We start from the raw sequence: 54,746 nt of genomic DNA, 5'->3' as shown, positions 1-54,746 counted from the left end.
GGGCCAAAATACATTTCTGATTTGCTACTACACTATGAACCACCCAGACCTCTCAGGTCGTCTGGGACAGGCCTGCTTGTTGTCCCCAGAGTCAGAACTAAACAGGGGGAAGCAGCGTTTAGTTTTTATGCTCCACATATCTGGAACAAACTCCCAGAAAACTGCAGGTCTGCTGCAACTCTCAGTTCTTTTAAATCAAGGCTGAATACCTATCTTTTTGATGTTGCCTTTCTTTAAATAAGCATTGTTGACACTGTATAACAATCTATATAAACATATAAAGAGAAATTCCTAAAACAAATAATAGAATTGAATTTATGATTATTCCGGTGACATTCTTTTGCAGTAACGGACATATCTCTGATTATTTCTCTGATGCAGGCATGACAATAGTTGACAGAAGAGACGTTGGGCTGGTCAAAAGTTAGTCGAAGTAACTAACTAATTTAGGCAGAAGGCCTAAAAAGAAAAAAATAGTCTATAAACACTTTGAGCGAGTTCTTGACTATTTAGAGACAGACTGCAGAATAAATAAAATAGTTTAAGAACACGTTCTGGACTATTAAGAGATTTTTGTCTGCAGGGCTGTACCGGGCTTTGCAAGGTTTGCCGAAGAAAAGAACTAAGTTTTGCGGTGACGACCACATCGAAAATGATAAGAGTATACTAAAGGAAAAAACTTCTGTAACTATGGGGAATGAAACCTCAAAACCATGCGAAGCATCTGGACCCATAGTGGGTGAGATGGTTAGAAAATATGGACCGGATTGCATGAGATGTCTGCCATATTGGTCAAAAATATTTGGCTTTCCACAAAATGGATCATTGAGTCCAGGAAAGTTAAGATTGAATTTATGATTACGAGTGACATTCTCTTGCAGAAACGGACATATCTCTGATTATTTCTCTGATGCAGGCATGACAATAGTTGACAGAAGAGACGTTGGGCTGGTCAAAAGTTAGTCGAAGTAACTAACTAATTTAGGCAGAAGGCCTAAAAAGAAAAAAATAGTCTATAAACACTTTGAGCGAGTTCTTGACTATTTAGAGACAGACTGCAGAATAAATAAAATAGTTTAAGAACACGTTCTGGACTATTAAGAGATTTTTGTCTGCAGGGCTGTACCGGGTTTTGCAAGGTTTGCCGAAGAAAAGAACTAAGCTTTGCGGTGACGACGACATCGAAAATGATAAGAGGAAAAGCTTCTGTAACTATGGGGAATGAAACCTCAAAGCCATGCGACGCATCTGGACCCATAGTGGGTGAGATGATTAGACAGTATGGACCGGACTGCTTGAGATATCTGTCATATTGGTTAAAAAGCTTTGGCTTTCCAAAAACTGGATCACTGAGTCCAGGAAAGTTATTTTATCTGCTTTTATATATTTAACTGTTTTAACTGCTCTTCAATGTTTAATTTCTTATACTGCACTGTAACTTTTTTTTTTTTTCCTCGTATTTTATCTGTTTTTTATTTTTTAATCTGTTTTCATGTAAATCTGTTTTTAATTTTTTAATCTGTTTTCATGTAAAGCACTTTGAATTGCCCTGTTGCTGAAATGTGCTATACAAATAAAGCTGCCTTGCCTTGCCTTGCCTTGCCTTAACTGACATTTGCGATTTGGTCTATAAAAGAGGTTTATCAGGCTTCACTTAATATGCAGAGTCTCCCTCTAACTTGCACCAGCCTCCATACTTTACTGAGGTAAGGTCACTTTAATCTTTGTGAACCCTACCTTTTATTGGTCCTCCTACAGGAAGTTTCTCTAAGAGGCCCAGGGGCATACTGGGTTGACAAATGAAGTTGCTAATCTCCTCATTACTCTGTCTTCTCAGCTCTGCAAGAGGTCGACTTGTGCAATTCCAGTTTTTCAAAAAAGAAAGTAGGAGGGAAAGGTTTGAAAGAGTATTCATGGGTTTCGTCATACTCTGTTCATGTTTTGTAATGTGTGTGTGCATGTAAGCATGTATACATATGCATACAGCATATGTGTGTATGCATATGTATACTGTATGCATATGTATACATGAATACAGCATATGTGTGTATGCTCCCAACTGAGACTAATGTAGCTTATCTACCACAATGCAGGCACATTTGCCCCCAGATCTCATTAGTTTAACTCCCAGCCTCTGCAGTCTGCCAAATCTAACAAACACACACAAGCATACACATACACATACACACACAAACACTAATAATAACATTCAGGCCATAATGATACGGAATGTAGTTGTGCACCGAGATATACCATATCGGCGTGTGAATATAAGATGCAGTGTGAGTTGAAGCCCTCAGCTTGCCAGAGGTTTGTTTGAGCTTAGTATTATCTTAGTTCCTTTAGCATCCCTTCACTTATCTCCACAGGACACATCGCACTTTCAAACCGTCAGCCAGCCAGCCTTCACATGCACACTGACATGTTTCTCTTTGTTTTTGCCAGTACTGCTCCGGGGAGACATTTTATTTCATACTGCATCACATTAAAATTTCAGTTCAGTTTACTTTACTTACATTTGTCATCTTAATTAAGTTTTTGGTAAATTGACTGACTAACTGTAGTTTGAACAGAAAAGGGTTAGTTCACCTAAATAACAAAATCAATAATAATAACAAAATTTTTTTGACACTGTGTGTTGATTTTTTGTTGTTTAAAAAAGAAAAAAGCCATTTTTTGTTCTTTAAAAACCAAAAGCCATTCGGCTACTCTCTGGCCCATCGTATGCCCTCCAAATGTATTAAGACGGGTCCCTCTCACAACGAGCGGAAATTTAATCGCACTCTTGTTCAGATCCTGTGGAACAGGTTGGGAGGGTGAAAGTGGATCTGTTCGCCTCACGAGAGAATGCACAGTGTGCACTGTGGTTCTCTATGAAGGCGCGAGACTGGTCTTGCTTTTCCCCCTGTCCCCCTGACTCCTCGTCTCCTGGCTCGCATTCAGTAAGAGAGCCTGACAGCCATTCTCGTGGCAACAGAACACACGAGCGCACCATGGTTCCCGTCTTGGGGGACGTCATCATCATGACAGCTGCCATATGGCACAGGGACGCACTGTCGCAGGACTGTGCGATCTCCCACCCCGCAGTAATAAGCCAACGGCTGTTGCCCTGGCCGCTGAACGCTGAGCGTTTGGAGAGGTTAGGGTGTCTCGTTGCGCTTCATAGGCAACAGCTCCACCCTGTGGTTAAGTCAGGTATGTTGATCTGTAACAGCAGAGCCCACGTGTGAGCCAATATGCTGTATGTGAATACACGGATCTTGAGTCACAGAATGACTTGTGGCCTTATTCATTCAGCGTGTTACACTGGACGGCGGTCCGCTTTCCAGCGCTGGTGTGTGGAGAAAGGCTCGGACACCACCTTGTGTCCTTTGCCTCTCGTGTTAACCTACACTCAGACACTGCTGGATAATGATTTGGCTAAGTTTTTAAAGCGTATGTTGCGGCCTTTTTTCGTCGTGCCACAAGGACTGTGGAGAGAGATGGGTTTTTTGCGCATTGTGAAGCGTTTGTTGAAGGGGATCAGACGACAGAAACCTGTTGTGCGTTCTCTAGAACCTTTATGGGATTTAATCCCAGTGCTCCGGGCTCGGGGATTCCCCTTTTGAGCCTCTGGCACAAACCTCTCTCGGAATGTTGTTCATGACAACAGCGCTCCTCGTAGCCTTGACGTTGGCTAGGAGAGTGAGTGACTTATGCACGCTGTCGGTCTCACGTCCTGCTTTTCTATTAGAGAGGACAGGAGCGCGGCTACTTTACAGCCAAATCCTTCATTCATGCCGAAAGTCAAAACAAACTATTTTCGGCCGAGAATTTCTTACCTTGAGGGTTTCTTCCTTCCGCCTCATAACAGAGAAGTGGAATAAGCGTAGAGCAGCTGTCCGTTCACTATATACGTAACACTCACGCGGCTCTTTTGAAACAGCGGCTGTCTCACCGGCAGTGTGAGGTTATCACCCACGCTTTTGACCATACTGTACTTGTTACAGACTGCTTTTGGTGGGAATACTACTAGAAGGGTGCTTCACTGTACATGAATTGCAGTAATCAGCAGGCAAACCAGCAGCCTAATGTGCACGCATTGGGATGAGTTGGACCCATGTGTTGCTAAATGACTTGGCAGTCAACACAACATTGTTCGTCTGAAAATAGTTGCTAGATTTTTTGCATGTAGCCAGGGTGTAAGCACAGTTGCTAAATCTAGTGTCAAAGTCACCAGCCTGGCAATCTGATAAGAACTGTGTACAGCATATATTAAAAGTAAAAGCATTTACAAACTAAGTATGGGCTAAATCATTGCTTTGTTACAGCAATGACATGAAATGCAACAAAATTTCTATTTAGTCAGTGATGTCTGTGTATATAGCTCATCTACAAATATACAGATTTCAGGACATAATATAAAGACATTTGGAAGCTTCTGTTATAAATTGAATGAAGTCCTTGAAACATGCCTTCAACTGCCACATCCAATATAGTTCATGTAGTTAAATTTTTATTTCGTGGAGAATGGGCAGCCTTTTTAAGAGTAAAAAAAAACAATTCTGCAGTCCCGAGCAGCAGCAGGACAGTTTCCCAACCGTTGACTTTCCACTTTAATAATTACTTAGGAAAATCAGAGGCAGGTTACATCACACAGGCGGGAGGGAGTGGAAAATGCTGTCTGTAATCTCTTTCCCATAAGTGCAAACGCTCACATGAATTAACACACATACACACACACACACACACACACACACACACACACACATACACACACACACACACACACACACACACAAACACACACACACACACACACACACACACACACCTCCTGTTGCAAGAGTGTTCACCCAGGCTGGTAGACATTAACTCCCAGTGAGACGTAGTCAGACTGATAGTACAGGCACTTTGTGAGAAAAACTGGTGAACCTCGCACAAATTGCAACAGAAAATCTGACAAATGTTAATTACTTATAAAAGTCTACCATAGTCTAACTATATATATATATATATATATATATATATATATATATATATATATATATATATATATAAAGTCCTAAGAGATCCAAGCTGTTTCTTAACCATACCCTGGCAACACTTTATTGCTTCCTAATATAATATTTTAAATCAACTATATTATTGTATACCCGGCTGCTGCTTGACGGCCTTGATGTTTCAGACATGTGGCTTCTTCTTGCTTATTTGGCTCAGGTTCGAAGCAGAGGTTGGTGTGGTAGATGAGGAGGACAAGCAGATCTGTATCATCACCAATGAGCATAGTGTTTGTTGTGGTGGCAAATTGCATGTCTGTGTTGTTTGCAAGGAACTCATTTTTATTCATTGGCAACAGGCATGTCCCTATCTATAGTTACAGTTGCTCCAGTTCTCCCACCTGCTCGCCTGCGGTGTGTGATGTTTTCAGTAGAGCGCCCAGGTGGAAATGCTAGCACTGGCTTCTGTGGCTATTGAAGCAGCAGGGCGGTGTCAAACAGTGCTGGTGGATGACTACACAGTTCATACTTGAACACTGATGCCAGGTCTTGTGAAGCTTTTGTAGCAATTCTAAGTCACTGGGAAGTTGAGGAGCCACCTGCAATGCTTCGCCATCAATCCTCACTGAGGATTTTGTACTCATGGTGATTGCCTGTTACCTTGCACGGCAGCTGGATTCTCGCGATATCACAAGATCATGCAAGAATCGCGGGATCACGTATCATACGAAAAGCCATCTTGTCAGGCTCCAGCCTAATGCGTTTGTATTGGAATTACCAGCTTAAATCACCAATCAGCGTCTGGTTACTAGTACTAGCTACTGGCAGCTACAGGTGTGGTTTAGGTGTGTGACGGCCGCGACTGTTAAGTTTAAAAAAAACTATGGCGGACGTGATAGACTTATAGAGACATCCAATCACCTGCCTGGTATTTTATTTTTAACAGTTTCCAGTGATGGCTTTTGAGACGGTTCTGTTTAAAGGACAATTCTGGCGCAAAATGAACCCAGGAGTTAATAACATATGTGTAGCGAGTCAAACGTTCTCTGGGACATGTTTTCATGCTAATCGAATCAGGGTTCGTACACCTTTTCCAAGGTCAAATTCAAGCACTTTTAAGGTCCATTTTAAAGCTTTTTCCAGCAACTTACACCATGTGAATTACATACCAATACATAGTCAAATTATTTAGTGTTTTTATCACATTAAAAGAGATAATGCTATATAAACAGCAGAAGGATCAGATATTTAAGCAAATGTTTAAACAACAAAGTTTTATTTTTCAAAATGTATCACTGTCTAAGTAGACTTTGCTTGCTATCTAACCTGCCTGAGTCAATGTAAAAACTGAGCACTGAGTGAGAGGATTTGAGCCAAATGACATGCAGCTGGGTTATTCTGTGTCAAATCAGGCAAAATCCAGGAAAACAGTTGCTGCACCCTCTTAGATTTTGCTCCAAGTTTATGCTACCCTTAATGTCAGTCTTTTCACACTTTTTCCAAATCTAGGGCATGCCGTACAAACTTGTAATGGTTCAGTCATATTGACATGTTTGTCTTCCAAACTACAAAGTTTGGGCTGACTATGAGTAATACTTTATTATATTAATGTCCAAATATTGCTTCCCAGATAATGTGATTTTCAGGCTGTAAAACTGAAGTAATTTCAAGGGCTGAAAATATGAAGACATAGGATTTGAACAGAAATATTTTACAGGCCTTGGTTTTGGGACACATTCTTGATATAGACAAGGTTTGAACAAAATCGGAGACAGTGCAACAACAACCCTCTAATGCCATTTTAACTCAGAAGTCTGACAGTGCACAGGCACCTAGCCTATTTATGTAATTGAAAAAAAAAAAAAAATGTATTTCATTGCCAAGACAAACATTTATCTACTGGAATAGAGCAGTGTAAATATTGCATAAGGCCATCCTCAACCTTACAGTAGGCTACTTGTATCGTATGACACTCCATCTGACATGATTTCTGTTCAGCAATCAACAATTGTTATGCACTGGGCTAACATTTGCAGGTTTTAGTTTACGGGTAGTTAACGTTACAGTTACTGTGATGTCACTTTGGCTATGTTCACTGCATATTCCACAAATGAACATGCCATAACGGAAATGCAATACTAATGTAAGGTATTTTCCTAACTGGTAACCTCTCAGTTGGGGCTTAAGAGGAAGTTACAGTAAACAGAGCTTTTATTGTGACGGGAAAAACGGAAGTGGATAAAGTGTTGTATTTTCTGACGTTTGACTGTGTCGGGGTTGAATAAAGTGAGACGTGCAGTGCCGTCTTGGTTACAGCATTGAAGCCCTTGTCTTTATTTTACAGCCAAACCTGAGTCTAGACAGTATAAGAAACCCTCGGTTACACGAACATTACGACACCAAGTACTCTCAGTCACTGTCACGGTCTGTCAGGAATGGCGTGGACCCAAATGCAGTTTAGATGATTTATTAAACAAAAGTGTCCAGAAAGCAACAGGCAAAAACTAATTCCAGAACAAACAGAACAGGATCTCAAAAACCGGAACTCAGAGACAAAAGGTAGACCCCAGACACGAACACAGCAACAGAATACACGGCAAACAGAATGAACAGCAACAGAAACGTAATGCTCCCACACAAGACAAAGACAACACAGACACTAAATACACAGGTTAACAAGGACTAACAAGAAACAGGTGACACAAATCAGGGCAGAACAATAAAACAGGCAGGAAAACAAAAGACAGGAAGTAAACTAGATAGGACAAGGGAGACAAGACAGACTTCAAAATACAACAGGAAACCTAACATCACAATCATGACAGTACCCCCCCCTCCACGGGACGGATCCCAGACGTCCAAAACCAAAAACCGAACAAAAGTCAACCCAGAGAGGGCGGAGGGGGACCGGAGGAGGGACGAACGGAGGAACAAAAAAGTCAAACAGGGCTAGAGAACAGAGGATAGTGGGAACTGGGGACCGTGGGCACTCGGGAACTGGGGACAGAACCGCTAGGCACTAGGGCACGGGAAACTAGTGGGCAAAGAGGCCTGGGGGAAACTGAGGGCCACAAGGGGAAGCAGAGGGACCACTCGGGACAGGGAACAGAGGCACAGCACAGATGGGACCCCTCTGGCGGTCAGTGGTGAAAGCGGTGTCCCTCTGGTGGTCGGCAGCGAAGGCAGAACCCTTCAGGCGGCCGGTGGAAAAGGAGGTGTCCCTCTGGCGGACTGGTGGTCGGCGGCGAAAGCGATGTCCTTCAGGCGGCCGGCGGCGAAGGCAGAACCCTTCAGGCGGCCGGCTGAGACGGCGAAACCCATCAGAAGGCCGTCCGCTAAGGCAGCATCCCTCAGGCGGACAAGCAGGGCGGCTAAGGCTGAATCCATCGGGAGACCTGGCGGGCCAGCGAAGACTAAACCCCTCTGTGGGCCAGGCAGGCGACGGGTCAGCCGAGCTGAAGACAGGAGACGGGTCAGCTGGGCTGGAGACAGGCGACGGGTCAGCTGGGCTAATGTCTGCCAACAAGGTAACAGGAATGGGAGTAGGCGGGTCCACCAATAAGGCAACAGGATCAGGAACAGGCAACAAGGCAACAGAATCAGAAGTCGGCCGGACCGCCGACAAAACACGAGGGGCAGGAGTCGGCCGGACCGCCAACAAAAGCAAAGTCTCTGGGACGCTGGAGACGGGCGAAGTGTCAGGGGTACCGGGAAAGGGCATAGTCACTGGGGCAATCTCAGGGACAGTCTCAGGAACGCCGCAACCCGGCAAAGTCACTGGGGTGCCGGTCAGCCAAGACTCTGGGAGAATGGTCAGTGTAGACTCTGGGAGGTCAGTCGACCTAGACTTAGAGAGCGGTCAGCAACGGCTCTGGAACGCTGGTCCACTCTGGCTCTGGAAGAGTGGTCATCGAAGACTCGACGGCTGGACGTCTGCGGAGGTTCTGGAAGGCTGCACGTCAGTGGCGGTTCTGGAAGGCTGCTCGGCTCGGAAACGTTAGAGAGCACGGGCTCAGGTCCGAAACTTCCTGACTGGGAGAAGCAGGCAAAGGGGTAGGCGGGGTCAAAGACAGAGAACCTGTAGCCACAATGCTAGCAGGCAGGCTAGTGGGTGCTAGCTGGCTTGGAATCTGATGAGGAGCTGGTACGTGATTGAGTGAAACATTGGTGGAGTTCACAGGTTTGATTGAACACAATCCTTTAGTAAGTGGAGGAGCTGGAGCAAAAATGAAGCTTGTAACCCAGTTAGGAATAGAGTCCTTTAACCAAGGTTTTTCCAAAACCTTCTTACGAGCCAATGCTAAAATAGCCTCCTTCTGGCAATCATCGTTAGCCTTCCTCCACCAGGCTTTGAGTTCCATAAGTTCACACATAAGGTCATGAAGTTCATCAGAAATCATCTCTGCTGGGTCCATGTTTGGTGGGAGCATTCTGTCACGGTCTGTCAGGAATGGCTTGGACCCAAATGCAGTTTAGATGATTTATTAAACAAAAATGAAGTACATACCAAAAGTGTCCAGAAAGCAACAGGCAAAAACTAATTCCAGAACAAACAGAACAGGATCTCAAAAACCGGAACTCAGAGACAAAAGGTAGACCCCAGACACGAACACAGCAACAGAATACACGGCAAACAGAATGAACAGCAACAGAAACGTAATGCTCCCACACAAGACAAAGACAACACAGATACTAAATAAACAGGTTAACAAGGACTAACAAGAAACAGGTGACACAACAGGTGAAACAAATCAGGGCAGAACAATAAAACAGGCGGGAAAACAAAAGACAGGAAATAAACTAGATAGGACAAGGGAGACAAGACAGACTTCAAAATAAAACAGGAAACAGAACATCACAATCATGACAGTCACTTAGCCTGCAAATTCTTAGCTCGCAGTTACTAGCGTAAACAAATAGGCTAAGGTGACCAGATTTCTGAGACAAAATCCGGGGTCAGCTCAGAAGCGTAAATACCTCCAAAACAGGTTATGTTTTTATCTATGGGGACACTGCCCCAGGGGGGTCACTAGACCTAGAGCTGCACTGAGGCACAAGCCCCCCTAGGAGGGTCCATGGGCATGCTCCCCTGTAAGAACATTTTGTCTATTTTAACGTTTAAATTAGGGCTGTCAGTATTAACGCGTTAATCGTGCCGTGATTAAGGGCCGAACATAATGCGTTCATTTTTTTTAATCGTAGCCTATTAATCGCATGCCGCCATTTATTAATTTATTTTCACTTTGCGTCGTGCCTAACAGGCTACTATTTTGCCGTACATCCTCATAACACATCCTGCTACTGCAGGAATAGCAACAGGGATTTCAGTGCCTCATTCTAGTGCCACTGATATGTCTGCACTTCTCTCTGATGCTCTGAAACAGACGTTACAGGCAACAGAAACATTGCTGCACGTGACGCTAGTTAACATTATACTCGACAGCACCTAACGTTAGCCTACCGCTAGCTAGTAGCTAGATTAAACACAGTTACAATGCTGACAGCTAACACTAACCGGTGTAAAGTGTGACTGTATTTCACTGGAGAGGAGTCCGACACCGGGATGTAACAATCTGCAGCTGCTGTTGTCGGAAAAACACAGACGGTGCGTTCAATGAAACTGGTAATTTACAGCCTAGTGGTGCATTCAAAGTTGTTGTTAAATGCCCTTTTCCCATCTGGTTTTTGTCATTCAACAGCTATTTACTAGTGAAATAAGTTATTGTTATAGTGATTACATTATTATTAAACATTTAATTTTGACGATATGGCCTTAGCAATAAACAAGCCATTCTTTAATGTCGCCAACTGTTTAGTACCCTTCTTTTTTTTTACTTTCTTAAAAAGTATCGGTTCAGGCACCGTTAAGGCACCGATACCGTTTTAAAAGTACCGCTTTAGCACCTGTATCCAAACCCAACAATACCCAACCCTAATATTGACCGTAGATTCAAATGTGTGACTAGATTAAATATATAATAAACAAATACAAATCTTAAAATCAAGTTCATAAAGTAACTTTCTTTGCATTCATTTGATTCCCAATCAAGATACACTGGTAATAATTGCTTTCCATTGTTAATATGTACTTAAAAACTGTTCTGAAATGCAAAATAATACAATTTTATTCATGTGATAAAACATGTGATTAATCACGATTAACTATAGAAATTCAACGATTAATCGCGATTAAGAAAATGTAATCGTTTGACAGCCCTAGTTTAAATGCATCAATCTGGTGCACTTTGAAAAGAAATTCAGAGGTTAGACTTGATTATTCTTATCTATGGATGGAAATATTTGTGCTGTAGACTGAACTATTTTGCACTTCAGAATTTTAACCATGCACGCACAGGTTGAATAGTTTTTTCTTCATATTTTTTATATGTATATATATATAAGTAAGTGGGATTGTCTGGAATCTGGCAATATAATAACCATTATGGTGGGATACACTGGCTAAGCAATTAACCTCAGAGGGAAATGTTGTAATGTTTACTGCACTACATTTATCTGACAGCTTTTGCTTTATTGCTTCATGCTGGGCTTGCTTATGCAACAGCTCATTGAGTATCGGATACAATTAAAACTATTGAGGAAATATTTTCCTTTGACATTGGTCCAGTATTAAACGAGATCGCTGCAGTCGGCAACAGCGAAACAAGCTACAATGTAAGTTAATAGGACGTCAATTGTCCAGCTTGTATTTACGTTCATTAAAAGTGCTTGTTTTGCCGCTGACAGGCTCAGATTAATATTCGAATGTCTGACAACATTATGGAAAGGATTTCTAAGGAGGTCGATCTTTCTGTTAGAGTAAGATCCTTTTTTTAAACATAAAAAGCCCGCGAAATTGCGTTCGCTAAACCCACTAGACTCCATGTAAATAAACAGTAATTTTAGCATTGTAAAATATGAGCATTCTAGAGCATCTCTTAGCTCTTAGCAGCGCTTGCTCTGGCTTGAGCCTGCGCGACTATACGTTTGGTTCTTTCATTCCAATTTCGGGACTGTCAGTCACCGTGAAAACCGGAGACATTTCCGGGGACAGCTCCAGTCGGGCACAGGTCACCGAAACCGGGGACTGTCCCTGGAAACCGAGGACGTCTGGTCACCCTAAAATAGGCGCTAACGTGTACAGTAGGCTACTTCAGTTGGCTGATTTGAAAAGTGAATGTCTTACCTTTCATGTGACTCGAGAGCGCAGATTCGCCCATTGTGAAAAGCTACGCGTCTTTTTTGCAGACTTTATAAGAGGCAACTCGTGGGGTTTGTCCCCGTTTAATCCATAATTTGTATTTTTCATCTTCCAGCCAACGTTCATTGAAACAGCAACCTGCTGGTGATATTACGAATCCCACTATGGCCACACCAAGACCCGCCCTACGAAGCAGCTCGATTGGTTGGGGTTAGGCATTTTACCTCGAGTGGTTAAGGTTAGGAAAGCCGATTGGTCAGGGGATAGGACCTGTACAGGGGGCGGAGTCACATATGGAAACAGACTGGCAGATCGCAGTCACACATGCACAAGCGAGCAGGTTTAATTTTAAGCTCTCCAACATTTTATTTCTCCATTTAATAAACAAACTATTCAGTCAGATATGTATTTGTCGTAAAGAAATAGAGTTATAATGTCAAGCATTTTCAAGCATTTTATCCTAAATGTAAGCACTTTTCAAATCTCGAAAACACAAGATCAAAATTCAAGCATTTTCAAGGATTTCAAGCACCCGTACGAACCCTGTCGAATGTGTCTCTAGCTTGAAACAAGCTAGAGACACAAAACGGTGGTTAGCTGCTAACGCTAGCTTTTGGGGCAGAGGGTAAATCACTATTTTATACCACTAACAAGGCTCAAAATAGCACCACACTTCAACGGTAGCATAATGAGGGTCCCTACATGTAAACCGAAGCACTGAGAACTTTGTAAGTGTGTAGACAGTTTATTACAAAGATAGATTATAAAGACAGTAGTGTTCATGTTTACATGCGGGCGCCATCTTGGAAAACAGTCATGAGCAGTCGAATCACGAACGCTGTGTTTGAGCTATGTTACTGGTTACTGGTTGTACGGCGTTCGCATTCACATTCACAGAAGGGTGCACATGCACCCCAGTCCAGATACTGAGCAGAGATCCGAGCAAAAGGGGCGTCTTTTTTTGTAGATAGTTCAGTACTGTGAGTGTGTCCTTCATGTCACATCAGGTCTTGCATCCGTCATGTCCTTGTTCTGCTTGCCAGTGTTGAACCGATAGACTGTAAAAATAATGGATGTAGATGATGACATCACCCATTGGTTTGAGGACTGCCATTTTGAAGCCAGAAGTTTTCATTGTCAGCTCTTACATGGCATTGCTGACTTCAGCGCAAGCTGGCATGGAGAGCAGCCATGTCAAACTTTGCAGCTTCGTCATCCCACGCCCTCTTGTGAGGCCACTATTTGTTTTGTATACGCTCATCAGCACCTGCTCGATGAAGAGATGTACAGACAGGCCAGCCCAAAGATAGTGCAAGACAACAAACCCATTGGGTCTAGAATGGTGATCGGGCCGCATTTTTCTGTACGAGCCAGGCCCGCGTCCGACAGAGTAGTAACCGAACCCGACCCAAGCCCGAGCCCAGGCAAAAAGCAGCTTTTTTTCTAATTTCTAAATATCTGTCCGACCTTTCTGTATGATTCAAGACTTTCCACTAGTTGGATTTCTGAGGACTTTTGCTATCTAATAAAGGACATATTTATCAGACAAGAACAGTTGAAAGAATTTATTTTGCAATTTGTGCAGGGTCATGTAGCATAAAGGCTGTACTATGATAGGACTGAGAAGAGGCAGACACGCATGGCTACCTTCAATCAGTCTTTCTCCCACTCTGTCACTGAATTTAATTTTTCACTTCAGTGTACTTCAGTTGCATGATGTCCATCTATTACACATTCAATGAAGCTTTCTGTACATACACAAACAACTATTACCTACAAGTGAGTGTATATTAAAGCTTCAGATAAGGTTGAATTATTAAGAATGTATTAAGGATTTGCAGCACTTTAAGACCATCCTCACTATGACGTTTGAACGTGAGCGTAGGCTGCGATAAAATCTCACGTCTGGTCTGAACTCGTGTACGCAAGTTTTCGAGTCAGCGTGGACTTGCGGTACAGCATATAACAAGTTTAACAGGAGAAGGAGAAGTCATCAGTTGAACACGTATCAGCAATGGCAGATCTGGCTCTTATAGAGGACCTCTATGCCCCGGCCACGGTGGAGCACTCCATCGGATTGATTAAGGGCAGATGGCTCTGTCTTGCATCAGCGATATCACCCATACACGGCAGAAAAAGTCTGCAACATTGTTTTAGCCTGTGGGGTTCTGCACAACATTGTGCAGGAAAACAGGGTGCCATAAATGTAGTGATGGAGCCAGATGACCCGATGCCCAGAGAGCAGTGTCCAGCACAGCCCCAACTGGGGCTATACGAATGAGACAGGATATTATTCCTCGCTTTTAAAAGGTATATTGTTATGTTTGGCAATGATATTCAATACAGGAAACATGACGATGCAACATTTTTATTTATTCGTCAGGTTTTTGTTTCTCTTTTAAAGTTTTAATGGCCACAAGTGAACGATTTATTTCTGCCATTGACAGAGTTATTTTGGCTTGGTTTTTCCAGCCCCTCTGCTGTCAGGAGACAGAGTCGAGGTGGTCCAGCATGGGGGGGCGGAGGACACGCGCTCTCCCTCACAGCTGTTGCCTGGTTCTGACTCATGAAAAAAACACGAGTAAAATAAAAGACACTGCATAAACTCCGCTACTGTGTGTTTATTTAAATATAGGTACACCATGTAGGCCTAAGAGATTGCAATATAAGCCTGTATATTACTATGGGGACTATAGCATACATATGTCAAGGATGTATATTAAATAAACTTCAGTTGGATTCTGATGTACCACTGTACACTGTTGACTGCATCAGGGATCTCTTTCCATTCCGCATTCTTTCTACAGCCTTTGATAACAGTTTTCAGGCTGCCAAATAGTACACACGTTAGTGCAAATGAACCTGAGATATCAGGGTTTCAATCTCCACCTCTGAAAAGTGCCGCTTCTTAGTCGGATTACGTCTCGCCATGTCGTGAATTGTAGGGGCGAGGCCTCAAAACCGAGAATATATTGGGGCGTGATATTTAAATTACGATCGTTTCCAGTCGCTGCATTTATCAATGTACGACCATTCTTACGTTCTGATTGGTGTGATACGAACGTTTCATGAATCACACGTGAAGCCTCGTCGTAAGATGATTTCTGCGCTCATATCTGCGCTGGTTTCTACGTTAGGTTGATAAATGAGGCCAGTGTGTTTTTGTCTGATAGCTATCCAATTTTTTTAAAGGCCAAGTAAAAATTGTTGGCTCATCATTCTATTCTTGTGGATATATATTTTTTGTCATTAGGGTACAAACGCAGGTAAAACACAAATACAAAACACATGCACACACGCGCGCGCACACACACACACACACACACACACACACACACACACACACACACACACACACACACACTTCATCATGACTTTATGAACCAAGTTTAACTTTCAGTGTAACTTAAAGCCACAGTCACAGTTTCCAGTCATTCCTCTTTCCCTGTTCCTCATTCCATCATTTAGTCAATTCATGAACTCTGGAAGCGTTTGCGTAAAGGAAATGTGTTATTCCTGTGCCTGGGGCTGAATGTTTTAAGCTGGCTTTAGCAGGAAACCAAAATATCCACTTCATGAGGAAGTATTGCAACTGACAGTTTACTGAGAAGGGGGGGGTTTCCCTCTGCAATGTTATCTGCTGTGAATTCTCAAAATGCTAACACCAGATCGCAATTTCGTTTGTTCCTGCCTGGCTACCTTCCTGAGGACTTTGTGTAAGACTCATTTTTGTTTAATAAATCATCTAAACTGCATTTGGGTCCAAGCTGTTCCTGACAAACCGTGACAACGTTCAAATGCAACCATTTTTGTCATCAACTCAACTCGATAGTCGATTTTTTGCCAAACAAACCCATAATCTCATCAGTTCATTCAAAACTATGTTGTCCGGTAGAAGACCCAGAACACATAAAGCTGGATATTTAGTCAACGGCAGTTGAAATACCGTAGTCAGGAGAGTAACACCTTTCCAAAGTTGCTCATTTGTTTTCACAGAAATAAAACATATGTACAAGAGTACCAACTTCTTTCTCACATTTTCAGCTGGTGTCGCTGTCACTGTGCTTAAGTCTGGCTAATTTACTTGGGATCCAGTAACTTCTGTTTAACAGTTTATACTGAGTAAATTGAGTTTGAGCTTCACATGAACAAAGGCCTGTACTACGAAGCAAGATTTGGCGTTAACGAGGTAACTTCAGGTTCAACCCAGGGTTATGTGTATCACGACGGTGGATCACTTGTTACCGGGTTCAATCGCCGTGGTAACTTATGCTGAACTGCATAACTGCTCAGGATCAGGTTATGTTGGAGATTAGAGATCAACCGGTGTTAAAGCACCGCCTACCGACCAATCAATACTCGATTGATAACAGCGTCACCGTTCTTAGAAGATCTGGTGGAGCTTGATGCGTGGAGAGAGGTCCAATCATTAAAGTTAAAACATTTAGAGACCGACAACCCCGTTAACATTCCCTGATGGGTATTTTTATGAAAGATATAGATTTTCAGTGGAGGGAATTATGTATAGGATATTTGTCGGCTTCTTGAGCCGTGTGTTGCCAATGCGACACATCGGTTTGAATTTATGTTTTTATATTTTTTATTTGCTGGAATACTAGGCTAAAGCAACAACAGTTTATGGAAAGCACAAGTGTAATTATGGTCAGATCTTGTGCCTGACTGATGGAGAAGTGATATTAATAAACATTGTGATTTACGCATCTACAGCGTCGGCTATTTTTTTGCCAGCTTTTCTTCCTGTTTTAGGAAGCAGCGACTATTAAGTTTTGCCTGTAAAACCGTGTCTGTGTTCTTCATATTTATCTAGAATTATAGTTTGCTCTTCTTATGTAAAATATGCGGCTCTGGTAGATGTTTGCGATTGGTCATGCTGCTCAAACACAACCTCTTTTATGTGAACGTGCACGTTGCTGGATTGGGAAACCCTGAGTTGATTGAACTAGTTAACCACCGTCGTGACACAGGTTATGCAGGACCGCGGTTGTTAGGTTAGGTGAAGCCGGGTAACTGAAATAAATCCAAGGCATGTTGATCTTGATTCGTAGTACAGGCCACAGGTATGCCAAGATGCCTAGTTGACTTCAGAAGGTGTAAGGAGGACCCCCGACCCCTCCTCTTGAATGGTGAGGAAGTGGAAAAGGTCTCCTGTTTTAAGTTCTTGGGGATCATGATATCAGAGGACCTAAAATGGGGAAATAAACACAACCGCCATGCTCAAAAAGGCGCAACAGCGGCTCTACTTTTTACGAGTACGTTTTAAGATCTTCTACCACTGTTCTATCGAGAGTGTCATAACATACTGTATGACTGCATGGTATGCCAACTGCACAGGGAAGGACAGGAAATCCCTCAATCAAATTCTAAGATCTGCTGAAAAAAACACTGGACTTCCCCTGCCCCCACTGGACGACATCTTTAAGATCCGCTGCCTCCGCCGAGCGCACAATATTCTGCAGGATGAGACACACCCCTCAAACCATCTCTTCTCCCTGCTTCCATCTGGCAGGAGGTATCGGGCTTTTAGAGCACGCTCTTCCAGGCTGCAGAACAGTTTTATCCCCAGGGCCATCACAGAACTGAACAATCATGCCCCCCACCCCCCAGTCAGCACAGTTGCACTTTCTAGATAGGGATTCTATGAAATGGGACTCAATGCAATATTGGATGCCTTGATAATGTTTTTATATTTTTTCTTATTTTATCTATTGTGTGAGTGTGTGTATATGAAAGTGTGTATTGTTTTAGAGGCTGCACAAGCAAATTTCGTTGTATGGTTTTGCTGCACAATGACAAAGTCTATTCTATCTCGGATAAGGCTTCACCTTTTTTCTGCCACGCTACATGAAATAAATCCTGGATCTTAGTTGGCGGGTCAAGATTGTTTTTCCTATTGGTTAGAACACAATGCCCAAAAATCCTGTTGATTAAGACCATATTCACTCACTTGTCAAATCAAATGATCAAATTTTAATTTTCCAACCCAAGTCACTAAGATGAATTCCGGATTTGGCCCATTTCTCCGACAAAACTGTTTTTTTTTTTTATTCATATGAATAGTTTTTTTTATTAAACCAGACAGAGGCTTTAAGGATAAGGTATGGACTAGCCTTAAAAAGCTGGGTCTTTGTCAAGGTTTCTTTGGCAAAACTCAATACTGGATTCTTAAAAGGCACTGGTCTTCCCCTTCGTGTCAGGAAAGCTTCCAAAGAGGTCGGGACTACTAATTCTTGTCCAATTCCTACCCAGGCTGGCACCCGGTCGAGGGAATCATTCAACTTTCTTAGATAACTGAGAAAGTGAGATTGCATAATGATACCAGTCTATTTTAAAAGGTACAAGCCCTCCAATCTCTTTAGCCGCATATCATTTAGTGCGATTAAAACTGGTTGTTTTTTTTGCCTTCCCACACATAGCTCTCTACAACAGTGTTATACAGTTTGTCTTTTTAAAGATTATTTTGTGCAGGCTGCAGGTTGGATTTGAACCCTGTGCTTCTGCAAAGGACTCAGCCTACATGGAGCACACGCTCTACTGGATGAGCTAGAGACCACCCCGACAGTGTTATACAGTTTTAAAAGGTTGGGCGGATAGGTTGCATAGCTTGGCGGAGCCCTCTACTGGACTCTATGGGTAATACTCTCCTCTAATCCCGAGCATGCATTCGCCCACTTAACTTTGCACAAATGTAGCCTGCCAATCAGGAAATCTACCTGAATACGTGCATACACCACAGTACATAAGGCAGCACACACCTCTGTCTGACATCCTACACTCTCTTCAGTTAGCGGTATATAGAACTGCCCTCTACTGGACTCTACGGGTTAAGTCACATAATGACACATAATGACATAATGACACACATAATTAGTATCCTGGCCGACTAAAGGCTTGTCGCTGCAGCCACGGCGGAGAAGTAAGGGGCCCCTGCTCACCCAGGTAGCAAGCAACTAAGCTGGGTAGAGCCACGGCCTGACCTTTTCTGCCGAACCTTAGAATTTTTTTCCACCGAACCCTGCGCTTGCACTACGCGCGCTACGCTGGTCGATGTAATTTACGCGATTTCCGTTGATTACGCGAAGGTGTTTACGTAGGTGGTGAAATGGAACTCGTGAGCAGAAAAAGTGTTGTTTGGCAGTACTTTCAGTCAAAAGAAGGCCATTCAAGTCGAGCTACATGTTCAATTTGTAATGCCGATTTGTCTCGTGGTGGCAAGGACCCTAAACAATACACAACATCGCTGTTAAAACATTTGCGTATGAAACATCCGAAAGAATACAAGTTGTGCATGAAGGAATCTACAGACAGCAGCCAAAATGCAGCAACTTCAGGTACGGCAAAGGAAGGACAGTCACAGCTGGGTTAGCTTGGGTTAACCAGACAGTGCCTCTCCCGGGCTGTCAGCCGTTCTCTCGGCAAATGAGTCTGCCTACAGTGGGAGCAGTGGGACCGAACGGCTGGCTGCTGCTCGATAGCTAACGTTAGCTTTCTAATTTCACCCACCCAACATGCCTTCATCATACACTGGTTAGCAAAAATTTGCCAAACAAAATTGTCACTCATCTGGCAATAGTGATGGGCTTTCCTACGATGTGGAAAGAGCGTGTGAATTCAACATTAAGTTGTTACATTTAACTATTTTAGAGGCTGTGGACGTTGTTTACTTCATTAATGTGTTTACTGTGTTAACGGACTGAGGATGGGAGTAGGATTTGGTATTCGGTTTCGGAGTCCAGTAGAGGGCGGAGCCCGTTTGAGATAGAACTTCCTTGTTCTCTTTGCTTGCATTGCAAACTAGCTACATTTCCAACAGCGAAAACGGCATCCTAAAATATGAGTGCAGAAGATGTTATGGACAAGAATTTATACTATGTACATTTTTAAGTTTTTTTGGCTGACATTCAGCCGTACCCCTCAGTGTCCATACCGACCCACAAGGCATCCTTTAGCATCTGTATGATACAAAGCTACAGTTTTTATGTGCTTATGTGCAGAATGCTGCTTTGTGCTGTTGTTCGCCGGTGTGTCTGTTTTACCAACATACAGAATAAAGCACTGCATTCACTCATGCGGCAATGCGGCACCTTCCCGCGGATGTGTGTCTGTTTATTTGTGCTTTAGAATGTAACCGCCGTTAAACAATCAGAAAGTAACGCTTTAATCCTCTGATTAACAGCTTTGTCCTCACTAACGGCGCTCCCTCTCTTCATTCACTTTCTACCTCGCTCACCCCCCGCTGCACTCTGTCTCTGTTTCTCTCGAGCTTGTTGAGCCAGGGAGGAGGGGCCAACTTTGAATGCTGTGTCATTACAAACAGTAAGCGATACCTCCAAAATGTTTTACCATTAGGTAAAGTTTCTATGTCTGCGGAAGAAAAGTGTTTTTCTTTTTGCTGCCCTTAGGAGGCATTTCCTCTTCTTTTTTTTCAATATTCCAAATTTAACGTTACCTGTCGTAAGTGGCTTGGTGGTTTGTGGTTTGCACAGGCCCCTATCTGCTGCTCTTAATATGGGTTTATTAAAGTGTTTTGCTATGCTAATTCAAAATTGCCTGAAACGCACATCCAATTTAAGATGAAACGCAAATAATCAACATAATCAGGTGGGTAAGAACAAGAGTGCATATCATTTATTTTCACTGTAGAATAAAATAATAGGATATGACGGATGTATTGCTCCTTGGTTCCTATTTGTCTGTGGCATTAGCGAGGGAGCAGTTGAAAGTCCAGCCACACTTGTTAATAAGGCAAAGTTGGCCTGGATTTTCTTTTTTAATTCCCCTTTAATCGCAGATCAAATGATTTGCAGCATTCTTTTGAGTATTTAGCAGCAAAACGACCCAGCACTTTTACTGAGCCTCATTTGTGTATGACATTAATGCCTAATCTTATTGTGAAAATGTTACCCCAGAGGTGACAAAGTACTCCCATATTGTCTTTACAGCTTCTGACTAAGGAGTTACAAGCACTCTCATGTTTTCCAGTCAGCTGTCATTCAGCAGCAGGAACATGTCCCTAAACCTAAGCTAATACCCAGTGGTGGAGTATTTTAATAACCATTTTAAATGGTAAAATGCAAATAAGAAAAAAAAGTTGGTTAGTTGGTTAGTTTGCACCTTGGTCAGTGAGGGCACTGTGTCTAGCGACCCGTGATTTACAATGGGGTGGTTCAGTTATTTTGATGCTGAGCTTCGACAGTATCCATACTGTCCACTACCATAAACAAGGCCTGGCTTTTAAAGTTCCTATCCAGCATAAAAACGGAAATATGTTGTAAGAATTGGAATGCGGTTGGTTTTATTCAATTCAATTTTATTTATGGTATCAAATTATAACAAGAGTTATCTCAATACACTTTACAGATAGAGTAGGTCTAGACCACACTCTATAATATACAAGGACCCAACAATTCTAGTAAATCCCCCAAGAGCAAGCATTTAGTGTGACAGTGGCGAGGAAAAACTTCCTTTTAGGAAGAAACCTCGGACAGACCCAGGCTCTTGGTAGGCGGTGTCTGACGGCGCCGGTTGGAGGTGTGATGAATAGTGGCAATAACAGTCACAATAAAGATAATGGAACAGTGACTAGAAATAGTATTATAGTATAGTATAAGTTCATGGCATAGCAGAGCACAGTAGGACGTAGCAGGACGTAGAAGGACGTAGCAGGACACTGCAGGGCACTGCAGAACGTAGCAGGGTGTAACAGGGCATAGCAGGGCGCACAGCAGGACCACAGTGACAGCTGCAACCATGATTTTGGTGCCACCCTAATCCAAGGAAACATGCTGGGTGAAAAAAAAACATATGGACTCCGGGGAATAAGCTCCCCAGAGCTAGGTTAGTATCAAGCATTTCTGGGACATGGATGCACACAGATGGAAAGAGAGACGAGAGAGAAGCTCAGTGTGTCAAAGGAAGTCCCCCGGCAGTCTAAAACTATAACAGCATAACTAAGAGAGACAGGTTAAGGAGAGGAGCCTGGTCGGGCTAGAACTCTCCCCAACCAGATCGGGCTGTACTGGCCTGCCTCCCTCTACTTTTTTATTATTGATTATATGGTAGATGAATCTGACGACTATAACGAGAAGCAAGTGGGCCGGGCTAGGCGGACGCTGCAACTCCTCACTCCCTAACTATAAGCTTTATCGAAGAGGAGAGTTTTAAGTTTACTCTTAAATGTGGTGACGATGTCTGCCCCCTGGACCCCGACTGGGAGCTGGTTCCACAGGATAGGAGCCTGGTAGCTGAAGGCTCTGGCTCCCATTCTACTTTTAGAGACTCTGGGAACCACAAGTAACTCTGCATTCTGGGAGCGCAGTGCTCTAGTGAATGGATGTATGTTAAGATGGTTTTATTTCCTTTAACCATCGGAGCGTAAGGACATTCTAAAACGCTTAACGTGAAAAAGCTTAACGTGGTTTAATGTACCTAAACAACGATCAATAATCACCAAATTTCTCATGGCCATATCTTGTCATGAACACTTAAGCCTGTCAAAAAAAACTAAACCGAAATCCAATGATTATAGAAGTGATCTCACATTAACGTTTTCTTCTTCATTGGCGCCTATGGCGAGGAAAAAGCTTAACGTGGTTTAATGTACCTAAACAACGATCAGTGATCACCACATTTTATGAGGAGCAATATGAGAGAGAAATTTGGTGATGATTGATCGTTGTTTAGGTACATTAAACCACGTTAAGCTTTTTCCTTACAATATGCCTTAATGAAGCAGAAACGCTTAATGTCAGATAACGTCCATAATAATTGGACTTTGACAGTTTTCAGTTGTTATGAGGAGCAATATGAGAGAGAAATTTGGTAATCATTGATCATTGTTTATGTACATTAAACCACCAATAAAGTGTGTGAAGCAGCGGAAATGGGGAGGCGATGTAAAGAGGTTCAGCCAAATAAATAAGATATGAACGCGTCTTACGCAGCCTGGCAGAGTAGTAAATGACGCTGTGGAGAGAAATAGATGGCAACTATGATTTACAAACGGGAATAATAAAAAACAAACATTTCACTTTTACAGGAGGCTGTATTACCAAGGGCTCTGGAGCACCGGAGCCAGCTTGGAAGCCGATGAAGGATCGGCGGTGCCCCATATATATCTATGGCAACCAAACTTCACTGGTGAGACAAACTTTTGACGGTCAGGAAGACGTTTTGCAGGGGGGAAAAACTGATCAGAAAATGTAACGAAAATGTAACGGAACGTTGTAGAAATGTAGTGTAGTGCTGCAAAATGTAACGAAGTAAAAGTCAAAAGTATGCACTATTGATTCTATTTAAGTAAAGTACAGATACGTGAAAATTTTACTTAAGTACGTTAACAAAGTATTTGTACTTCGTTACATTCCACCACTGTCAATACCAGAGTTTATCTGGCAGAATTTCAATAAATGAAGCTAGAAAAGCTGTCATATAAAAGATATTTTATTTACTGAACGAAAGAGAACATAAAATAACAAACAGTAATGGGGGTGAACACAGAAATGTTAAAAGTTAACTTCCCAGCATGAACCACAACATCAAAACAAAAAGTAGGACTCAACATTAAAATGCCAGATCAGGAAATACCGTAGAATAAACGTGGTTTCATCTGTTTTCTTAACTAGTAGATTGCACAAATAACTGGAACTGAGTAGCATACACATTCTGTAGCAGTGCCACCATCATTGTCTACTTTCCTAGGAAGTTTTTTTTAAGTTCTATGTTGTGTGCTTCTCTGTTGGCCCTTCCTTTCTCTGTCTCCTGTGTTTTCCCTCCTCCTGCCTGCTACTGCCAGCTGACGATGCACATCTGTTCCTCATTCCACCATCACGTTCCCTCACCGCTCACAACTGACTTCCATCTGCAATCAAGCTCAGTACTTCAACCCAGGCTCCATTCACTATCCTCGCTGGATCGTTGTCTCCGCCATACTGTCATCAGCGCCACACATCGCTCCCGCTTCCAGTCAGCTGGCTTCACCCTTCGGTCCCTCACCTCACGGCTCTCCACTTCACCCTGCCTCCGCTCCTGCTCCCAGCCTTCCCCTCTTGGACTCTTCCCCCGCTTCATCCTGCCTTCGCTCCTGCTCCCAGCCTTCCCCTCTTGGGCTCTCCCTGTTCCCCGGACTCCAGTGCTTCCTCCCCGGTTCCCTCGTCCCGGTTTTCCCGAGCTCCCTCGTCATCCTATCCCAGTAAGATCCCTCGCCATCCTACCTATCGCCTGTCTTCCCTCACCATCCTATCTCCCTTCGCCATCCTACCCTTGCTCCCAGTTCCCTCATCATCCTAATCCTGCCCTCGTCACCCTTCCCCAGCCCTCGTGTCTTCGCTCCTGTTTTTGGCATCCGCCTCCCCACACCTCCTCCCCCCTTTCCTTTGTTAAAATAAACCTGATTTTTTTAAATTGAACTTTGCATTTGGGTCCGTTCTGTGTCTCCCTCGTAACACTATCCGTTTTATTCCATATTTATTTCCATAACGGCTGCTGTTTTTACTCTGAGAAAACTCCCCCTACTCGATTAAGCCTAAACATGTAATTCATCTGGCTTTGAATAAAGAGTTTAATAATGCATTATTGGGTAGATTATTATAATGTACCATATATTACATTAAAATACCATGTTGATTTTCAATTCTGTTATTTGTGTATTATACATCATATTACGTTATATCTTACAGTTATACTATATGCAGTTATATTGTACTCTATATTATGTTATACTATAGTACTGTCTCGTCCAGTGTCAAGTTGTTTAGTTGGTTTCATATTTTCTGTTGGTTTTCCATTTCTTGTTTTACTTTATCTCTCTTGTGTTTTGTTTTACTTCCTGTTGTATATTTCCCTGCCTGTGTGACTACCTGTCCCCACCCTAATGTGTTGCACCTGTGTCTCATTGTCTCCCCTGCCTTGTGTATTTAAGTTCTGTCTTCCCCTTGCCCCAGTGCTAGATGTCTGTTTCTTTAGTGTGCCGCCTTCAAGCATTTTTTTTCCCCCCTGTGTTCCTGGTTTGTGGTTCCTTTTAGATTTTTTTCTTCTTTTTTTTTTTAACCGTTGCCTGTTTTTGGACTTCCCCTTGCCTGTTGGTTTGGATACTGTTACCCATGAGTTTGCTTTTTGGCCATTGCCTTTTTTTTGGACTTCCCCTTGCCTGTCGATTTGGAAACTGTTGCCCGTGAGTTATGTTTGTGCTCCAAATAAAACTTTTTGGAATTCTACTTACCGGAGTCGTGCATTGAGGGTCCACTGCCTTTGTGAGCGTGACAATTACTACACTAACATGTCACATTGACTCTTACTGTAATAGAGGGTGGCAGTACAGACCAAGTACAGAGTGTGGACTGGTAGCTGGATCGGTGCCAGTACACCTCCTGGGCACTGCTGAGGTGCTTTTCAGCATGGCACCGAACTCCCCGATTGCTCGGGGCGCCTGTCCATTGGCAGCGTTGACGTCTCTAAATGAATGCATGTGTCTAGGTCCTGTTTGTGTATTTTGGGCTTGTGTGTAATGTGTAAAAAATAACAGAGGGGAAAAAAAAATGTATTTCCCCCTTGGGGCTCAATAAAGTGTGTCCAAAAACACTGACTACCATTACCTGTTAATTTAATTAATTTAAAAATTAATCTCACCACTATCACTTTATCAGCACCACTCACTTTACCATATCATTTGTCTCCAAATATTCTCGTAAAGTTTCTATTTTTATTATTTTTATTATATTCTATTATTGCCTAAACCACTTTTGCAGTTCCTTCAGTTTTGATCCATGCTGGTAATAAGAACGTGAGATGTATATGAGAAATGGGATGTAGTCCCAACCAGTTAGGTTTTTAAATACAAATATCAATAAATAATTCTTAGAAAAATCTTTTAACCCTAACTCTGTTGGTCTACATGGAGGCCATGTCAATGATCTAGCAGGATGTGAAACACATAATTTTCCTGTTCCGTCTCAATCCGCTGTATCTGACACCATAATTCACACTAAATAGATAAGTTTTCAAACTAGTTGACATTTAATAACAAAAAAACCAATGTATTTTCAAAATAAATATGTTTTAATACTTACACTAAAAACAACAGAGTATTAATATTGTAAAACATTTTACAGCACCAATAAATATATTAATGTGAAAATATACTAAAAATGTGTGGCTGTACAAACTCAAGAAAAAGTCTTAAATACAAATAGAATGTTGTCATCATCAGAGGACTGGAGAGGCTAGGTACTGAACCAGCAGCCGGTTCTCAGTGAACATACTCTCAGGCCTCAAGTTTGAGGGTGGCAGCAGAGAAGGTCGGTTCACATGAACAGCAGTGATACAGCTGGCACTAATACATAGTTAGGATTCATGAAAAAAGGGTCACTATACTTTTGAAAATGGACTAAAATCTGAGGCTAAAGTCAGCATTACTGACTTTTAGTCTTGACCCATCTTTTGACCATACCTAACAATATTGTACTGAGCCTAGCAGGTAGTACAATCAGGAACTCGCACAGAATAGTTTGTGCCCACAAATTAGTCAACTGTCCTTGAAATAAATAATTTCATGCATCTTCATACGGTCAACATTCACTATAACAAAGAGTTTACATTGGGCAGTTTCAGCACTCCTTGTTTATTCAGCCAGCTTTGGCTGTTTGGTGCGCACATCCTGAAATAAACAGTGGTCAATGTAAGAATTTGATTTCTGACTGAGTTACATGTATTTAAAGGTTTTAGCTAATACTAATAAAATATAATACAGTGTTACTTCATGACATTTTTCTGGTTTGTTTTGGTTCTCTTAAAGAATTTAAGGGTAAAAATCACTAATTTGAGCACACGTTATTATTTCAATGACATACATACTAACTGCCTCCAATCGCCTCCAGAAAAAACTGTATCACATAATTAACTGACTGATGTCTGTCAAAGCACAGCTCCTGGACATCAATCTGTAATACATTCAAAATAAGCTACTGTAGGCTGCAACCCGGTCTCACAGCAGTTCGTGAAATGGTGACCTTACTTATTTCAAATTATTTTATATATTATATATAAATATATATATATATATATATATATATATATATATATATATATATATATATATATCATCAGTATAGTATTCATTGTCTTACTTAAACTTGTTGCTTTGTTATTCACTATTAAATATATACCTTGCAACTTTACTAAAATGTATTTCTATTTTTTTTCTCCATTATGGCTCATTAATGATGAAGGTCTTTTTCTCATATGGTAACAGTTTAGCATTAAAGGAAATGTTTGATTTGTGGTAAGTGGCTGTATCCTACTGAACCACACAACAATGTAATACTTGGGAATGAGGAGGTTATGTTAGTGCCTTGGTTAAAGTCAGAGAAAACACTGTGCCAGTTTACCACCGTCAGACTAGAGGCCTCAGTCTGACTGGACAGTCTTCGCAAAATTACGTCAGAGCTGAGCAGCAGAAACGAAACTCCTTCGGTCCTCCATATGATGTGCCTTTGGGCCCACAAGTGCAAAACCATGTGTCAATCGACCCAGGCCAAAATGAAAAACACTTGTGTTGGCATTTCATTCACGCACGTCGGTGGCTGCAGTTACTATTGCTCAACAGGCCAACCATGATCCCCCTCCGGCTGGTGAGAAACACAGCTTTAGTTTAAATCAGGAATGTCAAAGCATTGTCTTTCAGTCCTTTTTCCCACAATAAAAGAGTCTACAGTCATACGTGTTCTCCATTCAATATCTGGACAGACTGAGAACAGTTGAGGAGTACAAATAACCTTAACACGCCATATAAATATCAGAATTCTGAACATATTCTATAAATAAGATGTAGTGTACTAGACAAAGGGAGAGCTAGTAAGTATATACAGATTGTTTATGATAAACTGCTCTGTTGTGGATGCTTGACTATTTCTTTGGAACACAAAAAGCCATTAAATAAGAAAACTGGAAGGTTGAGGATTTCTACAGTGAGGTGCCTATCTGTGATCACCTTGTCACTTCTTGTCTCCATATATACCTATAGTAATATCCCTTCAAACAGCCTTGTCTCAAGACATTTTGTAAAAAGAAACACAATACCTTAAAATGCAAATAATAAACTCTGTGCACAAAAAGAAAGACATCTGTTTTTTTACACCAATGACAGGTTACATAAAGGAGGAAGGACCAGAAACAGGTACTTGTTTCTGACCTATAACCCTGATAGGTTATAATCCTAACCCTAACACAATTTTAACATTGACTAAAATTTTTGTACTTGCTTAACTTAATTAGCTAAGCTTTAGTTCAGTTCTTGCCATCGTCACGTAATCCTTCTATGAGGAAAGGTCATCTTCACATTATCCATCATCACGCCACAAAACCTGCATCCACAGTCACTTCAGGAAACTCTGTCAGTCCATACAGTGGAGACAAAACTTCACATCATGTCACAGAGGGAAACAGTTCTTGGACCTGCCGCTCAGTTCAAGTACAACAGGCGTTCCTCCACCTCTGCCTCCTCGTCCTCCCTTCTGTCTCCTCCTTGTCTCTTCTGTCAGAGTTCGGAGGTGAGTTTGGCTTCTGCTGCATCGCTCGTTGAAGTTATAGTCACCAGTTTTTTTTTGTTACTAAGAAATGTTTAAGATATTCATATCCACAGCAGACCAGCGTCCAGTGAAGTGTTACATAAAAATAACAGATTTCTTTTACCAGTTCTACCCAAGAGCAGAACGCCACTGAAGCTTTTCCCATTCACACGCCAGTGGCGCATTCGTTTCGCTTTAAATAGTGTTTTTTTTTATGTAGCAGCAATACACATTGTCGATGTACTTATAGTATATGTACATATATTAATATATTTAGGCAGAAAACAGACAGTGGCAAGATCTGCGCCAAGAATGTCATGTCTTGCGTTGTCGTTTCGTGTCCTTGCAGGGAATGCATCCTCGGGTTTCAAAGTGCTGTGCCAAGAAAATAATTCCTTCATAACAGTGTTGCTGGTCTCATCTCCTCGGTTTATCACATCTGTGGAAAACGAGATGAAAGTCTGGTTAAGTGACAAGCAGCAAATTGGTTTTATACAGCCTTGTCGCACATAATATGATGTGCATGATGTCCTAACTTAACATAACTGCTCCATGCAAAAAAAAAGGGATTATTTAGAGACAGAGGCAAAACAGGAAGCAGAAGTGGATAGTGAGGGAGGTTGGGGGATAGATGACCTGGGTCAGTTTCCACCTGCTGTATATTTCGCTGTATATAAAATTTACTTTTTCAGTTAAATGTTTGGTCTTTAAATGTGAGTAAAACATAAACATTTGATCTTTGCATCAAGTTCTCATGTCACTATTTTTTCTGGTAGCTTTGGGTTCAGGTGGTGGGGTAATAGCTGGAACTGGGGGGTGGGGTGGAGTGGTGGGGGTTGAACAGGCCTCTAACCCCAGTTCCAGAGACCCCCCACCCTTAGGTCCCCTCCACTCTCTCTCTCTTGACCACTGAGCAGCCAATTAGAATCATGTCAGTCATCACTTCACCAAGAAGTGTGTGGCTCTCTAAAGCCAAAGCCGGGTGGGGGGTCCACAGGGGTCAGAGGTCATGGAAGTGGCTGGGTCAGGAGAGGTCGTGACACCTTGTTAACTAGAGGCAGCAGTCCCAACACTCCTCTATTTAGCTGTTTGCTGCACACAGTTGGGGTGATGAGTTTAACTCCACACATATTTATTAGTATTTGAGTGTTTAAAAGTAATGAGTAAAAACCAGTGAATGTCACATGCAAGCAGCATGAACACGATAACCGGTAAACCTTTGTTATAAAGAATGACCGTGGAGCCCCTGTCATTGCTAGACCTGCATGACGTTTTTATCTGACTCCTTGTCTACTTAACTGGTAACAAAGCAAGATTTGAAATTCCACCTCTTTGACAGGAAGATAAATATATCATCACTGGCATGTGAAAACCTTGTATCTCCAAATTGGTGATTTTAACGCTTTCAAAAAAAACGAATGAAAAAAATATATTTTCAGATCCTTCTAGTGGTATCTGGCCATGCAGAATGTTTCAGAAAGAAAAAAAACGATCTTAGTTCAAGGTCCAATGACTAAGTTGTAAATGCTTGCTCGTGGGAAATTGTTGGGTTAAATTACAGAGTGTGGTCTAGACCTACTCTATCTGTAAAGTGTCTTGAGATAACTCTTGTTATGACTTGATACTATGAATAAAATTGAATTGAATTGTTTCCCCCAGGAGCTTTCGGCATTCTCTCACGGTCTTCATCAGCAAATGGAGTTGGCTCAGTATAAATAAACAGTACTGAGCTAACTCTATCCGCAAATGAAGACCGTGAAAACTCGGGGACTAAAAAGGTAGTAGTGTGACATGCAACAAAGGCCCCTGGCCGGACTCAAGCAGGGGGCGTTGGGGTAATGTGATATGCACCTTAACCATTTGGCCAGGAAAATGACATTTATATTCAGCTTTCATTGGAACTACTTTCTGCTGATGAAATAGTCCCAAGAAAAATTGCTCACAATTAGATTTTTTTTTTTTTTTACACCACAAATGAAATTGCATTTACCTTAATGGTATTAGGGTGGCAGTGTTTACATGGGCTGGAGCAATCCTCCTGGGCTCATAAAACCATTTCCTTTAATTTAATGATTAACCGTTTAACCGTTAACCAAGATTTTGACCGATTAATACTATCAGTTTTGTTTATCAAAACAAAAAGTAAAAAAGCAATGTGTTGCATGGTAAAAATAACAGTCCATACAATCTAGTTCTTAACTGCTAGTTAACTTGATAACTTTGTACTAGCAAGTTCCATTTTAAGCCCTTTTTCTGCTAAATTCGTGGCTCTCTGCTGGACGGCGCTTACAGCGGAGAGCTACGCGACACATTGCACTACATCGATGAGGACTGGCGGGTTAAATCGGCCGTCCTCCATACAGAGTATCCCGATCAGACACCCAGCTGACAACAATGCAGGTGGAGACAGACTTGGAAATACGCTTTCCGAACAGCTGCGGATCTTTGTCGGCCGCACGGAGACGCAGGCCGTTCCAGGAAAGGGGCTGCATGCGTGACAACGCACGCAACATCGTTGCTGCATGAACGGTTGCTGCTCGAGCCTCCTGGACGGGTGAACTGTAGTCTCGCATTGCTAGACCTATCTCCACAGCGCTGAAGTATAGTTGAACTGGGACTCAGTTGCCTGCTTGTAGGTTAACGGTTAATGATCGGTTAACGAGGCTATCGATAAGAAAAAAATCTAAATTAGCATCCCTAAATCAGACTGGATTAAAACGGATGTGACTGTTGCAACAAGAGACAATGCAAGCACAGAGAAGCTGCCACATTCCCATGAACAAACACCAACACAACATGAAAAAGCAGGGAGAAGCATGCAGTCAATCGTTGCTTGAAGCACAGCGGTGGGCATGGAGATGGGTAGACGGGTGGGGAAAAAAAGGATTTCAAGGCACGTTGTTTATCGTGTATGTATGGTAAACAAACCTGCAAGTTCTTTCGTTTAACTCAAGTTGCCTGGACTTGCAGTCTAATTGTGTGAATTTGCAGGAACATTTACAGGTGAGAGGGTCCTGCACAAACAAGCGCTTTCTTCTCTCTGAGCAAGGCGCACAGTGGCTGCAAGGGAAGCAAAAAGGGAGAGACAGAGAGAGAGAGATCTAAGCTATAGAGCAAATTCTGCAGAAAGGGCAGACACAGACACTCATGCAACATCCCTATCCTCTCCCTTCCTCCTCACACCCCAAACCACCCCTCACTAAGATCGCTTTGTAAAGGCATTTGTTTACACACAAGACAGGATTTGTGGCTCAGATGTAATGTTTCAGGTATTAAACTAATCCACCCCACTCTGACATCCATTTGAAGGAAACACTTTCTGGAAATCAGTGAATCTCGAGCCAATAAAGCTGGCACTGGAACTTAATTTAATATTTTATTTTTAATCCTGCCCTTCCACCATTGATATGAAATGTTCTTCCCCAACATTCTATTTCAACAAGAACATAAATGACATCATAATAAGGAAGTAAAAATGTAATTGAATGTGCTGTAACAATTTAAGGGATTTTATGTTTGAAGCAATTCATGACTTCTCCAATCTCAGTTTGCATTGTCATGCTTGCAAATCGATGCTGTGGATAAAATATTGAAAGTTGTATTAAAGTTTTTGTTTGGTAGGAGCAAAGACGATTCTTGATGAAGTCAGAAGATGATTCCAGAACTTGTCAAATATCCATCATCAGTGCAGAACCTTAAGTCAAGCAATTGGAGCCAAAGCCAACTGAGCCAACTCCTCCTAACACTTCATAATAAATCCCTAAAGGGCAGGTGCAGCAATGTAACTGAGGCAGCGTGGTCACCCACAGGAGGCGCAAGGAGATGAAAAATGAATGTCTAATAGTTTGATGTTAAGGTAGACACTATATTTGTTGCAGTATCTGTTACAGTGCTCAGCTGAAGAGATGGAAGGCCACACCAGAGCCACAACAAGGACAGAACTAGATATATGTGGGTAGTTACTATGGGTCAAAACGGAACTATGCTTTGTCTCAAAGAACTGATGAACTGATTTCACTTTGCACAACACACATCCAAGCAGAAGGATTAATTCTGTATCACCTTCTAGACCTCCTGTATGAAAACAGGAGCAAAGCAACCCAAAGCAGAACTTATCTGTGAACCTCTCAAGGCTACGATGATCTTATGCCACACACACACACACACACACACACACACACACACACACACACACACACGTATATCTGTACTTCTGTACTTTAATTCTGTACTGTAGCTGTTGTGGCCATCTATCATCTGAAACAAAAGGAAACATGGCAACAGATAAAAGCCCCAAACAGCAAGTAGAAGTAGCAAGCACTTATCAGTGCAGCACATTACAGGCCAGCAGACAGCCTTAAAGATAAGCATTTCCCATAGAGATAACAGGACAAATGCCTTGGCAAATTTATTTCGCTGCCAAAGAAATGGGAGTGGAATTATGTTGCAGATAAATAAAAAAGGAAACAGGTAAAAAAAATAAAAAAAACTGTGCACAAAAGGTCATTCATTATATTGATTTTGTTAACAGCTTGACAGCACTTAAATGTGTATTCTTAAGTTAGTTAGAAAATCCACCTGCCACAGTGGTAGCTGGTGGCCAACGTCAGGCTCTGAACAAACAGAGAAGGAGGCAGGAGAAAAAGAAGAGACACCTAAGCAGATACAGGGACTGTCAGCTGGTCTCCTCATTAGCAGGGGTGGATATTGATCCATCAAATAGGACTGGGCTCGGTGTATCAGGGTTTATCACGGTGTAACCAACTGTATGAATGAGCACATCCTCTTTATAGCACCTTCACCCCACCCTGCCACAGGGTAAATTAGCTGCCTACGTGCACGGTGACAGGCAGACATTCTACAAGGCTGGACGAAGCTCAGCTCAGTCCCATGGCAAACGGGTTTGACTTAGCTAACATGATCCCATCTATCCTCCACCAATCCATCAGGTTTCAAGCCACCGAAGCACACACGCACTCCTCTTATCCAATTAAACAACCTGACCTACCACTGAAAAGCCTTAAGACACACAAACCACACGCATGCCTCAACACACACAGCCCTGTGACAACTGTGACAGGGAGTGAGTTCTCTCGCTCAACGATGACACTTCCGTTTGTCTCCGAGCGCCTCCTTTATTTACACCCCTGTTACATGTGCCTCTGGTGTGTGTCTTGTGTTCTCCCTCTGTATCTTTGTCTCTCTCTCTCTCTCTCTCTCTCTCTCTCTCTCTCTCTCTCTCTCTCTCTCTCTCTCTCTGTCCCTCGTTCTGCCCTCCTTCCTCTGTCTGTTGCACACCTGAGCGTAATCAGTGCTCAGGTAGAGTGGGGGAGGTGATAAGAAGCCAGAGAGTGAAGGGACAGAGGTACATGGAGAGCACACCAGCAGCACACTAGTGAGGAGTTTCCTCCTCACCTTTTTTCTCCACAAGCAGGTTTGTGTTTCCCAACCTCCATGCACACTTAGGTGCTGGAGTTTTGTTATTTTAATTTATTGTGTTAGTTTGGGCTGGAGATTACCGGTAGTTCAGTTATTCGTCTCTTTTGTTTGTTCTAGGATTAGTTTACCCTTTTTAGGTAATATAGGGGGAGACGCAGGGAGGAGCGGCCCATTGTGAGGTTGATCCAGCGTCTTCCCATCTTTTGTTCTTTTTGGCCGGGGTCTCCAGTCCCTTTTTGTTACTTAGTTTGCTACTTTTGGGAATATTTTTGCATTATTTAATAAAGCTTGTTGGTTAATTGTTAACCTTTTTTATATGTTGCATCCTCCAATCCCTTTTGAGCCTTGGTTTGTTTCTTTAAATGGGAGGCCGTAACAACCCCTAAAAATAGGTTAACTGCATGACACCTGTTGCTATGATTAGACTGGAGAAGTAGCCGAGGGCAGAGGGTCAGGTTTGTGCAACTGGAGTCAGAGTGCAGACAGCAGCGGGTGGTCTGAAGCTGGCTGGCTACGCCTCAATCTCTCACGCTATTATAGCCGCACCATAAAGTGCTAAACCCGCTGCCATAAAAAGAGCACGCTCAAAGTGTGAGAGTCTGCAAAGATAGGTGGAAGACAGGATTTGAAGGCCCTACTCTCTCCTTTCTACAGGAAACATGATGGTACACTTGTAAACTTGAGTTGGATCATATGCTTTGACTTCCTAAATTGTGACATCACTGAGCATGGTCATTTTCTGTTGAACTAAATTAAAAGGAGCACAAACTTAAATAAGTCCGTGCATATTAACCAAAGTTCAAAAAGCTAGTAGTGGGTATTGAAACTTAATATTTTTTTTTCTGGTTCCATAGCAAAAAATCTGGAATTGAATGTCTGGTCAAATTTGCAATCCATCCATCAAGCCAGCCATTATCTGTAACTGCTGGAGCAGATACCAGCTGACATTTGGGGGGGAACCGGGGTACACCCACCCCCGGCAGGTCGTCCATTTAGAGTCAACAGTTAACCTTTTTAGGCCAGAGACCGGGGAGAACACACCTCTTGCTGTGAGGCGACAGTGCTAACCACTGCCGTCTGTAATGTTGTTTTTTTATTCTTTGATAAAATAGTTCCTTATTTAAAATGTTGCCACTTTAGACTATTATGGACAAAGTTGTATCCAATGTTGTGTTTAGACAAAGCATATCAAGGTCTAAATACTAATCAATTACGCACCCCATATTGACAATAATGCTATCACTACTGGAAGGAGCCCTAATATTACATCTTACCACTCTTCATTAACATACAGTGCAACAAAGTCAGAGAAAGGGGGAGGTGTGCATCTCAACATGAATACAGAGATCATGAGAGAAATCTGAAACCTTTCGAACAGATGAGAAAACGGGAGAAAGAAAAAAACAGAACACGTACTTACTATTCTTTCTTTGTTTGAACATCTGGCTTGTCTCTGAAATAGAAAAAAGAGCAAGATGATTTAGTTTTTTTGCTTTCATCGCATCACTGTCACTGTGTGTGAGGTCTGCAGTCTCTTACCTGCAGTCACACTTTTGATGCTCTGTGAAACTTAAGTGAATCATATGTTGCGATACCATTGGTCTAACCTGCATTACCTTGAAGAGAAACAGAGGACATAAGGTTTAGATTAAAACAAAGCGACTTTCCGTAACATGCAGTCTATGCGCCACAGCCCTTTACTGTTCTGTAACCAAACGGCTCGAAGACGTGACCTGTCTTTATTACTCTACGTCCCTATTCCCCAGCCAACATCCATGTCAAACAGCCAGCATGGTTGGAGGACAGTAGAGGCTGTGACCACACACTAATGGCTGTAAAACACACTGGCTGAGGTAAACGACGTACCTGAGATTGCTGATGGATGTAAACCTTCCGTGTCTCTAACCTCTGCCTAACAAGCCTTTTTCATAATGCATGTCTCAAGAATTACAAAGAGCTACTAACCCTAACGCTATGATTGGGCTCAGAAATTTCCGATTTAAGGATTTAACTAAACAAAACTAAACACAAGCTCTTCTTACTACCTTTTTTATTTCTAGAACGCTCAATTTTATTCTTCATCTGTGGGTGGAGTTTACTCAGTTTTCATAGACGGCTCAGTTGTCACAATGTGACCCAGGTATGGAAATTCAGTCACGTGATACAACTACATACTTGGATCATGTGATGACATCGGAGCTATCTCCATTACAACTGAGCAAAGTCCATCTGCTGACGAGGACTAGAGCTGCAAGGACGAATCGATTAGTTGTCAACTAATACATTAATCACCAACTATTTCAATAATTGATTAATCGCTTTGAGTCATTTCTTGTGAAAACACAAGACAATTTCTGATTCCAGCTTCTTTAACGTGAATATTTTTATAGTTTCGATACTCCTCTGTGACAGTAAACTGAATATCATTTGAGTTGTGGAACAAAACAAGACATTTGAAGATGTCATCTTGGGCTTTGGGAAACACTGGTTAACATTTTTTCACCAGCCTGGGAAAACCCTGACGAACTTCTGGCAAATCTGAGATTTGCTCTGCAGACTGTCAGTCTGGCCAAGAGCCCATTCAAGCCCATTTCCAATTTTTCCAAATCGAGGCACCAATCACAACCGTTGAGGCGGGCTTTACTCGATGACGATAGCGCAGCGACGGCAAGCAGCTTTTTGTTTCCATTCAACGTGACGGCCACCGAAGCGCAGCAACAAGTTGACGGTCTGATTGGTTGAAGGACTATCCAATTGCGCCCAGAGGCATTTGAGCGGCGTCCGTTGGTGACGCCCCTTTGGAAATAAGCTGTGAATGAACCTTCCCCAGACCCACTCTCAGTTACAACTGAGAAGTGTCTGGTGTCAACCAGGCAAAATTTTCACAATTTTCTGACATTTTATAGACCAAATAACTAATCGATTAATTCGAGAAAATAATCGACAATACAAAATAATGGTTAAGTCACCTGCAACGTGACGTTGCTGGTTTCCGTGGGTACACACTCCATTGCTTCGTCACTGCAGCAGCCTCCACAGCGGTTGAGGACCACGCAGGAAGGAATGTAGGTATGTTCTGTGTCCCCCGGATACTCATGGAAGATGTCCACCAGCACCTCCCTGGGCTGACACATACTCTTGGTGATGACTTCTGTGAGAAGGATAACTGAAAAAAAGACAAGAGGATTGATCACCTTTTCATCATCATCATTATCGTCATCTTCCTTACAGCCAGTGTGAAAAGTGAATAGAAAAGCTTTACTTTTAATAATATTTTTTTTGGGGTGAAGAATAGAGCACTTGTTTATCTGGTGCCAGTACAAATACCTCAGCCATTTATTTCCTAAGTGATGCCCAATACACAAGGCCATCTGTGGCCTGAGCAGCAACAATAACATTGTTGTGCCAGTGACAATCTTGTACTGACAATATGTCAAACCGGTAGGGATGAAAACAGCCTGCCAACCATTTGGGTAGACATTGACAATGCTCCAATAAACTCCCAGAAATGTGTGCAAAAGTAGAAAAGGTTAAATTCCAAGATCACAAGAAAATACAATAATCACACACATGCATTAGTAGATAACATGGATGTAATGACCATGTGACAAAACATGGGGAAAAAGCTACACAGAAAGATGTAACCTTGACTGAGTTGGAAAGCAGAAGCAACACTTTATCAAATATACTGTATTCTACGTAGCAGCAACGTTTTGACATCCCCTCTGCAAAACTACAAAACAAAAACGTCAAGTAATATTTGGAGATCAAGAGCAGATAGTTGATAACAGTTTTGATACCAATCTCAAGACTTAATAAAATTGAGTGACCTGCCAGCCGTCTCTGTATTTCCATTCCCTGTGCAGCCCAGAATAATCCGTCCCACAGTCCATAGGACTAGGTTCCCAGCGACCCCTAGCTAACTCCCGACCCCTGGTTTGCCAGAGCAGCCATGACCTCAGGCACTGTGGCGCCAGAGTTCACCTCTGACATGTGACCCCAGGAAGCCCACCCGTGTGCAAGCTCTGCTTCTGGATTAATGCTGCAGACTGACTCTGTTAGCTTTATGATTACTAAATGCCACAAATAATACACAGATGGATCCCTGAGAATTTCATTTGAAAAGTCTTTTACGCAGTATTTCAACCATACCATCCACTGGACATGGTTACATAACTTTAGCTGAGGCACGATAAGGCAAGTTGCCTTTACAGACTGTAGAGTAAAATACTCTCATGTTACAGTGGAAGCTCTCTGGTGAGACATCAGATATAGAAAAATGAATATAAATATTAAAAGCATATTGACTGGGGCGCCTGGTTATCTCAGCTGGTAGAGCGTGCGCCCCATGTACAGAGGCTCAGTCCTCGCCGCAGCAGCTGCAGGTTCAATTCTGACCTGCGGTCCTTTGCTGCATGTCATTCCCCCTCTCACTTTTCCCTTTCATGTTTAAGCTGTCCTATCAAACAAAGGCCTAAAATGCACACACAAACAAAAAAAAAAAAAAAAACGTTCCCAAATGTCTTATTTTGTTAATCACATTTAAGGAGCTAAAATCAGAGACTTTTGACTTTTTTCCCTCAAACGCTATGCAAATCGATTATCAAAATAGTTGCCGATTGATTTAATAGTTGATATCGATTCATCTTTGCAGCACCATGCATCACTCCTGATCTATGATGAATGACTCTGCAGTTTTAGTTGCAGTGACCAGGGCCAGCAGACACGAGCAGCTAAAACACTAGCACCTGCTGGGTGGATTTGGTTCATGAGACTGTCAGCAGACCACGGCCTCATGCCAACACACTCAACTAGGGCTGCACGATATTGGAAAAAACTGACATTGCAATATTTTTTGTCCTGCGATATGTATTACGATATGAGAAAAGACTATATAAATAGCTCTATTTGGAAATAATAAATCATTCTCGACTACTGGGGTGATTTTGTAGGGGAGTGCATCTACATAGAAAATAAAAATGAAAAAGGAACTTTTCTTATGTGAACCATTCTTTGTTGAACTTTAACCCTTGTGTTGTCTTCGGGTCAAATTTGACCCGTTTTTCAAAATATCTATCTCAGAAATATGGGTTTCTCTTTAACTACCTAATTTTAATTACCCCAAAATAACATGGATGGTACAACAAACAGGAATGAATGGGCTTGGGACTGAGAGCCACAGACAGGGTGGAGAAGTCAGAAAGCATTTGCAAGACACAATCTCTTTGTGGGATCTGCTGTTGTTGAAAAAAATATATTAATCTCCATCCTGGCCGAGATGGACTTAACAAGTCATATTAATAACGGTTCAGAGCTCTCCACCAGGAGTTATCAGGTCACAGTCTTGAAACAGTTTATATGACAGCTTTTGACAGGTGGTGGGATCTCTGACAGTGTAGGTGCGTGAAGGTTATCAGCATGCAGATGGCACACTTTTTGCTCCTCTACAAACACTAGCAAAAACCACACAACCTGTCCAGTGATGCCGTTTGCAGTGACTGATCTGTGTCTCCATCCATAACCAACTAACAGGGGCTAACCTTGGCCTCAGCACCGCATTGTCACTGTCAAACAAACACTGATGGCATTGAACCAAGGCTGACTGTCTGCTCATGTAATGACTGTGTTCTTTCACAACAGATTGGTGGGGGAAAAAAAACAGAAACCCCAAAGAAATTGTTAACAACTGAAGCGCATTATTGTGGAGACGTTGACTTATGTACACCTTTAATCTTACATTAACTCGTGTTATGAAATCTGCACTTCTTTTATGGCGACTCCAAAGTCCTGATTCAGACCTTTCACCCTTGGGAACCTTGATTCCCGTCTGCTCAGTACAGAAAACAATCCTCAGCTCACACTGATGAACAAATAACCCCCTCCACACACACACACACACACACACACACACATGCACACGCACGTCAAACATTTAAAGAAACAAAGCAAGTCTGACGCAGAGTACATACAAATGTTTATCACTTGTCCACTAGGTGGCTCTGTAGTTATCTGGCCTGCACACTGAAGAAAGGAAGAAGTCTTTAAATTAGACAGCTCTAATGGAGAAAGAAAAAACTTACCCTCATTTTTACTCTTCTCCACTCCCTTGTTAATGCTGGCAGTCTGTAAGAGATGCACATTAGACCAGGTGTTAAATATGTCTCCTGTTGCATGCAGCACTGCCTCTATACAAAATGTCATCACCATAAAACAAATCAAAATGTATCTCGTTAACTTTCACTGTACAAGTCGTATCAAATGACAGTATCTAGGCCTTAAGGTTTTTATTTTCAGCTCATTACATCACAATATGATTTATGGGGAAACCCAATCCACAGCAGGATGACAATAGCTTCCTAATCATAAAGACTGATATCAGAATAAAATGTCACAAGACGCGTCACACGCTAAAAAGCATCAGATGCATTAGGCCCGTCATACAGGCTGCAAACACGCAGCTGAGGAGCAAGGCTGATGTACCTTCAAAATAAAAGCGCTGCATCCTGTTGCTCAAACAGTTTAATCTAATGTATGCTGCCCAAAAGATAATTAATTTAAATTGAAATGGGCATTCTATATTTGAAAACAATGCCATGCTTTTATAAGTTTAATCATTTGAAGTTGAAAGCAAAGAATCCTAGCAATATTCCAACAACTGACTGACTTTCTTTGTAGGCAAAAAGAAAGTCTACAACTCAGAAAGTAAAAATCCTTTCAAATATTCACTCCATGAAATTGCTTGATTTATGGCTTAGTTTTATTCTGAAAGGAGTAACAGGAACCGGCCTATGTTTTGATTGTAAAAAGATAACATGACGAATCGGTATCCCTGGCAGACCTACGTTCACCTTATGTGGCTGCTGTAACAGGCGGAGATATTGCGTGAGAAAGCCAAAGCGGGATCGGCCTGTGTGGGAAAGAAGTGGGCATCCTGCAGGGCGGTAGGACAGGAGAAACCGGGTCTCAGCTTCCACACACACACACACACACACACACACACACACACACACTCCGGATCACCGTGAGATAAAAAAGATTGACTGGGAATAAACCCTGCAGCTGACTAGCTGACTGACTGTACAGAGTCCAAACTACACTCCGCACTTAACAGTCAGTTCTCATGGAGGCGCACTAGGCAGAACTCTATTCAGAAATCTCACAGTTTAATGCACACTCTCCGGAAATATTGACCATATTACTAACTGAGAAACTTTTGCGGAATCTTATCGTTTACTATTTCATTCGGCATAGAGGTAATCCAGGAAGCAACATTCGTTTAATCATAATTCACAACTTGTATGACTATTACACCCAGTTTAGTGAGTCGTAGCCTACCATAAGCAAACCCAATTTAAGCGGTATAGTTCTATTCAACAAAGTAATTTGCGGTGAACAAAATATATGCCGAAATGTAATGATTGTTTTACAGAATCAAAAGACACTAAATGAATAGGCCTACGTATAGCTACGTATTTCATCAAGCGCGTCTCTTTGCACGTAGCCTTTAAAGCAAATCTTAACCTCACTGGTTTTTAAATGGAGTCTGGCTTTGCAAAAAGAAAGGGACATACGTATGGGTGTTTCAACAAAATGGACAAAGTAAAACTAAGGGCTTCTAGGTAGACTACAAACAGAAAAGAAAATGCCGATAGTAAAATGTTCATTTAATAATACATTTCCATATAGAATACACTTTCAGCAATTAGCCAACAATTCCCCATGCGTGTGTAACGTTTCTCACTAGGGATGTGATTAGTGTTTTCTTTGCGCCACGTACAGCAGGAATCTAAAATGATTGATAGAGAACCGGCATGCGTTATAGACACGTGTGAATTAGAACAAACGTCTCTGTCTAATTATTAATATTACCAAAAAAAAGTTAACACTCACCTTTATAGTGGATAGGTGAAGAACCGCTGCCAAAAGGATGTGTACCAAACTGACAACAAAGTTCATGGTTGTAATTCCGCACGATGAGTCTTAAAATCTCTGCGGTCGTTTAAGAGTTACAAAAAAAAAAAAAAATCTTAATGTTTTATTAAAACAAACAACCACGCAGTCAAAAAAAATAATAAAAGTCAAAAATATTAAATAAATAAAAACCGCGGCAAATCTTGGCTACAGCAAAAGCGTATCCATATCTTCCACACGCATGTGGCACGTTCACAGGGACCCTTCCAGTGTCTCCCAGCAGCGCTCCTCTGGAAACCTTACCATCCGACAAGCGTCGCTCATCCACAGACAAAGACACTATGATGGGTTCTAAAATCCACGCTGGATCCGGGACCTCGGGAACAGAGCGATCCTCCAAAAATAATAAATTCAAAAAAATACAGTAATAATGTTCACAGTGGAGACGGGCGGATCAGTTCATCAACTTTACGCACCGGTGTCTCTGTTTACTCTCATTAATCCCACAACATGAAGGGGTGTGTGTGTGTGTGTGTGTGTGTACAGCAGGCACTGTTTGCCGGTATAAAGTGATCCTTTTTGCTTTCTTCCGCAAACCTCCCTTCTTGTGTTTCTTATTGAGTGTCCGCCCCTGTGCTGTGCCTCGGCTTCTCTTCTCTTTCTAAAGATCTTATGGGGAGCACCGACAGCAGCTTGTCCCCGGCTCAGCAGCGGTACCAGTCTCTCTCGCGTTCTGTCTCCTCTTGGCGGCTGCTGCCGTAGTTCATGCGTTATTAAGCCGGCAGCAGACAGCAGGCTTTTTTTTTTTGACGAAGGCGGGGCGCCTGGGAGGAACCAATGGCAGAAGGCGGGAGGGAGGGAGGGAGGGGGTTAGACTGGATCTGAACCTGCTTTTAACACAACGCACGCACACACACACACACACACAGGAGAGGTTTCCACTGATGACTACTGTAATATTTAATGCAGGCTGGTCTGATTGAAGCTGCATTTCCTTTAAACATCTTAGCTATTTCTTCGGTGTGAAGCCTGTACAGCAGCCCTGTACTATATTCTCACGTGTTCACTTCAGGTGATATAGGTAGGTATACAGGTATACAGTACATTACAATAATGCATAGTAAAGTACCTACACATTATAGGTAACACATGCATCTAATTTCTATTACCAGGTTTCAATTACCATTTTTTTCTCTTTTCTTTCTTTTATTATGTCTATATATGTTGCCGTTTTTATACCTTGACTGTACAAGTTACTCTTCATGTTTCTGTGACTTTATGAATATATATTTAAAAAAATATATTAATATCAATTATTTTTTTACATTTTTATCACTTAGTGTGTAATTAAAAACATCTCTGTGATTTTTTTTTTTTTTTTTTACAAACCCATAGAATTATCCTGTAGTCCCCATCCGCTCTAGTGAGCTTGCTTTGGTTTTATGTCACACTTAGCTGCAAACTGAAGGCTGACACAGTTAGAGACTAGCTGGTGAATATGCAGTACTGGAGAATTTAGCAGCTAGAGAGAGAGTCATTCCCTCAGGAGTTGGTAAAGACCCAACCGCAGCTGAAAGAGAGTGAATATTGGACATATTTAGTCAATATTTAGTCATCAAGTGGACACACAAACACCACTCTGACTCAATGACTATATTGCTTTGTGTCTGCCTGGTGTGTAAAATGAGCAACTGTCTGCTAACACGTCCACCATAACTACTTCATAAGGTGTTAATGTCATTGATGTGTTTGCAGCTTGTTTCGCTGCCCCCAAGTGGTCAAAATATCAGTTAATGAAAGGCAAGGCAGCTTTATTATTATATAGCACATTTCAGAAACAAGGCAATTCAAAGTGCTTTTACATAAGACATTAAAGAGCAGTTAAAACATCCCTTAAAGAGAATATAAAAACAGCTAAAACAGAATAAGACAAGTTAAAAAAAAACATTCAGGAACAAAAGTTACATTGCAGTGTATGAAGGCAAGGCAGCTTCATTTGTCGCACATTTCAGCAACAGGGCAATTCAAAGTGCTTTACATAAAAACAATAAAAAGAAAATGTTTTTAAAACAGATAAAATACAAGAATAAAAGTTACAGTGCAGTATAATAAATTAAACATTAAAGAGCAGTTAAAAACAGTTAAACATATAAAAGCAGATAAAATAGGAGATTTTAGGCTGCTAGTATGGGATAATGTATAAACCGTTGCTCTATACATGTAATCCAAGCACAATCCTTGCCATTCCCAGAACGGGCTGGTCCCACCGGTCTTACTTTAATTCTCTTTATAAGCTTATATATATTGTTATACAGTTTCAACATTGCAACTTCAGTATAAGAAATGAACAATTATTTAAAGAAAGGCAACATCAAAAAGAAAGGTCTTCAGCCTTGATTTAGAAGAACTGAGAGTTGCAGCAGACCTGCAGTTTTCTGGGAGTTTGTTCCAGATATGTGGAGCATAAAAACTGAACGCTGCTTCCCCCTGTTTAGTTCTGACTCTGGGGACAGAAAGCAGGCCTGTCCCAGAAGACCTGAGAGGTCTGGGTGGGTCATAGTGTAGCAGCAGATCAGAAATGTATTTTGGCCCTAAACTGTTTAGTGATTTATGAACCAGCAAAAGTATTTTGAAATCAATTCGTTGAGGCACTGGAAGCCAGTGTAGAGACTTCAGAACTGGCGTGATGTGATCCACTTTCTTGGTCTTAGTGAGGACTCGAGCAGCAGCGTTCTCAGTCAGCGGCAGCTGTCTGATTGATTTTTTTAGAGCGACGTGTAAAGACACTGTTACAGTAGTCAAGTCTACTGAAGATAAAAGCATGGACACGTTTTTCCAAATCCTGCTGAGACATAAGTCCTTTAACCCTTGATATATTCTTAAGGTGATAATAGGCTGACTTTGTAATTGTCTTAATGTGGCTGTTGAAATTCAGGTCTGAGTCCATGACTACACCCAGATTTCTGGCTTTGTCTGTTGTTTTTAACATTGTCGTTTGAAGCTGAGTGCTGACTTTTAATCGTTCCTCTTTTGCTCCAAAAATAACCACCTCAGTTTTTTCTTAAGATAATTTATGTAGAACAATCACTTAAAAAAGACAGCGTCAAAAATAAGTCTTCAGCCTTGATTTAAAAGAACAGAGTTGCTGTTTAAAAATGCAGTTTTAAATAGCTTTTTTACAATGGAAAGCGTGTCACTACTTGCTGCTATTCAGCAATAAATACTAAGATGCATGGCATTTTTTTTTTTTTTTTTTTTTGTATGTATATTTGCCCTCTAGTGGCCTGAAGGAGCCATCATAAGCCGTGCCCTCACCATTGTCCTTACATCAACCATTCTCTAAAACCACACTTCTTACTGGTGCCATCTGGCCGCAGGTACAGGACTTTGAGGTGAAGAAGGACTCACTTTGGCAGACGTTTAGTTCCTTCTTCCATATTACTGCTAAACAAACAATCTCACTGACCTTGTAAAAATCAATTCTGTCGTTGGAAATGTACCTGTTCTTTGTGTAGCTTACCTGTTGATGTCCTGTGTATACTGCCCATGTGTATGTAATCAGACCATGAAAACAAATAGCCCACATGGGACAAAATAAATATCTAAATTTCTAGGAGCGTGTAAAACAGTGCCCTGATCCAGGATCATATCACCTTGAGTCTGTAACACTGCTGACATTGTGTAGGGGGCTCCTCTATGATACTGTAAGCACTTATAAAGTTGAAAACCTCTAAAGGTAGTTACACACCAACCAGACGGCCGACCGTCGGCAGAAAAGGCAGTCGGACTGATCAATCGGGTCCCCGAGGTCCAAAAAGTGCCTCGGAACACATCGAAGAGACGCCGACTTGAGCGTACGCTCTGCGCGTGCACAAAATGTAATACGTCTCCATAGCAGCAGGCGGTGCTGCTCTGTATTGTTTCTCAGAAAATGAAAACTGCCAGCTGATTGGATGAACGCGTCACGTGGTTCTTTTTTCTCCCGGAAATTCACAGCCAGACTGTCATGGCGGCTTGTTCAGAATACAATCTCATATTGTACTAAAATAGTTCACCGAAACGTGTTTCCGAAAACATTTTAAGCGAGAAATAGGCCATGCAGTAGCTGAATCTGTCTTCATTTCAGATTGACAAAGGTTATTTTAAAAGATTTTCGTCAGATTATGAGAGGCTCATCCGCTCGCCATTTCCGGGTGAGTCCCGACTGCCCTGTCTCCGACTGAACATGTCAGGTCGGCCAAAATGAAGGCCGACGGCTCCTCCGACGGATGACTGCATGGAACACACCGAACAGAGTCACCGACCTCGCCAGACGGTCCAACGGCCAATAATTGGCTCTGTGTGTCACCACCTTTAAGGGTTCGCCTCATGCTCTTCCAGTAAGAAGGAAATTGAATTCCAGCTCATTGCACCGTCACTGTTTTCTGAGCAACCCTGCCCATATGCCTTTCCCATTAATCTAAACTGCTTTTTATTATATGACCGATATCCCTTGGTTTTTACAGTTTTCAATGATTATACTCATAACCCATGTCATGTTCATGAGTTTTCATTAGGATTGTAAATGCCCATGTAAAATGAATCACTGTCACTAATCCCTGCATGGAAAGATGCATCTTTAATGATAACATTAACCCTTGGAATGCTTCCATCGGGTCTGTTGCAACCAGGGGACTGTATGACAATCTGAATTCATTGATTTGATTCAATCAAACTCTTTGTCTTTAACAATGTTCTGGTGTCAAAAAATCCAAAATGGTAAAAACAGTATAACTATATTTCTGCACACTGTGTATTTGCCATCAAATAAATCGGATTTCCCAAAGTAGAGTCCGGATCGTTTTCAACCGTGATCAGAAAACCAGGGGAGACTCGGTACCTCCAGGGCCGCCATTATAACATGAATAACTCTGCTCCGGTCGCATTTACACGTCTGCTCGTCTTTCTCTATCTCTCTTCTGACCAGCTTCCACATAGACACATACACACAGACACATGAGCTCTCTTAAAGGAGCCGCAGCACCATTTTACAACAAATGTCTTATCACGCTGATGTGACCGAGCCCGGCCCGAACCCGACCATAATTTCTAAATATCTGTCCGAACCCGGCCCGGCCCGTCGGGTACCGTCCGGTACCGTTGGGACCCGTCGGGCTCGGGTCGGGTATCCATGCCTTATCCCGAAGTCTTTAAGATTCTCAGCATGCGGTGTTTGGTCCCCAGAGCTGCAAACTTTAGCACAGCTCAGTTTATGCTGCATGTACAAACCACTGATAGAGCTGACAGCTCTCACCTGGAAATGTTTGAAACATATTGGGAGCTGTCATGATGCTGGGATTGAAGTTTTGGTCCTCATCTGTTGGAAGTACTACACATAGTGGCTTGGTCTAAAATTAGATTTACCTTGAGACCAAACCGTTATTTATACCATTAATTATTAATGCAAGCAGCAATACATTCAAGAATTGTTTCTACATACAGTGTGTGCTCATTGCATACATCATTTTGGATTCAATTGAACATTTACGCAATATTCATGCGAACATATTCAAAGTCTGCATTTATTGTAGAGGCACATTTATATCAAAATAAATGAATCAGTCCATTCAATCGTACAACTACAATTCATGCACACTGTTATATTTCTTTTTTACACTCAATTCAACTACTCAGCAAACCAGAATGTCAGTTTGGTCAATCACTGTAGTTTTCTGAATGAAAATAAGAATACAAATCTGAACCAGGGTTTGCAAGCCAAAGTCAAATTAAAATCAATCCACCAACCCTTCAAAATTCCCTATAATTACAGTGATGACGTTTACATGCCCACTTATATTCCACTATTATTCCAAGTATGACAATATTCCGAAGTTGATACAGGTCAAGTAAACAGCATATTCCAAATAAGGCCGTTTCCCCGAATACAGCATTTTCCGATTAACACGTGGGATATGTCGGTATCTTAGAAGCATTCTTTTGACATGTATACTGCACATTCGGAATATGAGTCTTAATCAGGCTTTTTACCGCAGTTTGTGACTCTCTTGCCCGATTAGCTTATGGTCAGCTCTGTGTGTTTCTATAGTTGTTGTACACAAACCAACTACAGTTTGCAAGGCTAGGGTAGAGATGCATGCCCATGAGGAAAGAAGGAGAAACACATAACATTAACAATTAAGTTTTTGGATATGCACAAACATTGCAACGGTGACCTTTTCAAGCAGGTGGTTGAAGGACTGAAAGAGGGAGGCTGTGTTTGCACGGTCCAACAAGGCCGCCACCGCTGGAACACTTTGGAAAAATCCTATTTTGCACGGTTGCATGTAAATAGCACTATAAGTGGAATATTTATTTTCATCAGCCATTTGAACAGCTTATTCGGAAAATTGTCTTTTTCTGAATAAGGTAAAAAAACTGAATATTTTGTGCATGTAAACATAGTCAGTGTGAAGGACCTTGTTTCCCTAGAATGTGCTTGCCTTCAGGCTGCAGTATGTATTATTCCAACCAAGCTTTTCCACTAAACTATATCAAAGTTACTAAAACTGAACCATTACAAACCAATACTTAAAACAAAATAATTGGGATCATAGAATTTGTTGGAAGAACCAATGCAGCATGGTAGGAAACCCAAAGGTTACCATATTGACAAATTCAAGAAAAAGGACAGTTACAGAAGCTTGTTCGCAACCGCTGACTGTTTCTGAACTCACTGTTACTCTCACTGGAATTGATTACTTATGTTTAGGAGTACGCTCTTCTTGTTGCAATTTTCTCATGCTTCAAACTGAATGCACACAGTGCACCTGTCAGCTCTTTAGTGTTTCTCAATCTTTTACAGCTAATTTGTTTGTTATTGTTTTATTATTTTCTTAAAACAGGTAACATTTCCTGCCTTGTTATTAATCTTTCCAATGAAAAGTTGAAACAATCTCAATAGGTGACAAAATAAATTACTTTCAAATAACATTAAATCAGACTTTCAAAAAGGTGAGTGAAAAGTGAGAAAATGATATTGTAATATGGAGTAATAAAGCTTCACAGGATCAGCTTAGTCTATCTTTTTATATTCTCTCTGTGTCTCTCTTTTCCTTTTTCGCTTCCAACTTAGTTGACTGAGGGCGTTCCCTCTTTCAGTTAAACCAATCAGATAATCAGATGTTGCCACAATCTCTGGGAGCCAATCATCTTGTCAAACTTTGAAAAAGCAGTTCTCTTCTCTCATTTTAAGATTTTGATTGTTAGTCTCCACATCCTGTTACATTGATTGTTGGTCTCGACATTCTGATGTATGCTGGCACATATCAGAGCAGAACAGGTGGTGTACCACTGCGTTCAAAGCATTGTCCCAGCCACATCTCTACCCCCCCCCCTCCAAGCTCCAGCTGAGTCTGGCTTGTTCCCATTCAGCTCGGCCATGCAGTCTCATCACAGAGATGGCTCACTGGTTCAGTGAAGCCACTCCACATAGTTTCCATGGTTCCTGCCCTCTCTAGCCCCCTTCCTTTTCTCCACTGTTGTCTTTTCTTCACCCTGTCTTGTGTGAGATGAGATTCACACCATGAGCAGAGGGACAACTCTGCACTTTATTGTGTTAACAAGCTACCCTGAGCTTTGAAAGAAGTCCCTAGATCAGTTTAACCAGAAACTGTGCTCCCTGGCCAGTCTAACACAACAAATACTTTAGGCATGTTTTTGAGGGCTTTACAGTGAGATAAAAAGCAAAGAAACACTCAACCAACAACACAGATATTGTAAATGAGATATAGTGGACTGAGATATATTTAGGTTTATCTTTATCAAGAGAATGAAAGACTAGCTAACAAACAGAGCAGCTAAAGATACATAAAAAATATTTCTCTCATGGAACCACATAAAACTTAAGCCATTAGTGTGCTTCTAATGAAGTGCTTTATGAAGAGTAACTCAAAAGAGCAATGTGTACTAATACTAAAAAAAGGGGACTTTATATGACTTTTACTAAAAGTCATACAAAAACAACAAGAAATCCTATAATCTGCATTTCAATTTGTAGAGCCCAAGCCGCAACTTCCGGGCCTGAAAAGCAAAGCCAATGTGAAAGTGCCTTAAACCTGCATTCTATTCAATTGTCAGCAGGAGGCGATTGTCAAGAAGTTACTAGAAAATGACCCTACTTCTCACTTGATTTATTACCTCACTAAACATTTTCCTAAAGAGTTTATGATCTTAATCGCTAGTTTTAAGTCTTTTCTTAATACAGCATGATGTTCATTTAGTAATATAGAGGCTTAGCAATGCGTATCCACGGCCCTTTTTACGTTAAAACATGAACTTGTTTTGGGTGTTGTCCGTGTTTTCATCTTCATTTTTGACCTTCTCACTGTTTGTTTTCACTTCATCAAAGTTACTTTAAACATGTTGTCTAAAATGTCTTCATTTTGTTAATCTTTTATTGTTAAGCATTGGGTAGCACCTTGCCAACCAAAGCTAGCTAGCTAGTACTAGTGTTACCTCGTAACGTAAGGGAAGGTCTGCCAATCTGCCAGTATTTTCCAAATATGATCACTTCTGAATCCAAAATAACAAGATGGCGACAACCAAATGCCAAACTCGAGGCTTCAAAACCAGGACCCAGAAAGTAGTCGGCTTGGCCAGCGGAGGTCTGTAGTGCGCGGAAGTTGAACTTTTTTAGCTTCATGCACAACTGAGCAACTCTCATAGGAATGAACGGGGCTCCGCCTCCAATGCTGTATCCAAAACTTATTATACATCCATGTTCAAAACGGTAGTCCACAAACCAATGGGTCACTGATAATACGTCCATAATTTTTAATCATGTGTGGTGAGACCATAGAAATAAAATGGATAGAAAGGACACTCCCATTCAAATCAATGAAATACAATGGTCAGAGCGGCAACTATTTTTATATGTACCATTGCTATTGCAATAGACTAACTTCCGTATAAACGCCTGTATAAACCGACTTGCGGCAGGTCGCGGAAGTGAGGTTCTGCATTACAGCCATTCACTGCCCCCCCCCTGGTGGCTGAAACTGGGAAATTGCACTGTTTCACTGTGGAATAATTACGTCTGGCATGACCAGATCTTTTATAAATATTTTAAATAACACAAAACAACCAAATGGTGGTAGGTAATACATCTGATTTCATATACTGCTTTATTAAAAATAATAATTTTTCAGGGCTCTGCCTCTCACCTAAGACCATTGTCGACACATATGCAGGACGCAAAAAACGAAAATTACTGTTGCACTAGTCTGGACATCTTTCCGTGCCAACGTTGCAATAAAGGTTGCCTAAATGCCATGTAGCCTATATAAATTTGCTGTCATCTTACTAATTGATTGCGCGTTTTGCGTAGATTTGGACTTTTATAGCCTATGTTTTATTCCACTTTGTTTAAACGGCGAAGTTCACCTTGTTCACCTGTTTGGAGCTGGCTGGTGAATGTGACACTCGTATAGGCCTTGCTGGATACACCGTGACTCTGTTTGTGGATCTACTGATCGCAGTGGATTACTTTTTTTCCGTGTCATTGGATTACAGCAAAATACGGATCTTTTTTCTCAACGTGTCTTAACGTTTTATGGTGTGACTGCGCTTGGTTTCTGTGTTTGGAGAGGCATCTCAACAGACTGTAGGTCCAACACTGAGTGTTCACTGTTACATTTTAGTTGAATTTAAGTGTCGGGGCATTCCGCCACTGTCTGTCTATTGCATTCCAAGACAGCCATGCCGCGATTGGATTTCATAAGGGTGGATTGTTAAATTGTTACAATGTAATTTAAAATCTGCTTTAAAAATAAACATGTTTATTTAGCATGTTTGTTTTGTCCATATGTGCTCGTGCTACCAAGTGGTAGGCCAGGTCTCTGTTGCTACAATGAGTTTTTTTTTGTTGCCCCCCCCGGCTCGAATGTCAAACTCCGCCTATGATTACACCCAAACCAGCAGTGAAGTAGAAACATTACCAGGGATAGAGAACAAGTCAAATTTAAAGGGGTGATAGAATGCAAAACCGATTTTACCTTGTCATAGTTGAATAACGACAGTTTGGAGGGTAAATAGGACATACATAGAAGCTCAAAATCCCATTGATACCTCTTTACTATGCAAATCTCACATTTTGAAACTGCTGCTGAAAACGGGCAAATCTCAACAAATCTAAAAGTTGACGTCAACTTCCCAACTCCTAGTCTTTGTCACGCCCCAACATTTGCATAGGCTACACCACTGACCTGAGGTCAGCTTAGTCTTCTGAATCTAGCTAGGTCATGCAGATCTCCAGAGGTCCGCTATTTAATTACTAAATTCACTTCTTCACGAAAATTGATGGCTAATTGCAAATTTTGTCCGACTGTGTGTCGGAGTTCAGCAGGAGCTCAGCAGGCTACGTGACAGTGGCCGGTGCTGCCTCGCCGCCCCGTGTCCTACTTCATAGACTCCGGCTCGCTGTGAGCTAGCTGGATCTCTGTCACGAAGGGAAGCCCGCGCAAAGTCACCGTTTCTGGGTTACTGGACTACAAAATGCCGAGGCCCTGATGGCGCTCCAGGGCCTGCAGCTAGCCGCGATCTTTACCCATAGAATTGAAGGGACAGTAGCAGCTAATGAAATCCCTAGCTAATGTTCACAAAAATGCATTAAATTGAAATAGGACACCATTGTTAGCTTTATAAGACCTTGGGGTAGATATATAAGATATAAGTGGCGTGACGACATTCAAACTGTAAATATACTCTAATTATGCCGAAAGTGAAGCTAACTAGCTGTGATCTGTACACATAGGATTGAAGGGATAGCAGCAGCTAACGAAATCCCTAATGTTCACAAAAATGCATTAAATTGAAATCGGACACCATTGTTAGCATTATAAGACCTTGGGGTAGATGTTATATAAGTGCGGTGATGAAATTCAAACTGTAAATATACTCTAGTTATGCCGGCAGCTGGCAGCCAGCCAGCTCCGCGGAGCTCTGCGGAGCCCCGAGCCCCGGTAGTCCAGTAACCAAGAAACAGTGACTTTCACTGGGTATGGAGGTTGTTTTTTTCTCGTCAGACTGTGTGGAGCTCCTAAAGTCCGACACGTCTTACCAAATTTGCAATTCGCCATAAATTTTCGTAAAATGGCCCATATTTGAGCTTTATATAGTTGATTTCTCGCTTAAAAAATGAAAGTGAATTTAATAACGAAATATCCCGTTTGGCTTGTTTTCTGGACCGGTGTGGCGTGGGTGGCCATGGCAGAGTTAACACGCTAGCCAGTTGTGGCTGGCTGGCTGGCTTGCTGGTTCCGCCGTGGTTTCATGCGTCAGCCCACTGCGACACACTTTAAGTGCCCACTAACCACAATTGCTGCTGACAAAGGACTGGTCTCCACACTTGTCTTATTAGATCTTAGTGCTGCATTCAACACTATTGACCATACCATCCTTTTACAGAGACTGGAGCATTTAGTTGGCATTAAAGGAATCGCACTAAGCTGGTTTAAGTCCTATTTCTCTGATCGATCTCAATTTGTTAATATCAACGATAAATCCTCCAGGTACGCTAAAGTTAGCCATGGCGTTCCTCAAGGCTCAGTGCTTGGACCAATTCTATTCTCCCTATATATGCTTCCTCTAGGCAATATTATTAGGAAACACTCAATTAACTTTCACTGCTATGCAGATGACACCCAATTATACTTGTCAATCAAGCCAGATGAAACCAGTCAGTTAGCTAAACTTCAAGTGTGCATTAAAGATATAAAAACTTGGATGACCTTCAATTTTCAATATAATACAAAACTAAAGTGATTGTGTTGGGCTCCAAACACCTCCAAACTTTATTACCTAAAGATATAACTACTCTGGATGGCTTTGCCCTGGCCTCCAGCACTACTGTTAGACATCTAGTTATTTTTGATCAGGATTTATCCTTCAATGCCCATCTAAACGTAACAAACTTCGTAACATTGCCAAAATTAGAAATATCCTGTCGCAAAACGATGCTGAAAAACTAGTCCATGCGTTTGTTACTTCCAGGCTGGACTACTGTAATTCCTTACTATCAGGATGCTCAAACAAATTCCTTAGGACTCTCCAGCTGATCCAGAATGCTGCAGCACGTGTTCTGACAAGAACTAAGAAAAGAGATCATATTTCTCCTGTATTAGCTTCTCTGCATTGGCTTCCTGTAAAATCCAGGATTGAATTTAAAATCCTTCTCCTGACCTACAAAGCTCTAAACGGTCAAGCACCTACATATCCTGAAGAGCTCTTAGTACCTTATTGTCCCACTAGAGCACTACGCTCCCAGAATTCAGAGCTTCTCGTGGTTCCTAGAGTCTCTAAAAGTAGAATGGGAGCCAGAGCCTTCAGCTATCAAGCTCCTCTCCTGTGGAACCAGCTCCTGGTCTGGGTTCGGGGGGCAGACACCATCACCATATTTAAGAATAAACTGAAAACACTCCTCTTTGATAAAGCTTGTACTTAGGGCTCGAATAGAGTAGAGTAGAGGGAGGCAGGCCAGTACAGCCCGATCCGGTTGGGGAGAGTTCTAGCCCAACCAGGCACTTCTCTTTAGCCTGCCTCTCTTAGTTATGCTATTATAGTTCTAGACTACGGGGGAAGTTCCTTCCTTCCTGTGACACACTG

At 41.8% G+C, this 54,746-nt stretch overlaps 1 protein-coding gene across 4 annotated transcripts; it reads right to left on the bottom strand.

Annotated features, from left to right (window-relative positions):
- Positions 1–26,227: 26,227 nt before the first annotated feature.
- On the bottom strand, positions 26,228–42,882 carry vegfaa (vascular endothelial growth factor Aa). Of its 4 annotated transcripts, XM_078253592.1 has the most exons (7): positions 42,087–42,882; positions 40,277–40,319; positions 37,166–37,362; positions 35,736–35,812; positions 35,617–35,649; positions 31,686–31,817; positions 26,228–29,196 (listed from the first exon to the last, which is right to left on the bottom strand). In XM_078253592.1, exons 1-7 carry the CDS (start codon positions 42,150–42,152, stop codon positions 29,175–29,177), a joined length of 570 nt encoding a protein of 189 aa, XP_078109718.1. In that variant the 5' UTR covers positions 42,153–42,882; the 3' UTR covers positions 26,228–29,174. The 4 variants fall into 4 exon arrangements, with proteins under 4 accessions (XP_078109718.1, XP_078109720.1, XP_078109719.1 ...); XM_078253594.1 differs by lacking the exon at positions 31,686–31,817 and having other exon boundaries at positions 35,613–35,649; positions 42,087–42,881; XM_078253593.1 differs by lacking the exon at positions 31,686–31,817 and having other exon boundaries at positions 42,087–42,881.
- Positions 42,883–54,746: the final 11,864 nt, after the last annotated feature.

This window comes from Sander vitreus, chromosome 6 (genome assembly GCF_031162955.1).
Source record: "Sander vitreus isolate 19-12246 chromosome 6, sanVit1, whole genome shotgun sequence".
Lineage (NCBI taxonomy): Eukaryota > Metazoa > Chordata > Actinopteri > Perciformes > Percidae > Sander > Sander vitreus.
Note: the sequence above shows the minus strand (reverse complement) of the source record. Positions and strands in the feature narration are given on the sequence as shown.

Bases quoted from the DNA above. Each gene is read 5' to 3' on its own strand.
- vegfaa (XM_078253592.1), bottom strand. From the start codon at position 42,152: ATGAACTTTGTTGTCAGTTTGGTACACATCCTTTTGGCAGCGGTTCTT. The intron at 40,320-42,086 runs GTGAGTGTTAAC...CATCTCTTACAG, and splicing joins TTCACCTATCCACTATAAAG to ACTGCCAGCATTAACAAGGG. The intron at 35,813-37,165 runs GTGACTTAACCA...TTTCTCTTCAAG, and splicing joins CCAGCAACGTCACGTTGCAG to GTAATGCAGGTTAGACCAAT.